This window comes from Loxodonta africana, chromosome 1 (genome assembly GCF_030014295.1).
Source record: "Loxodonta africana isolate mLoxAfr1 chromosome 1, mLoxAfr1.hap2, whole genome shotgun sequence".
Lineage (NCBI taxonomy): Eukaryota > Metazoa > Chordata > Mammalia > Proboscidea > Elephantidae > Loxodonta > Loxodonta africana.
In genome coordinates this window covers 98,342,167-98,413,851 of record NC_087342.1, presented here as the reverse complement: position 1 = coordinate 98,413,851, position 71,685 = coordinate 98,342,167, and the positions used below count along the sequence as shown (strand labels likewise).

Genomic DNA, 71,685 nt, shown 5'->3' with positions numbered 1-71,685 from the left:
GGATCTTCCCCTATAACCGACAGAGAGAGAGCCTTCCCCTGGAGATGGTGCCCTGAATTTGAACTTCTAGCCTCCTAAACTGTGAGAGAATAAATTTTGTCTGTTAAAGCCATCATTTGTGTATTATAGCAGCACTAGATAACTAAGAATATATATATAATATGGATATATATATATCCTTTATGTAACGTGTAAATTATAATGACTATCCATTAACTCAATTTAATATCTGTAAGTTACCTAGAAATCTTGGAAACTAATTTAAGCCTATATACTGCAAAACATAATTACTGTTGAAGTAAAGCTTGTCTAAATAGTGAATATAGTCTATTCAAATTTTTACCATTTCTTATATCATCTTATTCTAACCTTATATTTCTCCACAGATTTTTAAATTTCTGTTAACTGTATTAAGATAGCATTGTTCTTATTTTGTTGTAGTTGTTAGGTGCTGTTGAGTCAGTTCCAACTCATAGCGACCCTTGTACAACAGAATGAAACACTGTCCAGTTCTGCACCATCTTCATAATCATTGTTATGCTTGAGCCTTAATGTCCACATTATTATCTTATTTTCTTTTGTCTTAAAAGAGTTTTCACTTGGTTGGGAGGGGTATTTTAAAATTTTTTTCTGGAGCCCTGTAGGTCTCAGAGTTTCATTATCAATTCATTTCCATATGTTCAAGTTGGCACAGGTATTTTGAAAGACAAGAGATAAGTAAATTCTTTACTTTTTAATTTTTATTACTGGTAAGCAGTTCAGCCTTCTTTTTTCTCATTAATAAAAACTGCTCCCTCTCCTTAAATAAAACACTTTTCATATAATATCTAGCTTAAAATACTTATAAAGGTTTTGCTTTCAAGGTTAACATAAACATAAAAACTTTTGTCAGAATGAATTTATTTTTATTAATTCCTGGGGATGTTAGAACTATCTAATTTATGTAAGTGCTTATTTATCATTAAACCAATCAGGTAATTTTTTTTTTGAAGAAATATTATAATTTAACTTAATAATACTATCCAGAGTTAGGAAACCCTAGTGGCATAGTAGTTAAGAGCTGTGGATGCTAACCAAAAGGTTGGCAGTTCAAATCCACCAGATGCTTCTTGGAAACCCTATTGGACAGTTCTTCTCTGTTTTATAGGGTCTCTAAGAATCAGAATTGACTCAACAGCAACGGGTTTTGGTTATCCAGAGGTAGGAAACCCTGGTGGCATGCTGGTTAAGAGCTACAGCTGCTAAACAAAACATCAGCAGTTTGAATCCACCAGGCTGTCCTTGAAAACCCTATGGGGAAGTTCTGCTGTGCTCTATATGGTCACTATGAGTTGGAATCAACACAACAGCAATGGGTTTGGCTCTTGATTTTGGTAGGAAATTATTATATTTTCATAACTTTGTCTTTTGCATGCTTTATGGGATCCTTCAGAGAAAAAATTTAGAATAATTTGTCCTTTTTTAAAGGCCTTGTTATACTAATCAAAATAAGCAACTTATCCTTTTTCAGTGCACTTTTCAAATAGACTTATTTATATTAAAGTTCCTCAGAGTAGCTAATAAAAGCCCAGGTGCAAGAAGTAGTTTTTCTTGGAAGAGAAAATAAGTGAGATTTTAGACAGCCCCATGAGAAACACCAACCGTGGCCTTCAACTTGATACAAGAGAGAAACTCAGACACGACACACTAGACTAGAAGCAAGTTTTCAGTGAAACAAAAAGACTACATAAACTCATCGAGCTGTGAGGCCAGCTCAAAAACCAGGCTTGTACAATACCACACAACACAAACAAGCTACTTTCTCAGAAATGTGTGCAGCAACTTGAATGAGATAGATTCAGAATGAACAGGTCCTAGATAAAGTCATTAATTTGTCAGAGTCTCAGATGGAGAAATTTTATTCAGGCCCTTTGACTAAAACTGACCATTAAACAAAAGCTCCCCAGAGGAAAGAAAAGACTTCGTGAAATGGAGCTCATTTTCCCAAAATGGAAGGAAAAAGAGCAGATGGAAACTCATTTTCCTTAAATGATCACTGAAATTCTAAATTACTTCAAGTATATTCAGCATTGGTTTGTTGGGTCCCTGAAGGGACTACATAGTCAGGCTTTGTCAAGGGCCTCAATGATGGTATAACCTCAGACCCAAAAGCTTTCCTTATCTTGGTGCCAGGTATTATAGAGATCACAGTCACTTGTGCAGTGGTATCTAAAAAAACCCAAGACATATAATTCATTTCATTTTCTCATTGAACTTTGATCATAACATAGGGCATTTGGTCCTCCCTGGTGACAGAGGAGTCTAGGCTTAATCCTCAGTCTTAATTGTTTGTGAAAGCCAGAAGATTTGAATAAAGTTGGCAGAGCGCTCAGTCATTGTGGAGCCACGCCTCCACCATTTCAAGTGCAAGTTGCATGGGTCTAGCAGCTGCCTGATAACATGGAGGCAGTTCCTCCCATTTTGGTATTCCTATTTCTTATTACTATTGCAACTGTGATTATGTTGCTACTTGGTTATCTTGGGAGGGGCAGTTATCAGCACATTCTAGAGGGGGCCTTTAAGATCACTTCAAGGCCACTCAAAATAAGCCTGTCTTGAAGGGCTTTTTACTTTGTTTTTCTTGCTTCGTACTGGGTATTCTCAGTGGTGGGAACTCATAAAGTTGTTTATTAGTATCTAAATTTCCCCAGACCCATGAACCTTCCATTTCTTTTTTCTTTATGGCTTGAATCAGATCTTTCATTCTCAAATTAGAGGGACCTCCCCCTGCCCAATAGTGTTGGTGGAGGTCTGCTCTAAGGGCATTATCAATTTTTTTCCCATGATTATTCCCAGTTTTAGTAACCAGAATCACATTGCTTTGTGAGTTGTCTCCATTCCCTTCCTTCCCTTTTATTCACCTTTCAGGTACCAATACCCATTACCAGGTTTCTGTCCTTCCAGTCCTCTCCTGGTATACCACCTTGCTAACTCTATTCCAAAATGGAAACCTTCACTGCCTCTGGAGGGGTTTTTCATTCAGCATTTTCTAACCATAGCTGAGCTTCTTCAGGCCCAGTTATCATATGGGCTAGTTGAAACAAATCTGAGAGCCCAGGCTGATAAGTTTCTACAAGGATTTAAAATTCCTCAGCAAACTTGTAAGGATCTTCATGTAACTTTGGCAAATATTTCCCAATGCTACGCAGCTCTGAGCACGTCCGGGGGCAAAAGTAATACAGGGAGTCTCCTCAGCTTCAGCACTAGGATGGATCTTAAAGGGCATCTCAGACAGAGGTTTCTCCATTGGGTTCGTAGGAAAGAAAGGAAGTTCAGGTAAAGTATTGTCAGAGAATAGGAGGTTAAAGAAGGGTACAAAGGAGAGACAACCAGCAATGGGGCAGATGGGGTAGGAGCAGAGTTTTTTACATTGTAGCTCCATATTTTGTTTGGTTAATTTGGAAAGAGTATCCTGCAAAGAAGCAACTTTACAGTCTTGATGTCTTTTGGAGACCTTTAGGTACCAATCAAAATAGGCATCCCATTGAAGTTGTTTAATCTGGGAGCCCTTATTTTCCAATCCACTGTGCAGAAACACTGATTTACCAAGTTACAGAAGAACCCCAGAGTGGCCACCGATTTTGCAGACTTTCTCTGGTTAAGTTATGCCAGCCAGACAAGAATGTAATGTCAAAGGACCAAAGTGCTTATTCATGTAGTGGGCAGGAGTCGCCGAGGGTGGGTCTTTGTTGCCCTTAGATTTGGCATTTCCCATTATCCAGCAGACAGTAATGTGCTTGCAAGGACAAAAACAGATTTAACAGATCCAACAATAAAACTAGAAGAGCTATTTACGATTAGTTGACTCCCTAGAATTCGTGGAAATGCAGAGCCCAAATGGCTTGGCTGGTACAAGAGCCCAAGTCCTTGATACCTCGGGGAGTTACAGAAGATAATATGGCTTCGAGGTCCCACTTCTGACACCAGAAATATTGTAAAGCAAACAAAGTCTTTACTCCGTAAGGAGTCAAAGCAAAGAGTTTTATTGAGGAATAGAACGGCTTAAGCTGGGCTGCACCAAGTGAAAGTACAAAGTGCTCTACCGTTCTGAAAAAAGGCAGAGTTTTTATGTACAAGGTTTAGCATGACCAATACCACAAACATTAAAAAAAACTTTTTTTATTTATTTTGTTAATCTATTTTTTGACAAATATTTCCTGATAACAGTTCGGGTTAGCAATTTTTGAGAATATTTTCATTACATGCTTCTTGGACCATTCTTGGCATGTGTTTTCTGAGAACTGCTTCTCCTCTGCTCACTCCCTTGTTTGCTCAGGAGTGGTTCAGGTTAATCCTTTATTGAGAGCCCGTTCCAAACGCCTCTATGTTTTGAAGGTCTGCTAACACAACTCTATTTTAGGATGAAAATATTCTTAAAGTAATAAAAAAAAAGTTGCCATCAAGTCCATTCTGACTCATAGCAACCCTATAGGACAGAGTAGAACTGCCCTGTAGTGTTTCCAATTCTGTAATCTTGAAGACTGCCATGTCTTTCTCCTGTGGACTGGCTGGTGGGTTTGGACTGCCAACCGTTTGGTTAGTAGCAGAGCACTTTAACCGTGGTGCCACCAGGCCTCCTTTTTAAAAGTAATAGCTATTATTGATTATCATATAAGAAGCTAATTATACTTTCTACGTGCTACATTATATGTAATTATCCTTTCTATAGTAAATGTAAAGACAAACCAAAAATTCCAAGATTTTTTTAACAATCTCTCTTAAAGTAATTACATTTGTAAAATGTTTAATTTTTTTAAGCTAAATGCTCTAGGTTTTATGACCTCTAGATCACTGAAGATATATCAAATGAGACTTTTTGAGAGAATAATCATTTGCATTCAAATATAGATGTAAATAATTATTTAATTTCTGACTTTCTGGGGGGGAAAAAGAAACTACACATTGACCCATAACAGATTCACATGAGTCCTTTTTACTTCAGTTCCATCAGTTCACCTTTGTTAACAATCTCTTCATGAAAATCACAAAACCATAGATCAGCAGGAAACAAAGACTGGACCTTGAATACATAATCAGCCAGAGAACCAGTGGCTGGAATTTGCTATTAAAACTTTATTAATATGCATCTTCTTTATGTATGACTTCAGCATGTCTTTTGGCCTGATTTGTTGGGAAAGCCTTATCTGCAGATTCAATGAACATCTAGCCATAGTGCAAAGGCCTTGAGAGAGCTATGAAGATGATGATCACAGGATCTCTGCTCTAAAGGAATTTTACAAAGTTAAGTTTGGTTGTTTGGTTAACCAAATAAGAGATAAGGAAAAGTGAATCTACATAAAAGTATTATGTAGTATACTTAAAAGTATTTCCACTTAAGGAAAAAACACATGATAGCTGTGTTAGACTCCAACGGCTGCCTTAACCAAGTGCCAAAACTGGGTGGCTTAAAACAAGAGAAATTTATTCTTTCTTGGTTCTGGAAGCTGCAAGTCCAAAATCAAGATGTGGGCAGGGCTTTGCTTTCTCTGAGGGCTTTAGGGGAGAATATGTTCTATGTCTTTCTTTTAGCTTCTAGTGTTGCTAGAAGTCCTTGGCATTTTTGGTTTGTAGATACATTACTCCAGTCTCTGCCTCCAGAGTTGCAAGGCTTTCTCTCTGTGTGTCTGCTCTGAGTCTCTTCTCTTCTTATAGGGACACCAATCATTGGATTAAGCGCTCACCCCATTTCAGCATGACCTCATTTCAACTAATTACTAATTACATCTGCAATGATCCTATTTCCAAATAAGGTCAATTCTGAGGTTCTGGGAAGGACATGAATTGGGGGAGGGGGGCTATTCAACCCAGTAAAGTAGAATATCACAATTTTGCAACTTTCTATGCATTACTCATCAATAGCTCCTAAGATCAAAAAATGAGAACTAGACTATATGCCTGCTGAGGGAAGACCATAACACCGCCTAAAACACTGCCAAAGAGATAGAACCTGAGTCCGATCCAGCCTCTGCATCCAACTGCCAAGTTGCAGGAAATGCAGGGAACAAAGGAACACGCACCATGAGAACAAAGAACTGCACCAGGAGTGTATAATCTGCAAAATCCAGACTGTGGGGAACTCTAAGGTCAAAAGGCCTAGGTTCTTTAAGAGATAAATTATAATGTAAAAAAAGAAAAAAAAAAAACTTAAATATCAAGTTTTTAAGAAATGTGTAAATTGTGTGTGTGTGTGGTGGGGAAGACTATACTGTCTGGGGGGGCACATGTGGGTGATAAAACTGTTAAAGTGAAAGTGATTACTATAAACGTCAGGATAAAAACCCATTGTTGTCAAGTTGATTCTGACTCGTAGTGAGCCTATAGCACGGAGCAGAACTGCCCCGTAGGTTTTCAAGGCTGTAAATCTTCACAGAAGCAGACTGCCACATCCTTCTCCTGTGGAAAGGCTGGTGAGTTTGAACCACACACCTTTCAGTTAGTAGCTGAATGCTCAACCACTGTGCCTCCAGGGCTCCTCAAAGTCAGGATAATGGTTATTTATGATGGAGGGAGGGAGTTGTGATTGAGAAAGGGGCACATGGAGGGGGCTTTTAGGGTAGGTAGCGAAGTTCTGTTTCTTGACCTGGTGGTGATTACAAGGGTGTTTGCCTTAGAATAATTCATTAAGGTAAACATTTCTTTTGTGAGGTTTTCAGTTTCTCTGTTTTATGATACAAAGATTTTGAAACAAAAAGTTTGGAGATCGAGGTCCGTCCTACCCAAGAGCTGAAATACCATATTGTCTCTACACCCAGGTATTTGTAAATATATCCAATGGATTTGCTTTCCTGGGACAATGCTAAGGTTAAATTACTTACAGAGAAAAATCAATGCTTTAAAAAAGTCCTTTGAAAGATATTCCACATTGTAATACAATTTTGGAATTTTATTTGGGTATTCTGTCTTTTTTTGAGAAGACAGTGGACAAGTAAGTAGTAGAATGTACTTTGAGTGTCAAAGAAAAGGTGAAATGGAACAACGAAGGATAAGGAGAATAAGGAGTTCAGTGGTTAAATTCCACTAATGGCTAATGGCTAGGAGAATATAAACATTTTACGTTGAAATTTTGATGAGGGTATGAGCTCTCTCCCTTTCTCACCTGCATGGCAGGACAATTCATCCCAGAACTGTATGACTTTTTGTTTAAAAGTACACAGAATGCTCAGCTTGAGATTCAAGGATCAAATAAACCTAAACAGAGGTCCTGTAGAGAGTCAGAATGGGGAAATCAGAAATACAGAAGTGTGTTTCCCTGGGCTTCAGCATAGGCTGCGTATAAATTGTTAATATGTTTATCTCTCTTTACTTGTATTACCAGATTACAAGCAGACTCTGACCTTCCTATTCCAGGCACCAGCTCTGAGGATCATGTTGCCTCTGTTTATGAACACACAAGTCTCATTCTTGAGCCTAATATTGAGAAAGCTGGGAAGTTTTTTTTTTTAGGTAATTTTTTATTGTGTTTTTGGTGAAGGTTTACACACCAAATTAGGTTTTCATTTAACAATTTCTACACAAGTTGCTCAGTGTTGGGAAGTTTTTTTTTTTTTTTAACCTTATATAATTATGAGTTTTTAAGTAAACTATATTTGAAAAAGAAAACAATCCTCATTGTTCATACATTCTTCAAACTAGGATTTGAACCAGTGAACCTGAGGTTTACAAAATGGACTCCAGCCACCCAGCAAGCCACTGCAGAAAGCCAAAATTCTTTGGCCTTCCTTGCTCAAATCACACCTTCTCCTTCCTGAAAAATTTCTCCCCAAACTTTCAATAACTGAAAAAATACAAATCTGTTTACCAAAACAAGTATCCTGACCCCTTACCTCTACTCTTTGAGAACTTTATAATGAAAAACAAACAAATGAACAATAAGATAAATAATGGGAACTAGGCAAATTCAGAAAGGTTTCTTCTGCTTGTTAGCCAACAGCCCAAACAAGGTTCTCCCCTTGCTTATGCATAGTTGTGAGGCCTACCTGGATGTAACTCACAAATGGTTTTTGTGAATGTACAAAATATACAAAAAAGGAACCACACAAACATGAAATGGTATCACATTCACAGGGCAATATGCAGTGGAAAAAATATTGGAAAAAGAGCCAGGTGACCTCTGTTTGAGGCTGTTCCACCACTTGTTGACTGAAAAGTCACACATAAGCTTCAGTTTCCTAATCCATAAGATGATAACTGACCTACCTTGTCAAGCAGTTGTTATGAGGAACAAAAATAATCAAAATGTATGCAGAAGCATTTTATAACCTCAAAGCACTAGAGAAATTTCAGGTACCACTAGTATTAATATTATACACAAAGCCCATTCGAACCAATATCATCTCTAAAAGGAATACCCAACAACTTTTGTGAAGGAAAATTGCCCTTCTTTTTATGAGCCTTAAATTGTTTGCATATCAAAATATACTGGTTTCCTTCACGTTTATTGTGCACTTTGAACCAAAATAAAAACACGTTACAGTGACAAAATGTTTTCTCCTTTACCTGTAATCACTGATAGCAATAGTTACTATTTAGAAGAGAATTTAACATCATTTCTTGAGGCGCTATTTGGTTTTCTTTAAAAATATGTCCTCTTAATGTATATATTTTATGGTATGATAATTGCCCCTTTAGCTACTCTTCACCGATTTTTAATAAACCACATGATAGCAACATATGAACAAGTATGAACATATGAAGACAGCAATTCCAGAAAGTTCATCTTCTTTCTCTGGATCTCTGTAACACTAGACACTTAAATTGATATTAGCAATCTGAGTTTTTTTTTATCTTATTTATTGGAAATGGAGGTAAGCCCTTAAGATTCTGAAGATTAATAGATACTTAGCCCTGTGGTTGCTATGAGTTGGAAGCAACTCGAGGGCACTGGGTTATTTAAAAATTTTTTTTAGCCTTGTGGTGGGAACCATACATTTTGAGAAGGATAAAGTGAGAGAAGAAGGCTGAGCAGGGATTAAGGAAATCTGGCATCTGATACCAGCCTGTCACCTGTGGTCAGCCATTATCTTTCTGGTCTTATGTTTAATCTGAAGAGGAAGTTTAGACCAAATAATAGCTGCCATTTATTAAGTACCTTTCATGTGGTAGACAGACTAAAAAAAAGGAAAAAAATCAAACCCATTGCCATCAAGCCAATCCCGACTCGTAGTGACCTTATCGGGCAGAGTAGAACTGCCTTTTAGGGTTTCCAAGGCTGTAAATCTTTTGCAGAGCAGACTGCCACATCTTTCTCCTGCTGAGCAGTTGGTGGGTTTAAACCAAGGACCTTTCAGTTAGCAGCCAGCACTTAACCACTGCACCAGCAAGGCTCCTTGGTAGGAAGACACTAGCTCTAATTCTCCCAACAGCCTGCCAAGATAGGTCTAATTAGTACCATATTACAGATAAAGAAATCAAGACTCAAAGAGATGAAGTTATCATTTCAGATCACATTAGGTGAACTCTGTGGGACCATTTCAGCTTTGAAATTTTAGGATACCTTAGAGAGAAAATCCACCCTTAAATATACACACCCTTTGGGTTTCCTATTCCCCTCGTAGAAATTTCATTGTTTGAAATCCAGTTATGGAATGCCAGATGTCAAAAGGACCTTAGAAATCATCAATGCCAGGTTTTTCATTTCTTAAGAAGGCTCCTAAGGCCCAAAGAGGATCAGTGACCTGCCCACAGTTATGATATATTTCCTCTTTCAAGTTTGCCTGTAATGTCCTTTGTAACCTGATTCCATCAGGATAGAAATACATATGGGACTGTAGATCAGGAAGTGGAGTTTGGCCTGGACTCCAAGAGCTTTCTATAGATGACCTTAGTTTTATATTTAAATACTGTCTGTCCAAAAAAGCAGAGTTTCCAAGATTTGAAGTTCACTAAAGGATTTTTTTTTTTAAAGGACATTCCTTTTCCTTGGAGAGGTATAAAAAAAGAGTGATGAATCTTTTTCACTTAGACCCATTGAACCACTGAAAAGTGAAAGAAGAGTCACAAAAAAATTTAGTTCTTAACATATTCTTAAATAGGGAACAAATGTAGACATATGATTAAATAAAAAAAATTATTGTGTTTTTTTAAGTGAAAGCTTAAAAATCAAGTCAGTCTTTCATACAAAAACTTATATACACCTTACTGTATACTCCTAGTTGCTCTCCCCCTAATGAGACAACACACTCCTTCTCTCCACCCTGTATTTCCATGTCCATTTAGCCAGCTTCTGTCCCCCTAGACATACGATTAAATTTTAAAAATCGTTATAAACACTAAAAACAAGATATACAATTTTCTATAAATAATAAACTTTGACCAAATACAATAAATATTTATTATGGCTAGCTAAAGTGTCTGCCAGTTTGTCATACTATGGTGGCTTGGTGTTGCTGTGATTCTGGAAGCTATGCCATCAGTATCTCAAATACCGGCAAGGTCACCCATAGTGACGGTCACCAAGCTGAAAGAACTGAAGAAAAAATTCAAGCCTCAGGTTTCAGCTGAGCTTCCAGGCTAAGACAGACTAGTAAAAAGGACCTGGTGGTCTTCTTCTGAAAAAATTGGCCAGTGAAAACCTTATGAATACCCACGGAACATTGTCTGATATAGTGCCTGAAAATGAGACTCTCAGGTTGGAAGGCACTAAAAATACGATTGGGGAAGACAGAGTCAACCTTAATGATGTGGCTGGAATAAAGCTTTTGGGACCTTCATTTACTAATGTGGCATTACTCAAAATGAGAAGAAACAGCTGCAACCATCCATCAGTAATCAGAACGTGGAATGTGTGAAGTATGAATCTGGGAAAATTGAAAGCCATCAAAAATGAAGTGGCACACATAAAGATCAATGTCCTAGGTATTAGTGAGCTGAAATGGACTGGTATTGGCCATTGTGAATCAGGCAATCATATGGTCTACCATGCTGGGAATGACAAGTTGAAGAGGAATGGCGTTGCATTCATTATCAAAAAGAACAGTTCGAGATCTACCTAGAAGTACAATACTGTCAGTGATAGGATAATATCCATACACCTACAAGGAAGACCAATTAATATGACTATTATTCAAATTTACACACCAGCCACTAAGGCCAAAGAAGAGGAGATTGAAGATTTTTACCAACTTCTGCAGTCTGAAATTGATCAAACATGCAATCAAGATGCACTGATTACTGATGACTGGAATTCAAAAGTTGGAAACAAAGAAGAAGGATCATGGCCTTGATGATAGAAAAGATGCTGGAGATCGCATGATAGAATTTTGCAAGACCAACGAATTCTTCATTGCAAATACCTTTTTCAACAACATAAATTGTGACTATACATGTGGACCTCACCAGATGTAAAGCACAGGAATCAAATTGACTACATTTGTGGAAAGAGATAATGGAAAAGCTCAAAATCATCAGTGAGAACAAGGCCAGGGGCTGACTATGGAACATCAATTGTTCATACACAAACTCAAGCTGAAGCTGAAGAAAATTAAAAGAAGTCCACCAAAGCCAAAATATCACCTTGAGTATATCCCACCTGAATTTGGAGACCATCTCAAGAAGAGTTGATGCATTGAAGGCTAATGACTGAAGAACAGATGAGTAGTGAAATGACATCAAGGACATCATACAGGAAAAAAGAAAGGAAAGAAAGAAAAGGCCAAAATAGATGTCAGAAGAGACTCTGAAAGTTGCTCTTGAATGTCGAGTAGCTAAAGCAAATGGAAGAAATGATGAAGTAAAAGCTGAACAAAAGATTTCAAAGGGCCACTTGAGAAGACAAAGTATTACGAATTGTGCAAAGACCTGGAGTTAGAAAGCCAAAAGGGAAGAGAACGCTCGGCATTTCTCAAGGTGAAAGAACTAAAGAAAAAAATTCAAGCCTCAGGTTGCAATTTTGATGGATTCTATGGATGAAATATTGAATGACGCAGGAAACATCAAAAGGAGATGGAAGGAATCTACAGAGTCACTGTACCAACAAGACTTGGTTGACTTTCAGACAGTTCAGGAGGTAGTATATGATCAAGAACCGATGGTACTGAAGGAAGATGTCCAAGCTGCACTGAAAGCCTTGGTAAAAAATAAGGCTCCAGGAATTGACAGAATGCCAATGAAGATGTTTTAACAAAAGAATGCAGCAGTTGAGGTACTTGCTCATCTATGCCAAGAAATTTGGAAGACAGCTACCTGGTCAACCAACTGGGAGAGATCCGTATTTGTGTCCATTCCAAAGAAAGGTGATCCAACAGAATATAGATATTATCGAACAATATCGTTAATATCACACACAAGTAAAATATTGCTGAAGAGAATTCAAAAGCAGTTGCAGCAGTACATCAATAGGGAACTGTCAGAAATTCAAGCTGGATTCAGAAGAGGACATGGAACGAGGGATATCATTGCTGATGTCAGATGGATCTTGGCTGAAACCACAGAATACTAGGAAGATGTTTATCTGTGTTTTATTGACTATGCAAAGGCATTCAACTGTGTGGGTCATAACAAATTATGAATAATATTTCGAAGAATGGAACTTCCAGAGCACTTAATTGTGCTCATGAGGAACCTGTACATAGACCAAGAGAGAGTTGTTCAAACAGAACACGGGGATACTGCATGGGTTAAAATCAGGAAAGGTGTGCGTCAGGGTTGTATCCTTTCACCATACTTATTCAATCTGTATGCTGAGCAAATTATCCGAGAAGCTGGATTATGTGAAGAACACGGCATCAGGACTGAAGGAGGATTTACTAACAATCTGCAATATGCAGATGACACAACCTTGCTTGCTGAAAGTGAAGAGGACTTGAAGCAGTTACTGATGAAGATCAAAGACCACAGCTTTCAGTATGGACTACACCTCAACATAACTAAAACAAAAATCCTCACTACTGGACCAATAAACAACATCATGATAAATGGAGAAAATATTGAAGTTGTCATGGATTTCATTTTACTTGGATCCACAATCAATGCCCATGGAAGCAGCAGCCAAGAAATCAAATGATGCATTGCATTGGGCAAATCTGCTTCAAAACCCCAAAAGAAAACCAAACCCTTTGCCGTTGAGTCGATTCCGACTCATAGCAACCCTATAGGACAGAGTAGAACAGCCCTGTAGGGTTTCCAAGGAGTGCCTGGTAGATTCAAACTGCCAACCTTTTGGTTAGCAGCCATAGCTCTAAACCACTACACCACCAGGGCTGCAAAAGACCTCTTTAAAGTGTCGAAAAGCAAAGATGTTATTTCGAGGACTTAGGTATGCCTGACCCAAGACATGATATTTTCAATCACCTCAAATGGATGCAAATGCTGGACAACGAATGAGGAAGACCCGAAGAAGAAATGATGCCTTTGAATTATGGTGTTGGGGAAGAATATTGCATATACCATGGACTGCCCCCAAAAATGAACAACTCTGTCTTGGAAGAAGTACAACAAGAGTGCTCCTTGGAAGCAAGGCTGGGGAGACTTAGTCTGATGTACTTTGGACATGTTATCAGGTGAGACCAGTCCCTGGAGAAGGACATCATGCTTGGTAAGGTAGAGGGTCAGCAAAAAAGTGGAAGACCCTTGATGAGATGGATTGACACAGTGGCTGCAACAATGGGCTCAAACATAGCAATGATTATGAAGATGGTACAGCATTGGGCAGTGTTTCTTTCTGTTGTACTTAGGGTCACTATGAGTGGGAACTGGCTCGACGGCACCTAACAAAAACAACAGCTAAAGGGGAGAAATTCCATGTAAGGAGAAGGGGACGGGAGAGAAAAGGAGAAACTGAAGAATTGAGAAAGAAAGACAGTAGGATGGAGTGGAGGTAGAGTATTCACGAGAGAAACAAGGTAAAAAGGGAAAAGAAAAAGACGGAGATGGCAGAGGCAAAGGGAGAGAAGAAAGAAAGGGGGATGATATCAAAGAGAAAAGGGGTGAGGGAGGGAGAAAAAAGTCAAAGGAGAAAAATACAGGAAGAAAAAACTTAGAGTTGAGAAGGTGAAGAAGAGAAAGTTGCAAAGAAGAAGAAGGTTAGGCAAGTAGAGGGAGGAATCAGAGGGGAAGAAAGAAACTGAGAGTGGGTGAGAATAGGAGGAAGCTGGTCTTAGAAAGGAGAGAAAGATTAAGAACAAAGAGGAATGGTGGCGGAAGGCAGGAGAGATAGGTTAAAAGGATTCCTTTTCAGTCAACAAATATTTGTTACCTGCCCACTGTATGCAAGGCACCCAGATACCTGCATGTCCTGGGAGAAACAAATATGCCTTACTCATGGTCTAACTCCAAGAAGGGTCAATGATTTCATTTCTTTTAAAACCCTTTCATTTTTCTGATAGTGAAAGTAACTTATGCTCATTTAGAAAACAGAGCATAGAAGAAAGAAGTAAAAATTACCTGTAATTCTAGTCCCACTATTGACATTTTGAAGTCTTTTATTTTTTGCATTATTTCTGGGGCACAAGTTGAAGGGGCAGCAGCTACCCAGGGAAAACTCTTCTCGTGGAGATGGCAGAGGCACAGAATGGCAGGCAGAAACACACTAGGCCTCTTCAGGCCTAGGCTTGGAATTAGCACACTGTCACTTCTGCCCTTTTCTGATGAGGCCACGGCAAAGGTATAGATGCAGGGCGGAGTTAAGATTGGGGCCAATACATATATATATACATATTTAAATTATTAATTTAATGATTACCTTCAAGATTGCAACATGCATCACTGGCTTTTAAAGTGTAATATAAATTTGTACTTTTACCTCTTCTGGGATGAGGTAAAAGGGCCTGAGAACATTTTGAAACCCAGTTTTTTAAGACAAATATACTGTTATACTTCCTTTTCCCTCCTGGAATGACATTTTGCGATTAATATGAACTATCAGGTCCAATAAAAACATCTTTATAATTTCCTTTTCATAAAGGAGAATTAAAAGCAAAGTAATTTGCAATGATATTTATCATAAAGTTATACATGTTTCAGCATGTTAATAGTTATAAATACAAGAGAAGACTCAAGTAGCCATTTGCTTGCACCTGTACATAGAATCACTGTGAATGGGACAGGTACAAACACAGTTTCATAAGGTAAGTAAAATTAGTAACTCATTTACCACATGTAACATTGAACTCAATGATCCGATTTTCCTATATGACGAACAAATCTTGGTATAGTTCAGAAAAACATAAAACAACAATAACAAGAAAAGTACAGGTTTTCCTTGATTTATACTGTAGATGCATTCCTGCAAAATCTGGTGTATATAAATCCCATACAAAAAATCTTTGTTTATAGGTAGCCCCCAACTTATGATGGGGTTCTGTTCTGAAGACTTCGTCATAAGTTGGTTCTGACATAAGTCAAATCCTCATTTTTTTTTTTTAAGTTTTCATTATTATTGCCTTTTATTATCAGTATCTATACAAGTTCGATCTTTGTCTTTGGGGGTTGGCATGAGAATAGTAACATCAGCAAATTACGTGCTGTAACATTGTGTGTATACATATTACTACTAAGGATAAGATGTACAAAAATAATAATAAAAGGACAGTGTAAGTGTGGTTTGTTGTAACTCAAATACGTCGTAAGTCGGGGACTACCTGTGAATGTGAAATAGACTTAAGTTCTAGACTCACATAATTATAACTGTTTTTGCTTTTAACCTACTCTAATATCCAGCAGGACCATCAAAAGTAATACAGAATGTGAAACAGTTTTTTTTTTTTGTGGGGCAGGACCTTTACAGGCATTGGAGGAGGTCTGGTACACCTGACTACCTATTAAATTTGAATATACCTCTCCCTCAATTAATGAGACCATCCAAATACACCTCAACATTTCCAACAGTATTCCATAGGGTCTGGTACCACCCTGACTGAGGTCCACTCAGACATCCTATACCATGAAAGTTTTTGCTCACTGTTGTAACCTAGCATCTAGTGCAATGCCTGGCACATAGTAGGAGTCTAATAAATATTTCCTGAATGAACACAAGGGTGTTCCTTCCACTTAGGTGGAATTTTTCATCTTCTCTACAATAACGACTCACAAATTTGTATTTCCAGCCTGACCTTCCTACTGAGCTCTGAATTCATTTGCCAAATGCTCACTCAACAGCTCTACCTGATTGACTTTCATACACCTCAAACTGAATATACCCAAATTTTTTTTGCATTTGCTGTCAAGTTGATTCCAACTCATAGTGACCCCATGTATATCAGAGTAGAACTGTACTTCATAGGGTTTCCAAGGCTGTGACCTTTCAGAAGCAAATCGCCAGAACTTTTTTTTTAATTGTACTTTAAATGAAGGTTTACAGAACAAACTAGCTTCTCATTCAATAATTAGTACAAATATTGTTTTGTGACATTGGTTACCAGCCCCACAACATGTCAACACTCTCCCTTCTTGACCTTGGGTTCCCTATTACCAGCTTTCCTGGCCCCTCTTGCCTTCCAGTCCTTGCCCCTGGGCTGGTGTGCCCCTTTAGTCTTGTTCTGTTTTATGGGCTTGTTTAATATTTGGCTGAAGGGTGAACCTCAGGAGTGACTTCATCACTGAGCTAAAAGGGCATCTGGGGGCCATACTCATGGGGTTTCTTCAGTCTCTGTCAGGGTCAGACCTTTCTTTTGAGGCACCTCTGGGTGGGTTTGAACCTACAATCTTTCACTGAGTAGTTGAGAACTTAACTATTTGCATCCCCAGGACTCCTATATCCAAAATCGAAACCCAAACCAAACCTGTTGCTGTCGAGTCAATTCTGACTCATAGGGATCCTACAGGACAGAGTAGAACTGCACATAGAGTTTCTAAGGAGCTCCTGGTGCATTCGAACTGCTGACCTTTTGGTTAGCAGCTGTAGCACTTAACCACTACACCACTAGGGTTTCCATATCCAAAATAGAAGTCACCATTTCCTACCCCTGAACACACTCCTCTCCCAAATAAAACCCAGTACCAAACAACAAGGCATGATGTAAATCTTATGCCAGTGTTCTCTGGCTTCGTAAATGGCACCATACTCCCACTTACTTGCTCCTCAAAAACCTGGTCATTATCAGTGATTATTCTCTCTCCTAATAACTCATTTCTCATTCCTACATTTTCTCAAATTTATCTACTTCTTTCTATCTCCAGCGCTACTACCCTAGTGGATTATTGAATTACTACCATAGTCTCTTGACTGCTTCCACACCACTCTCCATGCAGCTGCCAGAACAACCTTTGAAAAGAGAAATTTGATCATGTCATTCCCCTGTTTAAAACCCTTAAGTGGTTTATCACTTCTTTTAGGATAAAATCTAAAACACTTAGCAAGGTCCTGCCTAATGGGGCACCTGTCTACGTATCTTTTCTTATTTTGTGTCACTTACCCACTCTGCTCCAGTCACACCGGCTTCCTTTTTTCCCCCTTGCTTTCATTTAATACGTATTTTTACATAACATAAAATTTGCCATTTTGTAAAAATGGAGTGGCGGAGGAGTCTGACCTCCTCTAACTTCACAAGAAGCAAAGAGGATAAAGATCAGCAGCCCCAGGCTGACTCCTGTGAAGCAGACAGCAGACATACCTCCTCTCGCCAGCCCATTTTACCAAATCTGACACCATCTGTCCCTCCCAGCACATTCTACTTCTCTGCTGAGTTTGGTAAATTGTTGCAATGGCTACACAGAACTCACAGACGATACTCACGATTACGAGGTTTGTTAGGGAAGGAACAGGTTACAGTTCACGTTCAGGAACACTTAGGATACAGTTCTTCTGATCAGCACAGTCTCTTCTCAGCCTGCCTGCAGGCAGGTCTCTCCGTAGCCCTTGGCCCCTCAGCTCCTTTGCCTGGCCTCTGCCCTGCTCGGGCAAGTGTTATAAAGCTCATTTAGCTCTGCTAAGTGCCCAGGGGCATCCCACTTCACTAGTAAGCCTCCTGCTGGAAGGCACTCAGCTCTCCCGAGGCATTGTCTCCTGAGGTCTCCTGGTTCGGCTGCTGCCATTTCTCTGCTGCTTCATCTTGTCATCTCCAGTGTTACAGCTCTCCTCTGTCTTCCGCGTTACAGCTCCTACTCTTCCCCTCTCTCTCAGGGTCTCCCTTTAAGCCTAACAGATATCAAAACTGACCAATTCTTTTATTAGGGTTTCATACATCTCATTTGCATAGTCCCACCCAATCATTTGGTGGGAGTTATAAACACTATGGCTAGAAGAGCCACGTTAAGTAATACACTGCACCTCACATTTTAACAATTTTCAAGTGTACAGTACACTGGCTTTTGTTTGCTTTGCTTCTCTTTAAAATTAATTTTTAAATTTTTATCAAAATAATCCAGGTACATAATTTAAGAACCAATCACTGGTAAAAAGTTTATGACAAAATTTTTTTTTTTTTTTTTAATTTAGGATCTCTGATCTCATCTACTTTGGTTTACTTCTTTCTTTTTTAATTTATTCTAATTTTTTTTTTTCTTTCAGTCTGGGAGTTTTTAGGAGCTACTATTTATTGCTGATGTTTGAAATTTCAAGGTGTGTGTGTACCTTGGTGTAGGTCTTTTTCATTTGTTGTGCTGAAAACTCAGTGGGCCTTTTCATTCTGGAGACACATATCCTTCAGTTTTGGGAAGTTTTCTTGCATTGTTTCTTTGATAATTTCTTCTCCAACGCTTTGCCTGTTTTCCTACCTCCCCCCGCATTCCTATTATTCAGATATTAGACTTTCTAGATCCTCTAGTCTTATTTTTTTTCTATTGTCCACATATTTGTCTCTATGACTGTTTTTTAATGTGCTCAAGGGTGACTTTCAACCACATAAAAGTACTATTCAGAAGATAATTTCCCTAAGCTGTTAGAAGAATAAAGACAAAATTATAAGATTTCAGCTGATACATTTTATTATTTTAGTTAAAAGTCTCATCGATTTTACCAATGAATTGAAAAGGTAAATATATATCTTTCAAACTGCATAATTTTAAGATATTTCTTCTTTACAAACCTTAATTGTCTGACTGACAAACCTTTTCAAGTATTTAAGCAATTATTATAAACCTAATAAACTTATAAATATGGATGATTGCTAATTTTCTTCAATGCCAGTTTTTCTTGGGATATTATAAACGTAGGTTTGATTTTACTTGGTATTTATACATCCAAGCTATTCCACCAAAATTAAGGAAGATTTCAGTTATATCATTAACTAATTTTCCAATTTGATTAGAATCTATAACAGTATCTTGGATTCAACTAATTTATTTACTGCTTCATTCTATTTTTTTTTTCTTATTGTTGAAAAAAAAAATACAGAACATAAAATTTGCCATTTTAACCATTTTTAAGTGTACAATCCAGTGGCACTAATCACACTCACTGTGTTGTGCAGCTATCATCACTATTTGTTTCCAAAACTCTTTATTACTCTAATCAGAAACTCTATAACCAGTAAGCAATAATTCTTCATCTTTCTCTCCCACCAATCCATGGTAACCACTACTCTACTTTCTGTCTCTGTATTTGTCTGTTCTAGATATTTCATATTGATGGAATCATACATACATGGCTTATTTCGCTTAGCATAATGTTTTCAAGGTTCATCCGTGTCATAGCATGTATTAGAACTTTATTCCTTCTTATGACAGGATAATATTCCATTGTACATACATATTGCATTTTGTTTATCCATTCATTTGTTTATGGACACTTGAGTTGTTTCCATCTTTTGGCTATTGTGGATAATGCTGCAGTGAATACTGGTGTGTCATTTTATTTTGAGTTCTCTTCAAAATAGGCAATAATTCTTATACTATTAAAATAAAATTCTACTAAAATTTAGATAGCTGTCATGAATTTCCCCCCAAGTTTTATTATGAAAAATTTTAAACATAAAGAAAAGTTGAGAGTATAATATATTCAACACTTGTATATCCACTACTTAGATCTAACAATCATCAACATTTTGCCATATTTGCTTTATTTTTTAGCTACTTATTATGAAAAATTTCAAACATACAGAAAAGTTGAGAGAGCAGTACAATCAACACCAGTATACCCACTATTTAGATTAAGCAATTGTTAACATTTTGCTGTACTTACTTGTTTATTTATCTATTTTGCTGAACCATTTGAAAGTGACAGACAACGTGGCACTTTACCCCAAAACACTTTATAATGCATCTCCTAACAACAAGGATATTCTCCTGTATGCTCTTATATGCCTATAATAGCTTTGTTACAGCTAAGAAAAGTAATAATCATTTCCTAATTCCATCTTTTGTTTTTTTAATACCATCTTTTAAAAATTATTAGAGTAGAATTTTTTATTCTTTAAAAGCCAGGATTCAAAATTCATGTAATACAATTGGTTGTTTATCTATTTATCAGTCACCACATAACTAGTTGCTGTTGGATTGATTCTGACTCATGGCTACTCTATGTGTATCAGAGTTGAACGTGCTCCATGGGGTTTTCAGTGGCTGATTTTTTTGAAATATGTGGTCAGGCCTCTCTTCTAAAGTGCCTCTGGATGGATTTGAACCTTCAATCTTTATGTTAGCAGCCGAGCATGTTAACCGTTTGCACCACTGAGGGACTCCTTTATCTGTTTGTTCTCTTTTAATATAGAGCAGTGCCCTCTACCCACTCACCATTTTATTCCCCCATAATACTGATTTTCTAATGAGACCAGACCTGTTATCTTGTAGAATGTTCTTATGGCTTTTTCTGACTTGTAATAATTTCTAAGGTCATTCTACTTCTTGGAACATTTCTTTGTCTTTATCATTCAACATATGTATATGTATATATTGTTTTTTACTGAATTTTAATTAGCTGTAATATTGGTAATTTCCAACTGTTCTCTCTTATTTTTAGGTTGTTCCTTCTTTTTTTTTTTTTTATAGCATAGTGTTCTTGTTTCAGGGGTGCAATATTTCTCTCATGACATTATAGCTTCTTTGAAACATTTTTCTGCTCCCTTCATTGTCTGTTTCCTGTGATAGCCCCCACCCCCATTCTTATACATTGGAGGTTTTTCTTTCATGTTGAAAGTTTCCTCCTGTATTTGGTGATTTTTGTCCATTCGTATTTTAAAAGTGAGGCCCAAAAAAGTGATTGGAGGCTCTGACTATGTAGGTTTAAGGCTTGTCAATTGAAGGGCTTCACTGTAGGCCTTTTCTATAAAAAAAAATACAGGAACCCCCAAATGTCTGTGTCTGTGGCTCTTTTTTCTGAAGTAGCTCACTTTCTCCTGAGAAATACCCTTCAACTTCCTGCTTAGAGGGTAGAAGTCTGGCTGTAAAGTTCTGCATCTGAGCAGGAAAAGAGAACTGCATGTTTCGTTTTTAAGTTTCAGAGTTAATTTCTTTTCAGTAAGATGCCTCAGTCCCACCTGACCTATGTCCCATATTCATCAGGTGAGGTAGGCACCTGGGTGTCTAACCCCTTACTAAACAAATTTTCAAGCAGCTCACCTTTTTCAGTACTACGCCTCTCCCACCTCCAGTCCTTTAACTTCTCTCTGCCATTTCACAACCATCTTTGTAGTCACTGATGGCTCCAGTTCCTCTGCAAGATTCCTCAGGGTGACCTGGTTGGCTTCTCCTTGGTTTCTCCTTCTCCAGAGCACTTAGGCTAAATCTTTTACCACCATCCATCCATCCATTTTCCTTTTTCATGCATTGTGGTTTGGGTTGACTTCAATTCAATAAAGATGACATTTGTGTTTCTTCCTTTTTCTCCCCACCCCCCATCTTGTTATTTTTGGATGATTTTTGAGAGAAGTGGTATGGGAAAATCTCAGCCATCTTGAATTGGGAAGTCTTCACTGTTTCTATTTTTAGTTCTTCAAATGACTTGAATACTTTACTGCATTTGAGCCTTTGTACTTAGTGTTCCAGCTCCCTGAGACATTTTTTCCCCTTTCCTTATCTTCCCTCCTGGCCAATTCCAAGTCATATTTTAGGTTCTAATTTAAGTGTCATTTCTAAGTAAATCCTTCCTGACCACCCAGATTAGGTCCATCACCCATAATATAATCGGATAATACTTATCATGACTCTGATTAAATACATGTGCTTATTTCCCCTGCTAGACTTTCAGCTCCACAAGGGAAGGGACCTGTCTCATTCACTGCTATATCCCCAGCATCTAGCACAGTGTCTGGTTTTCAGCAGGAGATCAATGAATGTTTTTCATTGTTGTTCAACATATATTGTTTGCTATAAAGGTTTATAACAACTTACAGTTGCCACCACCAGTAAGTAGTTATTTAGAGTTCAGTAACCCCTAACCCTAGTTATGATTGCCTAATAATTATTATTGAAACACCGTACTATAACATGGATCCTCATCTATAACAGCATCTCCAAGCTTATTTTACCATGAACACTTTTAAAATTATAACGTACAGGCCACAATATAACGTGCACTTAGGTTAAGAGTGTAGTTTTCCACTGCTGCTGTAAAAAATTACCATAAATTCAGTGGCTTAAAACAACAAAAATTTATTATCGTACAGATCTGGAAGTCAGAAGGTTCAAATGGCAGGAGGAGGTCCAATTCCTTCTGGAGGCCCTGGAGGAGAATTGCTTTCTTACTTTTTTCAGCTTCTAGAGGCTGCCTTCATTCCTTGGCTTGTAGCCCCTTTCTCATAACACTCCAGCATCTGCTTTCATTTTCACATCTCCGTGACTCTGACTCTCCTGCTTCCCTTTTATAAAGACCCATGTGATTAGATTGATCCCATCCAGATAATCCAGGATAATCGCCCTATCTCAAGAGCCTTGATTTAATCACATTTGCAAAGTCCATTTTGTCACATAAGGTAACACATTCACAGGCTCTGGGGATTAGGATGAGGACATCGTTGGGAGGCCATTATTCAGCCCACCACAGATAGACGTGTGGCAACTGAGTGTGTGAAACATGGTGTCATGGATTATGTCCCCCCCAAATGTGTGTATTAACTTGGCTAGGCCATGATTCCCAGTATTCTGTGGTTGTCTTCCATTTTGTGATTGTAATTTTATGTTAAAGAGGATTAGGGTGGGATTATAACACCACCCTTACACAGGTCACATCCCTGGTGCAAAGTAAAGGGAATTTTCCTGGGGTGTGGCCTGCACCACCTTTTATCTCTCAAGAGATAAAAGGAAAGGGAGGCAAGCAGAGAGTTGGGGATCTCATACCACCAAGAAAGCAGCACCAGGAGCAGAGTGTGTCCTTTGGACTCGGGCTCCCTGCACCTGAGAAGCTCCTCCACCAGGGGAAGATTGAGGACAATGACCTTCCTCCAGAGCTGACAGAGAGAGAAAGCCTCCCCCTGGAGCCAATGCCCTGAATTTGGACTTGCATCCTACCAGACTGTGAGATAATAAATTTCTCTTTGTTAAAGCCATCCACTTGTGGTATTTCTGTTATGTCAGCACTAGATGACTAACACATATGGCTAGTTCAATTGAGATGTGCTGTACGTGTAAAATTCATACCATAGTTTGAAGACTTACATTAATGAGAATGTAAAATATCTCATTAATAAAATTTAAATATTGATTACATGTTGAAATGATAATATTTAGATTTATCTTGGGATATATTGGGCTAAATAAAATATTAAAATTAATTTTGTTAATTTTTTCTTAAAAAATGTAGTTACTAGGAAACTTAACTAGGTGGCTTACATTATATTTCTATCGGACAGCACTAATCTAAAGGTTCCCCAAGGCCTCCCTGTTACCTTCTTGAGTGGCTCATTATGGTCTGACCCCTCTCATCCATTCCTTCCTTTTCTAGTAACTGCTTAGATTTAGGAGGTAGAATAGAACCTCTAAGTCTGTGGTCAGCATTTAAATCAAGATAATTAAGTTTCCAGGTGGATAATAAAATTCTTAGTTCAATACTTCATTTCATTGGATTGGTGCTCTAATACTAGAGGAGGGAGTGTGAGGAGGGAGAATAACCTTCACTAGTGTCTGTAGAGATGGGCTGTGTGTATATGGAGGGATAAAGGGAGACTACAAGAATCATTCTGGGGAGGAAACTGACACATGAGCACAGACACAGACGCACACGCAGACACACACACACACATACAGACCCATGAGGAAATCGGACAAAGAATGTATTCCATCTCCATTCCTCCATGCCTCTTTAGGTCTTTATTTTTCTTTTGGCTACACTAATACTAATTTTTCTCCCTTTTTCTATGTGTACCAATTTAAACTCTTCCCTTGATGTAACATGGCTTTCGAAAAAACACAGGAAAACTACTGGGAGATTAGGGTGAGGAGTGGTGTGGCAGATCTAAAGATCAAACAACACTGAGAGATGACGTAGCATCGAAGTTGAAAAAGACCTTAGAGGTCACCCAGTTCCACCTCCAGCTCAAACTGATAACCCTTTTATGTGAAATAAAGGCTATCTCTATTGTTAAAACACCAATATCCACCTAATATGCCGAATATATACTGATAAGTATATATCCTTAATCCTCTGAAAATATGTTTTTCAACAGGGAAAAAACACAAAGAAGAAACATGACCGCGTTGTTTGTGAACATGAACAAGTCTTGAATCCCCCTCCCAAAGTATCAAATTGTTGCAAATCACTGTGGGTGAAATATAGTTTTCAGAGGGCATACATGCCCCAACTTGTCAGTTCCCAGACTGTTTCAGCCATGTCAAGGAACCTAGGTAAGACATTATTTATATTCATCTAAGATAAATATTCTGTTTAGCATACATTTTTCTTGGGCTTGAGGACATAAAATTAGGCACTCAATAGATTATTTTAAAATTAACTGTAAGAAGATAGTAAATCAAAGTTCTTAGGTGGTACAAATCTAAAGCTGACTTTACCTCATGGTAATAAATCCCACAGCTTTTACTAATCCTGAATCATTGATTTGACAAATAATTAAGGTTATCTCAAATTGGCTAAAATAGATCAAAATCATCTTTTAATAAAAAATAGTCTTTGAGCTTGACCTATCAATGTCTGCAGCAGTATGATAGGGAAAATTCAGATTAGGTGCCTCTTGGCTTTGCCAAAATAGGGAAGATCATTAAGGAAAGATAAACCTGAAACTGTTCTGTAAAAATATGTGATTTCTAAACATCCCAAAATATTAGAAAATTAAAGCCTTATATTCTGAACAGCACTAAAGGGGAGTGTTGGGGTTAAATTTATTATGTTTTAGGCTTTTGGTTTAATTAAAAAATGCTAGATACCTGAGATTATTAAAATTAAATCTCACATTAATTATCCGATTAAAAAAAAATTACATGCCACTGAGAAAGTGGAAATTTCAAGCATCCTGGTAGCTTCTTGCAACCATACCAAATATGGTATCCATCTTTTAGAACACAATCGACTAAAATTTTGATTTTTCAGTTGTGCTGGTATGAACAATTATTTCTCTAAGTCTGAGATTCTGTTAGCTATGAATACCTTCTAGAGCTTGTATTTTTTTAGATTAAAAAAATTAAGATCGAATTCACATACCATGAAGTTCACTCTTCCTAAGTGCACAATTCAGTGGTTTTTAGTATACAGTATTTACAAAGTTGTGCAAACGTCACTAGTCACTATTTTTACAACTTATATTTTATTGTAAACCTTTTCAGTGTTTCACACTCACGAGCTATATACCACTTGATCAGCATAGATTCCTTGTGGAGCTGATGGGTAACCTTCCCAAGTGCCCTGTGGGCATTGCCATATTTACCTAAAATGCTTTTCCTAATTATGGTTCACTTTAAAAGCAAAGGCGGAGTGAGGACTTAACAAGGCTCCCACATTTGTCTAGAGTAAAAGCCCACAATCCCGTCTATATGTTTTCTATGCCTACAACTCTCGTTTTACGATGTATGTCAAATCCTGTTGTGACTGTTGTCTTAGTTTAGTGGGCCACCAGTGTGCATTCAACGATCGCCAAACAATTCGAAACAAAATTAGTGATGGTAGCAGATACAGGCCTATTTCCTTTACGTACTTTTCCTGACTCAGAAAACCTCGGCTGCCGTTTGATATTCACGCAGCAGTACGATTCTCGCCTTATGTATAATGATATCGTTGAAGAATTGGGGGAGGTGTAGGCTGACGGGAGCGGGGTGAGAGGGTCACGAAGTTGTTGTTAAAGCGCGCAGAGCGCCCAGAACCGGGTGTCGGCTGGACCCGGCTGCGCATTTCGATAACCCCCAGCCTCCTAGCCTCCCGCCCCCGCCACTTCTTGGGAGAAAGCAGGGCGCGCAGCACCCCAGGTGCGGGAGACCCGCCTCCAGCCGCCGCGAGCCGTGTGCGCTTCCCATTGGGCACAGCCTGGCCCGGTGACCTCTACCGCCAACAGTGCCGGGCGGAGCGCGAGCTCTTCCCGCCAACGAGCCGGCTGGGGAGCGGGGGGGCGTGAGTCCCAGGCACCCCAAGGCGTGGGAGGTCGCCCAGAGGACTCGGGAAAGCTCTCTGGCGGGGAACCTTGAAACAAACGCACGCACACCCTAGTACTACCCAAAGTAGAGCTCTTTCTGAGGAAGCCGAGTGGGAGATACAGTTCTTCCCTCAGTGCCTTTTAGTCCGCGACTGTAGCCACAGACTGAAAATGAAAATCACAAGCCAGTCCGTTGGAAAATGACTCGCCAAAGCCAAGATTTATCTCCGTTACTTTGGGGGAAAATCTACACGCATAAACATGACCCTTTGCGGAAAAATACGTAATTTTTGCACGGGGAATTTAAAACCACTGTTTCTTAGAAAAGGAGGCCTGGTGGTACAGTGGTTAAGCACTCGGCTACTAACATAAAGGTCAGCTGTGCCAGCTGCTCCGTGGGAGAAAGATGTGGCAGTCGGCTTCGTTAAAGATCACAGTCTTGGAAACCCAGTGGGGCGGCTCTACTCTGTCTCATGGGGTCGTTGTGAGTCGGAATCTGTGCCACGGCAATGGGTTGGGTTTTTGTTTTTTTCTTTGAAAAGTGGAGGGGGTGGGGTGTGGGAAGTCCAGGGCAACCATCCTCATTTCGTCATTTAAGGGAAGCTTTTTTAGGGACTCTTGGGAAAGCAAAGATGAGTAAGAGCAAAACGAGGCCTTGCCCACCGTTGCTCTGTGGGGGTGTGGGTGATTTGGCAAATGATACAAGTGATAAAAATTACTGACGGTAAAGGCAGAGTGTGTCTATCTACCCATATACCTGTCACACGTAAATGTGATGTATGGTATAACTAAAAGTCAATAGAAAGTCCAGTTGTTCAGCTTTCTCCCTTTGAGAGTGCTTGGTTGCTCACTTTTGCCTCTTTTTTTTTTTTCTTTCTTCCTGTAGCTTCTAAGCTGACCGCTCCCATCCACCTCTAGAGGGACACATTTTCTTTTTTTATTCATTCCAAAATTCCAAAAATACTAGGATCTACTATATTCCATGCACTGCGTTAGGTACTGGGGTGACAATGATGAACAAAAACAGGAACGGCCCTTTTTGTGGAGTATACAGTCTGGTAAAGGAGGCAGATAGTCAATCCCACATAAAAATGTTAAATATAGTGTGGTAAGTGCTAAGAAGAAGTGCAGATGCTACTACAATTGGGATTTGAACTAGTGGGGAGGTCAGAGAAGGCTGCCCACAAGATGTTACACTGAATTGAGACCTAAAGAGGTTAATGGGGCTGGTGGTTAAGGTGGAGGGAGCAGCCTGTGCAAGGGAGGGCTGAGAGCCTCTCCTCTTCCAGTGACTGCCCATCTCACCCACCTCCACTATGATACATTAATTTTGCCTCACAGTTCTCAGAAGACACTCCTTTTTTCTCTCAGTTCCATGTTTTTAGGGAATACCTTTCTGTAACCAACAGTTATTGTTATAGACAAGGTACATCCATGTGTTAATGTACACATCTAATGTGCATAACATCTGTTGTTTTATATAATAAAAGCCTGCAATGATTATGACAAAATGCAGACTACGATGTACCCCAATAGAACTAAAAGTGCTATAGACGTTCAAAGTGATGAGAGATCACATTATTTCAGAAGACTCAAAAACGGCATCTTAGAGAAAGCTTAAAAGGTAAGATTTTGCCAGAGAGTTTAGTTAGAGCATAACGTTCAAGAAGAGGAGTAAGAAGGTTGGATGGATAAGTTGAGATATTTTCTAAAGGGCCTTGAAAACCAGTCTAAAGAAACTGAATTGAAAAGCTTTGTTTAGTTTTTATGGGATTTTTGGGATACTTTTTTCTCCCAACATTTACTTTGAAAATCTAAAAATCTACAGAAAAGTTGGAAGAATAAATCAATGGTTACTCATATATCCTTCGCGTGGATTCATTAGTTTTTTTTTTTTTTTACATTTTACCTCATTGGTTTTATTTTTTAAAATACTATCTAACACATGGTCTAGTGGTTGTAGTCAAAACTTATATAGGGCTTATTGTGTACCACGTACTTTACAACCAAAAACCAAAAAAATCACACTGATTATAGAGTCAATTCCGAACCATAGCACCACTATAGGACAGGGTAGAGCTGCCCTGTTGGGTTTCCAAGGAACAGCTGGTGGATTGGAACTGCCAACCTTTTTTGGTTAGCAGCCAAGCTCTTAACACTGTGCCACCAGGGCTCCTTTATAACATCACTGTTTAATATTTACAATAACCTTTAGGTCCCGTTTAACAAATGGGGAAATTGAGGCACAGAGCAGTTACTTGCCTAAATTAAAACCCAACCAGACTCACTGCTGTCAAGTGTATTCCAGCACATAGTGACCCAGTAGGACAGAGTAGAACTGCCCCATTGGGTTTCCAAGGCTGTAAATCTTTACAGAAGCAGACTGCCACATTTTTCTCCTTCGGAGCAGCTAGTAGGTTCAACCTGCTGACGCTTTGGTTAGGAGCCAAGCGTTTAACCACTGCACCACAAGGGACAAGAAATTAGAAAGTAGCTGAGCCAGGACTTGGCTCTTCTTTGTGAGAGGATAGCATGAATTTTTCTTTTTTAGGTATAAATTTAGGACCTGTCTTTGTTATCTAGTGCTGCTATACCAGAAATACCACAAGTGGATGGCTTTAACAGACAAATTTATAATTTCACAGTTTAGAAGTCCAAATTCAGGGCACTAGCTCCAGAGGAAGGCTTTCTCTTTTGGCCCTGGGTGAAGGTGCTTGTCATCAGTCTTCCCCTCGGTCTAGGAGTTTTTCAGCACAGGGACCCCAGGTCCAAAGGACACTCTCTGCTCCCAGCTCTTCTTTCTTGGTGGTAGGCGGTCCTTCCCTCTCTACTCACTTCTCTCTCCTTTTATCTGTTGTAAGATAAGAGTGATGCAGGCCACACCCCAGCGAAACTTCCCTTACATCAGATCAGGGCCGTAACTTGAGTAAGGGTATTGCATCCAACTCTAATCCTCTTTAACATAACCTAATCTTGCCTCATTAACCACAGGCAGAGATTAGGATTTACAATACAGAATACAGTTACATCAGATCACAAAATGGAGGACAACCACACAATACTGGGAATCACGGCCTAGACAAGATGACACATTTTTTTTGAGGACACAATTCAATCCATGACAAGATCCTTGCTAGCTGCAAAAATAATGTACATCAAGGTCAAATACATATTTTCAGCTCCTGTCGTATAACTGTGGTCAGTTTTCTTTTTTGCCATTTCTGTTAGTGACCAATCTCAACCGCTTCAGGATCCCCCTGTTTCTAAGCAGATAGCCTAGTCTTCTACTTCATGTAAAAAACTGATGTTATAAGGGGTAAGCACCTGAATCTCCTTCCCCCGTGTTCTAGACTTCTGTATATGAGCAGCATGTCTTATCTCCTATCTAAAAGGAAGGGAGGACCCTCCTCCAGTTCAAAGATGATCTTTCCATATGTTTCATTCTCAACCTTCCTCAATTCTCTGGGATTTTGCCCCAATAATTTTCCCTATCTTCCATTACTTCTACTCTGATTCCTTCTCCTAAACCTACAAATCTGCTCAAGACTTCCAACTTAGAAAGTTCTTGGAATGAACCTCTTCTTCTAGCTACCTCCCATTCTCTAGTTTATTCATCAAGGTACTTCCTGGAAGAACAGTATACTGGATTGAATGGTATCCCCCAAAATTTATGTCCACCACTTTGCCTAACTGCTTTTCCAGAACTTCCCTCTGAGTAGGGACTCAAATGGGGTAGAAGAGGGCTCTGAGTTAGGGGAAGGCTTTAGGGAGCTGCCTTTCTGGCCCTAAGCCTTTAATCAGAGGAGCCAGCGTCCGTTCAAGAAGCTTCATCTTCCCCCATAAGGTTTGTTCTTTTCCATTAGAGAAGAGTGGTCTGTTTTTTTTTTTTTTTTTTTTGCCTGGAATCTGTGCTGGATGCAGTGGGCTGGGGGTGCATAGGATACCAAATGGTGCACTTGATCCCCATCAGACCTCCAGTTAATGACAGCTCTCCCTCTGCCAGCCTCTGGGTCCTTGTGCTAGATGGGCTTCCAAGCCTCAGAAGCCCTTGTGGTGGGCTCTTGGCCGGTGCTTTCTCTGCTTGGTTCATTTGTCCATATCTTGTCTTATCTGCTTTCTGCCTTCCAGAAACATGTACAGATCTCTCATTTGCTGTTGACCTTGACTCCTGTGCACTTCACTGTTGTGACTTTATTCGTTTTTATACTTTCATTTTAGCGGGATCTTGGGAGGGATTAGGAAGGATAGGGAGCCAATACTTGTGCTCAGTCTTGAACCAGAAACCCCTAAACTCCTATTTTTAGTGAACAAAACCAGCATTATAACTGGCAGTGAATAACCACTTATAACTTACGAGCATGCTTGCCTAAAAGATTTTCTAAACACAACTGAAGGACAACTGATCAGTTTCTCCTGTAGAATTCTCAATTTACAACCACATGTTTTTAAAGATCCAACACATTGAGGGTGATTATTTATTTGCTTTACAATGGAATTCTTCTTGTGAAAAGATTAACCATGAGATTTTTCCAAATTCCCCACTAGACTATTCAGGCTATGATTCTATTTTCAAAACTTTGGGTAGATATATACATATTCATACAACTTTTCAGTAATGGTTACTTCATAAGAAGAGATATATATGCATACGTTTTCCTCGGGATATTAAAAATTAAAAACTTGGAAAATACTTGGAGTTACACTTTTCTATTTCATCTGTTTCAATGACCTTGTCACAGGACTCCTCGCTTGCCTCCAATATATGACCACTTTAGAGCACTGGTTTTATGATTTTTCCTGTTGTCTTACAACATTTCTTACGATATGGCGGTGTAGCCGTTTTAGTGCATAAATGTCTGTAGGACAGGTAGGTACACAAACTCTTCAGCCAGCAAATAATGTCATACGTAGGCTGACTACAGCAGAGCTCTCAACCGTGATCGCATTCAACTTTCATGAGGAATTTGGGTAAGTGACCAGAACCCAAAACTCAACCCACTAGAATCAGGATCTTAATTTTAAAATTTCACTTTCAGAGTCTGTCCTGTAGCTGATTTATAACCAACTCAATCTCCTACATAGTTTAATCTCCATCTGACAGTTCTGGATAGTGGCAATCAAGATTGATATGATTATTTGTTTGGTTGCGGGGAAGAAAGATGTATTCCAGTCACCTCCAGAAAGATGTGATTTCTGGCTAGGATGCTTATGGAAAGGAACTGAACTTGGAGGGTTCACACTCTGAGGCTGTTATGGGGGCCAGTCTGTTTTTTTTTTTTTTTTTTGGCATCTTGGTTTCTTTCTGAGTGTGTGATCAGTTTTTCTCTATCAACTAGCATCTCCTGACACTCCTTTGAACGTTTTCTTCCCCTTCATAATTTTGATTTGCAAATGGCTTTGACATATCCTGGGTCCATGCAATCCTGTGGCTATCATTAATGCACAGTCCCTAGGCAAGTTACTTAACCACTCTAAACCACCTAAAAAACCCAAACCTGTTGCCATCAAGTCGATTCTGACTCATAGTGACCTTCTAGGTCAGAGTAGAACTGCCCCATAGGATTTCCAAGGAGCAGCTGGTGGATTCCAACGGCCGACCTTTTGGTTACCAGCCAAGCTCTTAACCACTGTGCTACCAGGGCTCTTAAACCACCTGGGGGAGCTTTAAAATATAAATATATCAATATAATTCAGTGGCATTAATTATACTCACCATTTTGAGCTACCATCACCGTTATTTCCAGAAGTTTTTCATCATCCCAAACAGAAACACAGCACCCCTTAAGAAAACTTCTAAGTATATTTGGAACAACTTAGGTATGTGAATCTAATTTTTAAAACTAAACATTATGAAATCTAAATATAAATCAAGATTTTCTAGTGAGAAGTTAGCATCTGGATTGAGATATAAAAAAAAGGATTGAGATATACTATATGTAAAATACACACTAGATTTCAAGGACTTAGGTCTGATAGAAGAATGTAAAATGTCAATACTTTTTCATATTTATTATATATTATAATGATAATCTGTTGGTATATTGGATTAACTAGAATACATTACTAAAATTTTACCTGATTTTCCTTTTTTTTAGATATGGCTACTGGAAAATTAAAAATTGCAAATGGGGCTTGAATTATATTTTTATTGAACAGAGCTGATCCATTCCAGGGCAAGGCTTTTTGATGATGATTATAATGGTGGAATTTTATCCCTTTCATAGTCAAGACAGTTTTTAGTAGCTAGTGATAAGTGATTTTACAAATAGTTAAATAGGGTGATCTCTTTTTTGAACTCTTTTCTCACAATGCAGGTGACAGTTCGCCTTCTCAGCCCAAGGAGAACAGCACTGGCCAGAGTCATCACCAGGAGGAAATAGTGTACAAATTGGCCATGAAGCTGAAACACATTGGGGACAGCATCAATCATAGGACGGTTCAAGAGGTGAGGCTTCAGTTCCCCCAGCAAGGGCCCACCAGCTGGGAGGAAAGAGCAATCAGAGCAATGGCTGCCAAGTGGCTGGCTGCCCAGGAATGATCAGAACACACATGTCTGGATTACCAAATTTAAGACCGAAAAATCGTGAACCTGAGGCAAAGCCAGTAATCTTACACTTGCTAATCGAATTGTGGTCTGTGGACCAGCAGCATTGGCATCACATAGAATCCAGTTAGATGCACAAAATCTCGGGCCCCAGCCCACACCTTCTGAATGAGAACCTACCTTTTTACACATCCCCCAAGGGTTTCGTTTGCACACTTTGTTCCATACCATCAAACTAGGATGCTCATTAGGAACACCTGGGAAGTTTTTAAAACTCCTGATGCCTGGACCCCACCCCTAGAGATACAGATTTAATTGGTCTGATATGTGGCCTGGGCATTAGGTATTTTAAAAGCTCCCCAGGTGAAGCTCTTGTACAGTCAGAGACTAGCACCTCTGCCTTAGATTGTGGTTATCATCCTTGATCCACACCCAAAGGTTATGATCTGAGCCCTACCCTCACCAATTTCTTAGTTTCTCCTTATTATTACAAGGAATAATAAAGAAAGATAGGAAAGAATATTGATCACTGCTTGAAAAATCTGTATAGTACCACCTCTTGGGAGTGGTGAAATCCACATTCAACTTAGTTTTCCTCCAGAATGACTTGTAGTTGGCAGCAGAGATAATGATCTCATGAGGTTTTATGGTAGGAAGAGTGGCTTCACCTCAGAGCCTCTACTTCTTGCCCTTAAAGTTCACCTGTTTTATCAATTTCTTGTCAATCGCTGTTGTCTCCACCATGCTGGCTTTGGAGAGTGCCATGCCTTCTTTTATACTCTGATCAGAATATGGCTAATACACAGGATTTCCATCAAATAAAATATCCCCTGAAATAGCACATGAGTGGGAGGTTTCAACAAGAATGCTACTAAAAGCAAGAAGGAAACCAAGATGAACATTTCATATACCAGTTTTGTTCAAACATATTTATTGAGTGTCTACTTTGTGCCAGACTCAATTCCAGGCATTGGTAGTGGGAACAGAGAACAGAAGATGAGCCTGCTCTCATGGAACTCATAAGGTAGTGAGGAGACAGACAAGCAACCAACAAACAGGATAGTCAGAGAGGGATGCAGGCTCTGTGAAGATTAAAGCAGGATTTAGGGGATACTGAGTGACGGGATGAAACCCTGATGGCGTAGTGGTTAAGTGCTAAGGCTGCTAACTAAAGGGTCAGCAGTTTGAATCCGCCAGGTGCTCCTTGGAAACTCTATGGGGGCAGTTCTACTCTGTCCTGTAGGGTTGGTATGAGTTGGAATTGACTCGATGGCACTGGGTTTGGTTTTTTTGGTTTTGAGTGACGGGAATGGCTTTAGGTGGGTGGCCAGGAAGACTCTCTGGGGAGGTGATATTTGAGCAAAGGATGGAAGTGTAGGGGCGAGCCATAGGAATATCTGGCGAGAGGAGCGTTCCAGGCAGAGGTAACAGCTAGTGAAAACCCTTGTAACATGAACACGCTTAAGGAATGGCAAGGAGGCCAGAATGACTAGAGTGGAGTGAGTGAGGGGGAGAGCGGGAGGTGAGGTCTGGGAGGCAGCCTCAGTCTTAGAGATCATGGTAAGGTGTTTGGGTTTTACAATAAGCGTAAGGGAAGCCTCTGGAAGGAGAGAGCAGAAGAGTGCCATGAGCCATTTGGACTGGAGACTGGTTGCAGTGCAGAGAGTCAGCTGTATACAGGGGCAAGAGGGGCAACAGAGAGGCCAGTTAGGAGGTCTCGGCAGCAGTCCAGAGGAGATCCATGGAGGTAGGGCCAGTGTGTAGCAGTGGAGGTGGTGAGAAATGATCAGACTCAAGATAAATTTTCAAAGTAGAGCCTGCATCATTGGCTGATGGATTGGATATGGACAGCGAGAAAAAGGGGTCACAGATGACTCCATTGTTTTTGGCGTAAGCATCCAAACGGATGGTAGCACCATTTACTGAGATGGGGAGAACCGAGGACAGATTTGAGGGAAAATACAAACTTCTGTTTGTGACATGTAGGTTTGAAATTCCTATTAGATATACCAATTGAGAAGTTCTGTAGTAGTTGCATGAACCAGTCTAGAGTTTAGGGGAGATGCTGAGACTCATAATAAGAATTTGGATTATGAAGTATTTCTTCCTTGGAAAGCTCACAGCCTAACTGCATTTGGCAGATATGCTAAGACTATGTCCTACACCTACTGAGGGTTTACTACTTGCTAAGGGCCATACTAAGGGTTTCACTTGCATTGTTTTTACTTAATTCTTACAAACAGCAACGAGGTTGGGATTATTATTATTCTCACTTTTCAAATGAGGAGATTGAGGCTTAGAGAAGTCATATGACTTGTCCTAATTTGCACAGCTAGTAATTTGAATATTTAGGGCTTGAATCCATATCTGCTGGTTCCGAAAACCCATGCACCACTCCACCACACTGCCAGTTTGTTTGGCCCTTGTCTCCCAGGAGCCACCTCTAGTCATCTGCCCTTTTTGATATCTGGACCCAAGAAGTCAGGAAGATTTACACCTATGCTATCTTCTAAGAGTTTCATACCTTTAGCTCTAACATTTAGGTCTTTGATTCATTTTGAGTTAATTTTTGTGTATGATGTGAAGTAGGGTTCATTCTTTTGCATGTGGTTACCCAGCTGTCTCAGCACTATTTGTGGAAAAGGCTTTTCTTTGCCCCATTGAATTGTCCTGGCAACCTTGTTGAAAATCAATTGACTGAAAGTGTGAGAGTCTGTTTCTGGACTCTCTTCTATTCCACTGATCCATGTGACCACCCTTACGCCTGCCCTAGCTTTTCTTGCCACATTTTACGAAGCTGACTTTGACTTAGACTTTTAAAGATACCTTATCCCATATCACAAAATTGCATCCTAGAGCACCTTTACATAGATCATAACAGGTTTTAAAAATAATAATTAAATTCCTCTTAGGTTTGGCTCTAAAATACTGAAGGCTTTACTCTGCTGCTCTGAGGCTTAAATCAAGCATGGTACATTTCTTTCAAATATAGTCATTTATTCACCTTTTGTACCCTGTTCAATCAAGTGGTATCTTTGATTCTCCAGATGTCTTCCTGCCTTTGATGTTTGGAAAGAAACTTCTATTTTTGCTCTTGGAATTCTTCAGCAAGGAGCTCACCAGTTACAATTTGTCTGCTGAATTTATTGTTTGTCCTTGAGCGGCCACATTTCTTGCTTTCTTGTTCTTTTCATTTAAGCAAGTGTTCTGTGTGTTCAAACAGGCCTTCATCCTCAAAATGATACCCTCTATTTTGCCATTTAGTCATGTGGGGTTTTGGTTCAAGCACCTGGTCCTTTTTGTCCAGGGCATGCATTTTTCCTAGATATAAAGTGTATTTTAAAATAATTGGGCTTCCCATACCTTTTAGGATCCTAAATGTGCCTTTGCAGTTTTTCTCCACAGGACTCTCTTGCCGGGTTCTGGAAGCTGCTCCCCCTCCCTGTCCCTTCTGGCTTAGGAGTGGTGACAACTGCTGTTACCGGCCCTGGATACTGCACCGTCACCTGTGGTTTCCCCACACACCACCGCACACCTTAGTAGATTGTTGTTGTGTGCTGTGGAGTTGATTCTGCCTCACAGAAGCCTCATATGATAGAGTAGAACTGCCACATAGGGTTTCCCAGGCTGTAGTCTTCACAGGAGCAGATGGCTAGGTGTTTTCTCCCATGGAGCCGTTGAGGGGTACAAACCACTCACCTTTTGGTTAGCAGCCCAACGCGTAACCATTGTGCTTTGGGAAGGAAAACTAACATTTATTTATTTATCAAATTATTTCAGCTGCTCTTCGAGGCCCTCTTTCATGTTTTGTTTTGTTTTCACCCTATAAATTACTGTCTATAGGTGTTTCAGGAGGAGCAGTTGAGGTTCAGAGAGATTAGGTAACCTAGCTAAGGCCAGTCAGCTCCTAAGTGGCGAAAGTAGAATTTAAATTCTAATTAAGCATCTGACTCAGAGCTCTATACATTTTCTAGTCTGCTGTGCTGAAAGACAATTAATTTTGCCAACTAATATCAACTATAAAAGAGAAAAAAATCCTTTAATGATTCCCAGTTACTGACAGGACGAAGTCGAAATTCCTTGGCCTGTAGCACAAGGCTCTGTTATTCGTTCATTCAACTAATATTTTATTGAGCACCTACTATGTGCAAAGCTCTGTTTAAGTACCGGGGATATGCCAGTGATCAAAACAGACAAAACCCCTGCTTTCATGGAATTTATATTCTATAAGGGAGAGAAAAACAAAGTATATCGTTTATCAGACAGTGATATTTATTTTAGAGAAAAATAAAACAAGGAAAGGTGGAGTGTTGAGAGGTTTGCAGTTTTGACTAGGGAAGATAGGGAAGGTCTCACTGAGAAGGTCTCACTGAGAAGGTGACTTCCGAGCAAAAACTTGAAAGAGATAGGTGAGGGAGCCACATGGATATCTGGGGAAGAGCTTCCTCCAGAGGCAGGCAGGTGGCAAAGACTCTGAGGCAAGAACTTGTCGGATATGTTTGAAGAACAGCCAAGAGGCTGGTGTGGCTAAAGCCTGGTGAGGCAAAAGGGGCGGAGATTAGTAGGAGATTATGTAGCTCAGCAACTTGTGAACTCTTCTGAATAAAAATAAGATGAAATGAGCCAGGGCATCTCTGCCTTCCTGTTGAAGAGCCTGTTTAAAGAGAGAGAGAGGGAGGTTTAAAATAACCCAGAGTTAGAAATTAAAATTGGAGTCACGGTGGGGACTTTTCTTCCGAGTTAGAAGGTTCTGAGCACCCAGAAAACCCAGTGCCGTTGAATCGATTCTGAGTCCTAGCGACCCTATAGGACAGAGTAGAACTGGCCCATAGAGTTTCCAGGGAGCACCTGGCGGGTTTGAATTGCTGACCCTTTGGTTAGCAGCCATGGCAGTTAACCACTGCACCACCTGGGTTTCCAGTTCTGAGCACAAGAGACCCATTTCAACAGTGGCACCACAGCTGCTGTCTTGAGAATAGACTGTAGGGGGTGGACAGGGGCAGAAGCAGGGAGAGCTATTCTAATATAATCCTCAGCCTCCTTTCCTGATGTTCTTGCTTACACAGTGGTGTTTACTTGTCAGTACTAGTATCGTTTGCCATCAAATGACCCCATGTATGTCCGAGTAGAATGTGCTCCATAGGGTTTTCAGTGACTGATTTTTTGGAAATAGATCACCAGTCCTTTCTTCTGTGGTGCCTCTGGGTAGACAGGAACCACCAAACTTCTGTTTAGCAGCCAAGCGTGTTAACTGTTTGCACCATCCATGGACTCCAGCGTTTACTCATTGCTCCACAAACCTGCTGTGCTCTTTGTCATCTCCAACTTTGCTCTTATTCGCCTTACCTCATCACCTATCTAAGTCTTCTTTGTTTTTCCAGTCCAGACTCAAACTTTGTTTCTTTGAGAGGACTAGGAAAGTGCTCTGGGAAGCCAGAGAAAGGTTATCAAGCCTGAAAAGATTGCCCCAATTTGCTGGTGATCAAAATAGGAAGACAGGTCTGACAGAAAATTTCCCAAGGTCACGTGGACAATGTGAACATTGTGGAACAGATCTAGATACACTTCTTCATCTCATACCAGAGTAACCCAAGAAGCTTGTTTGCTGCGTTGATTGAATTAATATGTACTTATTGTGTTGAAGGAAACCTGGTGGCATAGCGGTTAAGTGCTACGGCAGCAAACCAAAAGGCAGGCAGTTCGAATCCACCTGGTGTCCCTTGGAAACTCTATGGGGCAGTTCTACTCTGTCTTATAGGGTTGCTCTGAGTTGGAATCGACTTGAAGGCAGTGGGTATTTTTGGTTTATTGTGTTGAATTTTTAACTTTGGGTTATATTATTGTTTTGTTTTTTAAACCTCCCTCCCTCTCTGTCTTTCCTTTTTCAAACAGGATTTTCAACAGGAAGGCAGAGATGCGCTGGCTCGTTTCATCTTATTTTTCTTCAGAAGAGTTCATGTGGTGCTGCACTTTTTCTGGAATAATCATCTGATGTAAAAGGAATGGAAACGTCAGTTCTATTTTACTTCTTCCCTCTGAGAAACATGAATTCCACAGGGATGGATGGGAAGAAGACCCTTCTCCGTCTCACTCTCCCTTTACCCATCACTTTTGGTTTATGCCTGGTTTGTCGAACTGCGGACTCGCTAGCCATTGGTCTCTTTGGAGTGACCAGCTATGAGATGTCTACAGTTGCCTCATGGTAAAGCCTAAGGGGTACTTAGGAACCCAGGAGGCCTTGCCACCCAGAAAACACCAGCGCTGTGGATGATTCCAGTGCTTCTTGTAAGGGAACTCTTAAGCATTTCTTTCCGTGAGTGAAATAGGACCTTGTCCTCAAACCAGAGGTCACAGAAATGGGTGCTTTGTCCTGTGCCTCTCCCTGGGTACCATGCCTACCCAGTGACCCACTGGCCCCATTGTCTTGCCCATGTCCAGATCTCCAGTGCTCTGGCTTCTTCTCAGCCAATCCTCCCTCCCCACACCAGCTCATACCCTCTTTGAAAAATCAGAGGGAACTCTGTCACTTATACTCATATCCAACATATTGTCCATCTGCATTCTTGGCTCCATGCCGGGAAGCTCTTCCACCATTCCCGGTTACCACCACTATTCTCAGGCTCTTCTTCTACAACATGTAAGTTCTTTATTCACCTTTATTGCTCCTCTCACTCTCCTGTGACCCCTCCTGGATCTTCCTTAACCACTGCTGATGCCTTCGCACTGCCATTCAGCCCTGCACGTGGGCATCTTTCCCTGTTCTGTTGTCCTCCCCCAGCCTTGTCTGCTTAAAATTGTGAGGAGTTAGTTCTTGTAGAAGGAGCAAGACCAGAATGACTGAAGAATTCTTTACAAGGCAAAAACTTGTAACTGTTTTCCTATTGCTGTGTGGTTTCAGTATTATTGATGGGTTGGCCCTTTGCCAGTTGAATTTATTTTGCTCATTCTCTTCTTCCTTCTTTTCTGTAGCTCTATTCCCTTCATTCTTCTTTTTTTCCTTTTTGTCTACCTCGTATTCTCTCTCTCCCCCCTTTTAGAAGTATTACAAGTATTAAGGAAGTTGGCTGTTATAAATTAAAAGTTCTGTATATGTATCTTGAGTTCCTTGTAAGAAAGTTATTTAAAAAAGCTAATAATTAAAAAAATAAACATTGTTATTTTATTGTGCATGAAACACCTGTGGATAGTTCTTTTGTGAAGGAAGATTCCACTTATTTCTGCTCACAATATTGTACACTTTGATCATGTGTAGCATCACCTTTGTCCTTCCAAACGGGAATGTCTCTTTTTAGCCTGTCTCGTGCAATGTCCATTTATTTCCTTCATCGCCTAGTTTATGGCTGACAGGCATGGAAGAAACCCTAAAACTTCCTTTTTTAAATTTATTTTCTTATCTTTTGAATAGGTAATTAATTCATAGGTGTTCATGTCTTAGTCATCTAGTGCTGCTGTAACAGAAATACCACAAATGAATGGCTTTAACAAAGAGAAATTTATTCTCTCACAGTTTAGGAGGCTGGAAGTCCAAATTCAGGGTGACAGCTCCAGGGGACGGCTTCCTCTCTCTCTCTTTTCTGGGGGAAGGTTCTTGTCATCAATCTTTTCCTGGTCTAGGGGCTTCTCCACAAAGGAATCCCAGGTCAAAAGGACCCGTTCTGCTCCCAGCACTGCTTTCTTGGTGGTATGAGGTCCACATGTCTCTCTGCTTCCTTCTCTTCTTTATATCTCAAAAGAGGTTAGCTCAAGACAAAATCCCATCTTGTAGATTGAGTCCTGCCTCATTAACATAACTGCCCCTAGTCCCATCTCATCAACATCATAACCCAGAAAACCAGTGCCTTTCAGTCGATTTCGACTCATAGCGACCCTATAGGACAGAGTAGAACTGCCCCATAGAGTTTCCAAGGAGCGCCTGGCGGATTTGAACTGCCGACCTTTTGGTTAGCAGCCGTAGCACTTAACCACTATGCCACCAGGGTTTCCATCAACATCATAGATGTAGGATTTACAACACATAGGAAAATCACTCCAGATGACAAAATGGTGGACAGTCACACAATACTGGGAATCATGGCCTAGCCAAATTGATACACATGTTTTTGTGGGACACAATCCAATCCATGACAGTTCAAAATCAAAATAAAAAAAAAGGTGTATGGTGAAAACTCTTGCTCTATTTTTCTATCTTGAGTCCCAATTGTGTTTATTAAGTTCTTACATATTCTTACAGAATTTTCTTTATAAAAACCTAAGTTAAATGTATATTCATATATATATTTATAAATATATATTATATGCCTATAATATATATTTATAAAATATATACTGATTACATAAAAGGTAGCATGCAATACATATTGCTCTGGACCTTGATTTTTTTTTTTATGCTTAGCATATTTTGCTTATTTAAATACTGTTGTACTTATTATGATGGTCAGGCAGTGTTCTAGGTGTTTTACAAATGTTAACTCATTTACTCTTCATAACAACCCTATGAGGTAGGTATTATTATCATTGGCTCTATTTTACTGTTAAGCAAACCGAGACAGCAGTTAGTTGAGAGAGGCAGTACAGAGGTTAAATAGCTTGGTCAAGGGCACATAGCTACTAGTGACCGAGCCAGGATTCAAAGGCTGGGATTCAGGCAGGCTGTGCTCAGAGTCCAGGTTCTTAAGTGCTACACTGTACTGCTTCCCAGAGAGCTTGCTGTGGTCCACAGAGAGCTTCATCGTGCTTTCTACAGCTGCACTGTGTTCTGTCAAATGGACGTACCATTACTTATTTCATCCCATTAAAAAAAAAAACAAAACATTGCTGAGGGTCGATTCTGACACATAGCATTTATTTCATCAGTCCCCTTTAAATGGACATCTGGGCTGTTTCTAATACTTTGCTATTATAAACAATGCTGAAATAAAGAGCCAAGTACATTTGGGATATGTGGGGGTATATCTGTTGAATAAAATTCTGGTGCTGGTATTGCTGGGTCACAGGTAAATGCATTGTAACTTTGCTAGATCCTGCCCTACTGCCCTTGGCGTTTTTACCACTTGACAGCCCAGTGAAAGGCCTATTTCCCACAGCTTCTCCAGCAGATCGTGTCATTAAACTTTTGAATTTTTGCCAAATTAATGGGTAAAAAACGATATTTCAGAGTAACTTCAATTTGCACATCGTTTATAATGAGTGAGTCTGAGCATCTTTTCTATGTTCAGGGACATTTCCTTTTGTGTGGACTGCCTATTCATATCCTTTGCTTGTTTTTTCCGTTGGGTTGCTGGCCTGGTTCCTATTGATTTTTAGGAGCTCATTATTATGCTGAAGCCTTCTTTATAACCTGTCTACACCCTCAGATTTTCAGCAAAAGGTTATTAAGGCTTTTTCCCTTCTTTTATTTGGTGTGTGTGTTGGTTTGATTTTGTTCTTAAAACCTCTCTCAGCTTCCCGTCAAGGCAGGGGGAGAAGGGGCGGGTGGACAGGGGTGATGGGTAGGCTGGCACCATGCCTTGAGCTGAGGCAGGTCGACAGGGGTGATGGGTAGGCTGGCACCACGCCTGGAGCACACGCCTGGGAAAAGATGCCAGTTCGGATCCACTGGATGCTGGGGCCCAGGCCAGGAGCAACGCCACAGCCGCTCTAATGGTGGTGCTCAGGCCCGGGGCGGAGCGGCTTACACACGGCGAAACGGGAGATCGAGGCTGGGTTGGGGCTAGGAAGGAAAGGAGGGGCACCTGGTCCAGGCGGACCCAAGGGAAGGGCAGCCCCCTTCTATCCATCTGCAGAGACACATGGGGAGCGACATTAAAGTTAGTCTGTTGCCACCCCGAGTCCCGGACCAGGGGTTACCTCGGCTCCCCAAATCCTGCAGAATCTCATCCCATCCCCCTGGGGGCCCCGGCCAGGCTGCCCGAGGGGCTGTTCACCGGCGGGAAAATGCAAGCGGGACCGACGCTTCCCGGGCCGGCAAGCGGGTAACTCCGGGGCCCTGCTGCTGCCCTACCCTACCCCGAGTGCGCCGGGGCGGGAGTGGAAGCCGGATCCCGCTCTTTCGTTTTCATTTCCCGGAAGGATAGCGTTACCGAAGCTCCCTGTGCGCCTGCTCGCTCACGGACCGGAGCGCACACCCCTCCGCCCTACTCCACAGCGATTCCCTCCCACACGCCCTTCCCGGCCTTCCCGGCCAAGTTAAGTGGTTGAGGGAGGAGGGTCCGGGAGCGCCAGCCCAGGGCTCTCTGGAGCTGCAACCAGTGGAGCGCTCACAATGGAAGGCTGGGTGGCTCCCTCACCTCCACCTGTGATGCAGGTAAGAGCTTGGCGGCTGAACCACGCAAGAGCGCGTGGAGCCACCTGCCCTCCCTCCTCCCATTCTTTCCCCATCACCTCAATTTTCATATCCATTTTATCAGACCTTTTCCCTGGCTTTAAAGTGCTCACTCTGCTACTAACCGAAAGGTCGGTGGTTGGAACCCACCAGCTTCTCCGGGGGAGAAAGATAAAGCAGTCTGCTTCGGTAAAGATTACAGCCTTGGAAACTCTATGGGGCAGTTCTCCTCTACCCTGTAGGGTCGCTATGAGTCGGAATCTACCGCAGTGGGTTTGTTTTGGTTTTTCCCTGGCTGGAATTTCACGTGAACACATTCCCAGATCTCACCATCCATCTCCTCCACTCCCATTCCACCTCCAGACATTGGTGTCCCCTACTCCCTTTCCAAAACCCAAGGCTTCTCTACATATAGCCCCTCCAGACTCTTTGCAGCCTCCTTACCTCCTGCCCCCCGCCCCGCCCCAGCCATATGTGAGGTCCCTGGCAGCTCCTGCACAAGCCAGGTCCTCCCATCCGGCAAACCCAATTAGAACCCCTCTCCATTCCCTAGGGAGCCTCAGTACTGCCCTAGAGACCCCCTTCCCACCTCTAAGGCCTTTCTTCACAACCCTCTCTCCAAGATCCACACCCATTTTATGAGACCCCTCCCTGTCCTTCATGCTGAAACCCAGAACTCTGACCCTCAGCAACCTGGCTGGCATTTCCCAGGTAGTTACGACCCAGAATTCCCCATTCCTCTTGCTTGGAAGAGGATGGAGAAATAGGTGAGGAGTTACCTAGGCCAAGGATGGGCTGGTCTAGAGCCTCTTCTCCAGCAGGGGCCAGAGAAATCCCCCCCGCCCCCCCGCCCCACTGCTGAGTGCAGCTCCTTAGGTTTAATTGGTTCAGCAACAGAAGGTTGTGGGGGGGGAGGGGTAGGCAGAAATGAAGTGGGAACTACCCCAAAAAGTGTTCTTCTTTTGTGGCCGCTAAGGCTTCTGGAGTTTGCTGTCTCCAGGTCCAAAATCTTTGGCTGCCGATTTGCCTCCTCAGACACTGAGAGCTGAATGTAAAGCTCTTGAAGATCCCAGAGTGAACAAATGACTCTTGCTGGAACTGGTTTCACTTTCCCACTTCACAGTGTGGCAGCCTGTGACCGGCCATGAGCCCCCAGGAGCCTCCTGTGCCTATAAAATCTGTCGTTTTTCTCATCTCCTCATCTTGACGGATGAACCAAATCAGCTCTATGGGCTATGCTGATTGTAAAATTATGAAGATACAGACTTCACTTGGTGGGGGACCATGGGGTTTGGAAATTTGTCTGAGAATCTCTCTTTTTTTAAATTGTTGTAAAAATATACATAACATCAAAAAAAAAAAAACAAAAACAAAAAACCTCCAAAACCAAACCTGTTGTTGCTGAGTCGATTCTGACGCATAGTGACCCTATAGCACAGAGTAGAACTGCCCTACAGAGTTTCCAAGGAGCGCCTGGTGGATTCAAACTGTTGACCTTTTGGTTAGCAGCCGTAGCACTTAACCACTATGCCACCAGGGTTTCCATATATAACACAACATTTGTCAATTCAAGATTTTTCAGGTGTATAATTTAGTGATATCAATTACATTAATCATTGTGCAACTGTCACCCATACCATTGCCAAATTTCCCATCACCATCTTTACCTTCACCTTTGTTTGCTTGCTTATTTCTGATTTAAGGTCTTTTTCTCCTGGCCCCTCAGGTTACCTTATATCCTTTCATAAGGACAGGCTCCAATAAGCATTCCCAGGTCCTCAGATTTCAGGCTTATGAGTCAAGTCTTAGCAAGGGATTCCTCTGCTGGGGTAGGCATATGCATGATAAAGCTTGAATTGGAAAGATGAAATTCAACTCAACCTTTATCAAATATCCATTGTGTACAAGTTGTGGATGGTAGCAAGATGAAGACACATGTGCTTCTTACTTTTAAGGCAGACACAATCTATTGGCAAGCGATGAACGCTCTTTTCTTTTAAAAATAATTCTTATACATTTACAGGTGAGCCTTTTGCAGAGCCCTGGTGATGCAGTGGTTAAGCTGTTAACCAAAAGGTCTGTGGTTCAAACCCACCAGCCGCTCAGTAGGAGAAAGATGTGGGAGCCTGCTTCTATAAAGATTTGTAGCCTTGGAAATCCCATAGGGCAGTTCTACTCTGTTGTATAGGGTCGCTACGAGTTGGAATCGATGGCATTGGGGGTTGGATTGAGCCTTTACCATGTGCTCTTCTTTGACTGGTTTTTCCTCTCTCTAGGAGGCAACATTGGCTGGTTCTCCTCTAAGCTCGGCCGAAGACATGCCACCCCCAGCCACCCAGGCCCAAGCCAGATGTGAAGCTCAAGTCCACCTGCTGGGTGAGGGGAGGATGTGTAAACTCCCCGGAAGACTCCGTGAGTAGAGGGAAGAGCAGTTGATTTTTTACAGCATTTTAATGTGAGGCATAAACTCTTCTTATCTAAGGAATTACTTTCCCTCCAGTTTGCTATTTCCTTGTTGGGTTTCCTTTAACTTTCCCTTCGCAAGGGAGTCAGAGAAGGTAAACATGCAGAGAAATCATACAGCTGACATGGCCAAGCATGAGGGGCGGGTGGGCTCCTCATTGGTAAGGTGAGAGTTGGAATTGGATGAGCTATTGGGTGCCTTCCACCCTGAAGACCAAGAGTTGGGGACATTAGCCAGAATAGACCAAACAGCGAACAGTTGTATATGTGTAGAGCCCCCTCTTTTAAATAATTATATTTGATTAAAAATTATATTTAATTTTTATGGTTACAAAAGTAGCATATACTTATTGTCAAAAAATTGGGAAATGACAGAGAAGCATAAGAAGAAGCTGTAGCACAGCCAAATCCACCCATAAGACATGTATTGGCCATATCCTTTCGTTTCATTTTTCTAAGTAGTGCTCTTGCCTGAGGAAACACATAACCATGGAGCAGGCTGTAGACACAAGCCCAGGTGCCTGGCTGTAGAGCCCGACACTCTTATGACGAGAAGCACATTTCTAGAGCAGGATGTGTTAGTTCTAATGGTGCGTAACAAATCATTCCAAAATTTAGTGGTTTAAACCAACGGCAGTGATTTATTATCTGGCAGGGTTTCTTTGGGGCAGAAATTTGGGAGTGGGCTGCCCAGGCAGTTCTGGCTGGAAGCCCCTCATGAGGTTGCAGTCCATGTTGGCTGGTCCGGTAGACATCTGAAGGCTTGACAGGGACTGCAGGGTCCACTTCCAACGTAGCTCACTCACATGGCTGGCAAGGTGGTATTGGCTGCTGGCAGGAGGCGCCTGTACCCATCATCTTAGATTCCATGACTCATACTTATTGAAACTTCTGAGAACATTCAGACAACACAGCTCTGATCCTTAGCACTTACCTAACAATCTTAAGAGATAGGGTGCACTAAATGACTCATTTTCCTGTCAACAACATCCCAAATAGGCAAACTGCTGACATCAAATCTGTACAAGAATCCACATGTTCTATAATGTGATGCCAAGTTAGAGAATGCTTAAAACTTGAAAATTAAGAAGTAGCTACAATAACCTAGGTGAAATGAACAAATTCCTAGAAACACATAACTGGGGACATCAGCTCTCTGTTTTTCACATTCGTAGGCATCTCTCTGCCATTCATTCCCAGTCACACACCCCTCTCCCTCCTCCACCTCCAGCTTCCATTCTAATAGTCAGGGCTGGTTTGACAAAACAAGTCTCGCTTAGCTTTGTGAGTCAGAGCTAAGTGGAACACACATGTGATTTTCCTGTAGTGCTCACTTTTCAGTGTTTGCTTGTCCAGCCATGATGTGTACTAGAGCTGCGGAAAGTCCACTCTGAGGATGATTGTAATTCTAGGGTTGCGGCAAGTGACAGGACTGGCCTGAGATGGAGGGGTGGGATCTACAGGGGCTCTGGCAGAGGGTCCCCCGACTCACAACAGGAAATTCACAACTGTGCTCTGTGAAAAAATGACAGTGAAAGAGGGTTTGCCCCCACCCCATGGTCTGTGTCCCTCAGGGTCTTCCTGGAGCTGCGGTGAGTCAGGAGCTATGAAAGGACACAGCTGCAAGGTTAGGACAGCAGCTACTGGTGCTGGGAGACCAGTTGCAGGACCCAGGGTGAAGTCACAGGGAGTGAGTCTGGGGGGAGGGGATGCATCCTCAAGGGATGACTTGGGAGAACTTTGAGACAGGAGGTTGTTTAGAGATTGCCACCACCATGGCCTCATTCAGTGACAGAAACTTAGGCTCCATGAGGGCAAGAGAGTCAACTGTGATTGATGCTAATGGCCAGACTGGGCCTCAAACCAGGACTCTTAATTCTCCATCCTGGGTCTCTCTTCATTTTCCTGGAACTTATCCCTCCTGGGTGGTGCAAATGGTTAACACACTCAGCTGCTAACCGAAAGGCTGGAGGTTCAAGTCCACCCAGAGGCACTTCAGAAGAAAGACCTGGAGATCTAGAGAAAAACAGCCGTTGAAAAGCCTGTGGAGCACAGTTCTACCCTGACACACATGGATAGGGCTGCCGTGAGTCTGAGTTGATTGGACAGCACCTGGAGGTAGTGGTGGATTATTGATTCCTCATAGAAAAGCTCTGTGAACTTCCGACTGTTAGATATAGAGAGCTGAGGTGGCTTTGGGTTTTGAAATTGACTTTCAGAGCTCCTGGTTGTGAATAAGCCACAGGAGATATACAGTGCCACCTCTTGTGTCCAGATGTCACAGGTGGAGGGATGGCACCTCTCTGCAATTCTCTGGAAATATAAAAACAAGGGGAAAGGGCCTTTGGGAAGCTTGAACAGAATTTACCTGCCCCTGCTCAAGTTCACATATTTTAGAGAGTCTCTGGGAATTTATTAATAGATACAATTTTTACAAGTGTGGCTTCTGCCCACTTCTTTAGGCATTTTATGTTTACGGAGCATGCTCCAGGTGCCTGGGAGACAACAGACACAGGTAAGGTCTGTGCCTCATGGAGCTGACAGTCCAGTGGGGATGCACTGACTCCATGAAGAAGTTCTCTGTCCAGTGATAAGGGCAGTGGGGGGCCATGCAGCTGGGGAGGGGGCAGGGGCCTGGGAGCCCCCATGTCCAACACTACTCTGGGTCTGGGAAGGTGCTGACCCTGTTTCTATTTCCTGTGAGCACCCTGGGCCTCAAGCGCCCACTGCCTACATCTTATCCCTCCAACTGTGACCTGGAGAGGCAGCTTCTCCTGCTGCCCCAGCTGGAGGCTTTGCCTAGATCTGTCCTAGAAGCTGGGAACTGGCCAGGCTGGAAAGCCCCAGTTAGCAGGCTACTGGGCAGGGAGAGTAAGGTGATACCAGGCTGGAGTCTTGAGAGACAAAGACGGTTAAAGTGAAAAAAGGAACTGAAAATACAGTTGATTACTGCAGAGAGGGCGAAGCCGTGGGCTGGTCTGCACGTGAAGACCCCGGAGGTTTAATTTGGTTTGATTGGTAAGGGGAGTCACGGCTATTAACCTCATCCTAGGAAGGAGACGGGGGAGGCTTCTCTGGCTGGTAGACTCCTTAGGGATTTGTTAAACTTTTATGCATGCTGGGCCCTGTGTCAAGCACCAATAATTAAAGAAATGAATACATACATAATACATATACAATGTTAAACATAAACATATAATTACATCAAATGTAAAATGTAATTTCGAAGAACAGGACACATGACCGAAAAAATAATGTGGGCGGAGGGAAGGGCAACAGAGCATCCGTTTCGAGGGTGTGTTTATGGTAGGCTGCGCTGGGGAGGTGACATCAAATGAGGACCTGAAGTTGGAGCCCTGAGAGATTGGTGGGGGAGAGCCCGGCGCCCCCGCCCCCAGCCCGTGTCCTTGCCGGTTCCAGGCATCCAGCCCGCGCTCTGGAGCAGGGAGGACGTGCTGCACTGGCTGCGCTGGGCGGAGCAGGAGTACTCTTTGCCGGGCACCGGTGAGCACGGGTTCCAGATGAATGGCCGCGCCCTCTGCATCCTCACCAAGGAGGACTTCCGGCACCGCGCGCCCTCTTCAGGTCGGGGAAACGCGCTGACCTGCTCTAAAACGTTCCGATGGCAACCCGAATAGGCCAGGGCGTCCCAAGTGGCCCGTGAGGACCCAGGGAGGGAGATCGAGGAGGCTTTGTTGGGGGTGTCATGCTCACCTCCCAGCGTTGCAGGATACCCCTCTCTCTAATCTTTGCCTGGTGGTTCCTAGGCAGAGAGGTCTTCTGCAAGGCAGTCGAGTTGTCAGCTTCTTTTCCAGAGCCCTCTGGGCCTTTTCTACTCATTCACGTTCCTCTCCCCTTCCCGAGGCCCTTGTTTCCCCTCTCATTTCCCACCCTACTGCCTCACATGTCCTCTTCCCTGCCCCACTCCTAAAAAACAAACCTCAATCTAGAGAAAAACAATATTCGGTCACACTGAGGTATAAATGACCGATAAAGGTTGAAGCCTTGCCTCCCCGCCAAGGAACAAACGAAAAAAACAAGCCCCTTTCGGTAGAGTGCATTCCGGCCCGTAGTAATCTTATAGGGCAGAGAGCTGTTCCATAGGGATTCGAGCTGCAGAGTTTCTGGCTGGCAGCCGATCTCTTTTAACCACTACACACATCGCCAGGGCTCGCAATAGGACTTTTTATTTTAACCAGATACTAGGTCTGAGGCAAACGGCGTGAATTTCTAATAAGGTGTTTCAAGCAGCAGAGAGTTGGGTGGGGCAGGGAGAGGCTGGATGGTAGCTGGCAGCAGAGCCTTCCAGGAACCTCGAGAATCACACCTGCTTCACAGTTGGACCGATTTCAGGTGGCGCTCAGTGTTCTTGCTGATTTGATGTCTTTTCTTAAAGAATACTGTGCACTCATGTTTTCCATACCACCCTTCTTTTGGCCAAGCAAGCCCATGATATATGTGGCAAAGAGATTTTCTTGAAATTCTTATTTACTTCCTTTCTCCTAACACTCCTGCGGCCAGTCCCATATCGCATCCCATGTTGTATCACACACTTCCCCTATAAGCCTCCCTCAGTGGCCGTTGGGATGTAATTCCTAGATTTAAGAGCTCTGGAGGGAGGTGGAGGTAGGCAGAGGGCCGAGAGTTGTCTCTAGACAAGCCTTGCCCTATAGCCGTGACAGTCCTGCCAGAGGCAAGGCTGGGAGAGGGGAGCTTGGGTCTGGTCCCTTCTCTCTCTATGCTCACTGCTTTTACTTCCTACGAGTGCACCGTCAGCCTCAAGGGCCCGCTGCCTACATCTTAGCCCTTTGGCTGCCCGGGATCTCCAGGATGGCACTCTACCTAGGGATTTCCCCTCTTTACTCCCCCACCAGCAGACCTAAGCACAAAGATGTGAGTCAAGGGAGATTTCTGGGCCCATGGACGGGGCCCCTAATTCCTAACTTGTAGGAAGAGGCTGGTTCTGTCTCCAAAGAACAAGGCATTGGAAAGACACGTCTGAGACTGTTTTGCTCCTTAGAAAGCAGGAGTGGTCCTTTCATAAAGCTTGGAAAGTCCAGTGAGCCTTAGAAGAACAGTCTCCGCCCCCCAGGGACATGTACAATTGTACAGTTTGTGCACTGCACACAGGCCCTCGGCCCGTGGGGGCTGAGATGCAGCCTGACCTTGCCAAGCTACGTGCCCTGGTGGGAGCTGCATCCACAAAGAAGAAGGGATGTCTTTTGTATTTATCCACCAAAAGGGCGACAGTGGCCCTGCCCAGCCTCAGCCTGCTAGGAGCTTTGTCAGGATCCGAGCCCTCACCCTGAGAGGCAGGTGACTGCAGGGAGCAGGGGGCTGTGGCTGGTCATCCCCACCCAGCTACGTCAGCAGTCTGCCCTCCCACCCCCTGAACAGGTGACGTCTTGTACGAGCTGCTCCAGTACATCAAGACCCAGCGGCGAGCCCTGGTGTGCGGACCCTTTTTTGGAGCGATCTTCAGGCAGAAGATGCCCACACAGCAGCCTCCTAGCCTCCTGGAAGGTGAGGAGGCTTTTCATGGAGCTCTGAGACTTTCCCCATATTGGCCTCATTGGGAGAGCAGGGATTCCTCAAAACAGAGTAATGAAAGAGGCGGTGGGTGTGGGGCAAGCTCCCCATCTCCTTCCAGCCCTGCTTCCTCGCCTCTCACCTCCTGGCCTTGGGGATGCTCCTGGCAACCCTTCCTGAGAGGCCCAGCTCTCATCTCCCCACTTCTCTACTTTCCCCTTCAGCAAAGAGATGTCTCTTTCATGTCTCCATTTCCTCTCCTCCCAGTCTCTCCTAAATTCACTCTTCTCAGGCTTTTAGCTCCATTGCTCCACTGAAATGGCTCTTATCAAGGTCTCCAGGGATCTGAATGTAGGAATGTTCACTCTTATTGTCTTATTGTGACCTCTGGTAGTCTTCAACCTCAAGATTAGCCCTCCGCCTCTCCCCATGAAACTCTTCCTTCCCTTGGCTTCCAGGATACCCCATTCTCCTGGTTTTCCTCCTACCCCACCAGCTGCTCCTGCTTTGCATTCTTTGCTGGTTTCTCCTCTTCTCTCTTACTTGTAAATGTTGGGGTACTCCAGGTTCAGGGAACCTCGTCTCTATCTACACTGAGACCCTGGGTGATCTCATGGAGTGCTGATGGTTTCCATATGAGTATCTCCAGGCCACACCCCTCTCAACGCCAGACTTGCGCATCTCGTACTGCATGTCCTGTGGGGACTGCAACCCTGACAATTAAACCAAATGTTTGATGTCCTGCCTTTTCCAGGCCTACCCCAACCGTATTCTTCTTTCAGTCTTCCCCATCTCAGCAAATGGTGGCTCCATTCTTCTGATTGCTCAGCCCAAACTGTTGGCTGTCATCTTTGTTCCTCTCTTTTCCCCCACCCTCATCCCAGTGGTCAGCAAATCTTTTTTTTTTTTTAAATAATTTTTATTGAGCTTTAAGTGAAAGTTTACAAATCAAGTCAGTCTGTCACATATAAACTTATATACTCCTTACTACATACTCCCATTTACTCTCCCCCTAATGAGTCAGCCCGCTCCCTCCTTCCAGTCTCTCCTTTTCTGACCGTTTTGCCAGTTTCTAACCCTTTCTACCCTCCCATCTCCCCTCCAGACAGGAGATGCCAACACAGTCTCAAGTGTCCACCTGATACAAGTAGCTCACTCTTCATCAGCATCTCTCTCCAACCATTGTCCAGTCCCTTCCATGTCTGATGAGTTGGCTTCGGGAATAGTTCCTGTCTTGGACCAACAGAAGGTTTGGAGACCATGACCACTGGGATTCTTCTAGTCTCAGTCAGCCAGTGGTCAGCAAATCTTGTTGGCTCTATCTTCATAATCTCTCCAGAATCCAAACACTTCTCACACCTCTCTTGCTGCCCATCATGGTCCACCCCTCATCATCATCACCGCTTGCCTGGAGGAACATATCAACCTCCTTGTGGACTCCCTGCTCTGCCCTTGACTCCTGATGGTCTATTCTCAACACAGCAGCCAGAGGGATTCTTTTAGAACTTAAGTAAGATCATGTCACTTCTCTGCTCAAAATCTCCCTGCCCGGCTCGGAGTCAAAATCACAATCCTTACAATGACCTCCCACCCTTGGCCCTTCTCTCTCATGGCTGTTCCCCTTGCTCATGCTGAATTCCAGCCACATTGGAGTCCTTGTTCATTTAGCCAGCAGAGACACTCCTGCCTCAGGGCCTTTGCAGTTGCTACTCCCTCTGCCTGGCATTCTCATCTCGTCCATACACCCACGTAGTTGACTGTTCTACCTCCTTCAGGGCTCTGTTCAAATGTTACTATGTCATCAAAGCCTTCCCTCATCAACCGCTCTGAAATTACAACCTCTGCTCCTGTCCCGGCATTCCTTACCTGTCTTATGGTACTTTATTCCCCCCACCCCTTGCCCATATATTATATACTGTTCCCATTTCCTTTTTTATTTAAGTCACCTATCTCTCTGCACTAGACTAGAAGGGCAGAAGATTTTTGGGGTTCAGTGATGTATCCCCCATTAGAACAAAACCTGACTCATAGGAAGTTCTCAATAAATATTTTTTGGGTGAAGGGAGAGGACACACTGGACTAGAACACAGGGCACTTGGGTTCTAGACCTGACTTTGTGAGCAGTTTTCCCTGGAGCCGGGGTTAACACCAGGCTGTCTGGCCCTCATTCATTGCCCTCCACTGCTTCCCTGAACTTCTTACCCCACTGGATGAGGGAAGAGCATTAGGAGTGCTGCCCAGGGGGCTCCGAGGCGTATTGTTGAGGGCCCTGGGGTCGGGGAGGCTCTGGGCCTGCAGAACCAACCATGCTCATCTGCTTGCAGGGGGGACCAGGGCCTCTCAGGCGGCCTCCCGGAGGGGCCTCCTACAGCAGCCACCAGACCTGGGGGTTGCCAGCTCCTTGAGCCACTTGGATGTCCCCAGCCTGGCCAGGTGGCCCCTTGGCAGGGAGGAGTCCTTCACCTTATCTCGCTGTGCAGAGCTTGGCTGCAGGCCTGACGGAGTCTGCTCCTGCCCTGCCATGCCACCAGCTCCCATTGACGGCAGGATAGCTGGTGAGTAGGGGCTGCGTTCCCCTGGCCAGGAGGGAGGTGTGCTGAGGCCGAGTCCTGCAGGGGTCACGGGTGACAAGCAAGAGGGTTGTTTTAACCTTGGACATTATTCTAAGGAGGTGGGTTGACAGCCCTGTGTGCTGGCTATAATCTGGTTATAGTGGCGTGGTGGTGCTGCCCAGGAGAGCCAATCCCACCGTTTCCAGGGCAGGGGCAGTTCAGCAAAACTGAGCCGATGCCAGTCTTTGCCACACACTCAAATTGACACAAAGTAGGTTTTCTCCCCTCTTTTCTTTTAAACTTTGTTTATTTTTAAATAATTGAGTGCTTACTGTGTGTCAGGCATGGTTCTAAGGCATTTACCTGAATTAACTTTATTCCTATAGCAGCGCTTTGAGATTGGTACAATAATTAGCCCCATCTCACAGATAAGGAAACTGTGAGGCTCAGAGGGGTTAAGTGACTTGCCCAAGATAACACAGCAAGTGGCAGAGCTGGGATGTAAACCCAGGCAGCCTGGCTCCACTCCACAGTCATGGTTAAAGGACTAACAGACAGACAACCAAACTAACAGATAAGCTGCCTGCCTTTCTGAAGGATGCTTTCTAGCCATGATGGGGATACCACATTTATTTTAAGGCACCGTAGAGGGCCAGAAGCCTGGCTTCCAGGTTGGAAATGACTGGAAATCACTGAAAATACAATTTGATCTTTTTAATAATAATACTTAACATTCTTTGGGAAACCCTCGTGGCATAGTGGTTAAGTGCTACAGCTGCTAACCAAAGGGTTGGCAGTTCAAATCTGCCAGGTGCTCCTTGGAAACTCTATGGGGCAGTTCTACTCTGTCCTATAGGGTCGCTATGAGTTGGAATTGACTTGATGGCACTGGATTTGGGTTTTTGGGTTTTAACGTTCTTTGAGAGTTTACTTTGTACCAGGCAATATGCTAATTTTTTTTTTTTTTGTCTATTATGTCATTGATACTTACTTACACCACCCATATGAGGAAGTGGTGGCTTGGAAGAGGTAGGGTGACTTGCCCTAAATCACTCAGCCAAGAAGTCCAGGTACTAGAATTCAAGCTTATACAGTTGCTCCGGGCTCCCTTTGCCCACTTGCCCTCCACAATGGCATGTTTAATTTTCCAGAACTTCACCAACAGGGGTTTAGATGGTGGTGGTTGTTTGCTGCCATCTAGGTGGCCCACAACTCATGGTGACTTCATGCGCAACAGGATCTGATCGTTGTGATCCATAAGATTTTCATCAGTTGATTTTTGGAAGTAGATCACCAGGCCTTTCTTCTTGCTCTGTCTTAGTCTGGAAGCTCTGCTGACACCATTTAGCATCGCAGCAACATGCAAGCCTCCACTGACAGACGGGTGGTGGCAGTGCATGAGGTACATTGGCCGGGAATCAAACCCAGGTCTCCTGCATGGAGGACAAGAATTCAACCACTGAACTACCACTGTCCTTCAGGGGCGTAGATAGGATGATCATTGCAATCCTGATTTCATACAGGTCTAGGTGGCTGAGTGGCTGGGTGAGGGCAGAGAGGGACGTAGAGGCAGGGTTCCGGCTGCCCAGTCTGCGCTCATACTGCCCTTGGATGAAAGTGCCCCAGCCTTAGCATCAGGCAGAACTGGGTTAGACTCCCTGTCCTGCCTGCCACTTAGGAGTTCAGCAAATGGTTAGGTGCTGGACTGCTAACCAAAAGGTTGAGATTCAAACCCACCCAGAGGTGCCTTGGAAATGAGGCCTCGTGATCTGCTTCTGAAAAGTCACAGCCTTGAAAACCCTATGGAGCAGTTCTACTCTGCACACATGGGGTTACCATAAACCAGAACCAACTGGACAGCAACTGACGGCAACGACAACAAAATGGGGATAAAGGTACCCACCTCCTAGAGTTATGAGGATTGGATGAGACAATGAGTAATGAACTTCCATAAACAGCTGTTTCTGTTAATACCATTGTCTTCACCACCCTGCCGGTGTTCCCAGGGCCCCAGACTCAAGGTTGTCCAGTCCTCACCGCACCAGTAACACATCCTGTCCTCATCCCCTGTGCTACATTGCAGACTGCCGGCTGCTGTGGGATTACGTGTACCAGCTCCTATCTGACACCAGGTACGAACCCTACATCAAGTGGGAAGACAAAGATGCCAAGATATTTCGTGTTGTGGATCCAAATGGACTTGCCAGACTCTGGGGAAATCACAAGGTGAACCTCGGTTCCAGCAGGCGGGACAGTCTCAACATTTCTAGAAGGGGCCGGGGCAGAGGTTCAGAGTAGACCCCTCGGCACTAGAGGACAGTCCTCAGCTGACTGGGCTTCACCACCAGCCCCAAAAGTGCCAGGGTCATTTTACTTTGGAAGATACTGAAAAACTTGCAGTTACCTTTTGTGGATGGGGAACGTAGGTGGAACTCTGGGATGTTGCCTTCTAACTGCTTAATCCCACTTTACTTAGCATTTGAGCCTTGCGAAGCACATTTACAAGCTGTGGGGCTGTTAGGCCAGATGAAGAAGCTGATTCCTTGGGGGAAACTGGGGCAGAAACATGGGAATCAGGACTGGAACGGCCTGGGAATGACCGAACCAGCATTCACAGCGTGAGGAATGCCCATACTAAATGAGTGTCTGTGAGTTTAGGTTGACTACCCTAAATTTTAATAATTAAACATTTATTTTAGTGAGAATTATGATTTAAAAATTTACCTACCATATTAATTTCATGTTTTACAGTGGTGTTATAAAGAAAATATCTTTTTTTTATACAGTGAAACTTGTGAGAGCCAAAACTCCACAGGTCTGCCTTGTTTTTCCGGATCTCGAAAGTTTTCTGCCTTTGACAGGGTGCAGTTTTGCCACTTTTCTATAGCTGTCTCTTAGTGGAAAATATTTGAGTTTTTCTTCTCTGACAGGTTTCCGCCTTACACAGGTTCTGGCTCTCACAGGTTTCACTGTAAATAAGTTTATTTATATTAAAAAAAAAAATGAGTCTTTTAAAGAAAAATATTAAGAACAATAATGATAATTAGCAATATATAGCATTTCTAAAAATGTATAACATTTGATTGCCAGGCACTGCCTATATTAACTCATTTAATCTTCTCAACAACTTAGCGAGGTAGGTATTATGAGATGTGGAAACTGAGGCGCAGAGACGTTTGGCAACTTGTCCAAAAGTTGCAGCCAGTAAGTGGCATGGCAGGGATTTGAACCCAGGCTACCTGGCTTTGTGCTCCATTTATTATGTTGCCTTTTTAGTAGTGCTGGTGGCTAGAAGGATGCAGATGACTGCAGTTTGGGAAGCATTAATCTGGTCCAATCTCTTTTTAGTACAGAGAGGGAAACCAAGGCCCAGAAAGCAGGAAATCCATATAATGAGCACTTATTACATAATGGGCACTGTAGCTAAGTACTTCCATGGATTAACTAATGTAATCCTCACAACAAAGCCGTGAGGCAATATTCTTATCCTCATTTGCTGGCAAATAGACTCAGAGAGGTAAGGAAACCTATCCAGGGTCACACAATTTCCAAGTGGTAGAGCTGGGCCTTAAAGTCCAAGTGAGAGCACCATCACATTATTTCTTCCCCGGCCTTCTCCTGTCTTTCTTCTTCCAAACTCAAGAGATGGTGACATGGGGCTGCTTTGCCTTCCAGAATCGGATGAACATGACTTATGAGAAAATGTCACGTGCCCTGCGCCACTACTACAAGCTGAACATCATTAAGAAGGAACCTGGGCAGAAACTTCTCTTCAGGTGAGTGGCCTGGGGGCCAAGGTGAAAAGGGGAAGCGAGTCTGTGGCCATGTGGGTTGGGAGCCCCCTGCAGCTGGGGCAGGGGGCTAATTTGCAGCTGTGGCCTGAATTCCAGATTTCTGAAGACACCAGGGAAGATGGCCCAGGACAAGGGTAGCTGTCTGGAGCAGCCGGAGAGCCAGGAGCAGGACAGGATGGATTTCAAGGATGAGATGCTGCAAGTCTCTTCATGAGGGGCGGGTGGACTCCTCCAGGTGCCTGGCACTAACATGGCAGAAACTGAGTCTCCCATGAAGGCAGCCACGTGGCAGCCTCTTCTCTCTCGCCGGGGCAGCAGGAATCCCCAGCTGTATTTTGTACTCATGGTATCATAGTTGTAGTCTCAGGGGCTCAAAGCTGCCTGGGGACCCAGGAGGACTGAGAGCTGGAGAGGTCCTCACCTCCAGGACAGTGGGTGGCGTCGTCCTTTGGGTAGGGCAGTCCTGGGGCTAAACAGGGTACCCGTCCAGCTTGGGAGAGGGAACCAGATGCTGAAAGAACATCCAGCCAATCCCTTGAGTTTTCTCTGAAGGAAGTGAGGTCCCTCACCAAGCCTCAACTTTCCTCTTCTGTGAAAGGGTCATGCTCGTAAACACCCACGCTGAGGAGGCTGATTCATGCAAGTACATAGTACATAATAATGGTAGTTGACATTTCTTAAGGGCTTACTATGTGCCAGGCATTGTGCTAAGGGCCCTACATACATTTTATTTCCTTTAATTTACACACCTACCCTCTGAGGTTTAAAGATGGGGAAACTGAGGCATAGGCACTTTGAATGTGCAGAGCTGGGATGCCTCTCCAGAACTGAGTTTTCTTTTATAGCCTCTGAGTGTATCTGGGGACTTCCCAAACAGAGGCCATGGTCCTACCTCTCTGTCCCTGCGGTCTATCGTTTGACCTGGCCTAGCCACCTTGCCCTCAGTTTTCAGTCCTTTTATGACTGTGTGACTATGACCCTATGAAGATCAGGACCCCATCCTCCTCCCCCTTGGCTTCCTTGCACCTCCTGTCTCTACACAGATGTTTCAGGAAGCCCCGCATGACTGGATTCTTGGTTAAATGTCTCTGTTTTCACGGTTTGTGACTGTGTAACAAGTGGTTCTCAGGACCAGCAGCATCAGCATCACCTGGGAAGTCATTCCAAATGCAACATTTTGGCCCCAGCCCAGACCTGATAAAACAGAAACTCTGGGACGGGGCAATCTGAGGTTCAAGGAGCTGTCCAGGGGATTCTGATGCTTGCTCAAGTTTGAGAGCCATGGGTATAGACACCACCTCACATGTACTTAAGGCCACAGCCCCTCCTCACCCCCCTCACATCTGTGTGTCCACTCAGTGGGGGAGGGAAACTGACAGGGAGAGCAAAGGAAGATAATCAGGGCAGGTTAACTAGCAATCTTTGATGTGGTGAAAACAGGTGAAATTGTGCACTACAGATCAGTAAGTAAGCACAAGTAAACCCATGTATACCTTGCTTATTGGGTAATCCATCCCTGGAATAAGGATGGAGCATGATAAGGGGGGCATTATCAGAAAATGGCTCAGGAAAACCTCAGGGCAAGATGAGAGGAACAGAGAAGCAGCCGACATAGCCTCCAGTGGCTCAGCAGGGCCTCCAGTCCCACTTCCTGCCCTGGCGGGTGATATATATCTTTCACTGTGCTGGGCACTGTGCTACAGATTTTCCTCGTCCTTTCTCCAGACAACCATGTTAGGTAAGTGTTGCCACTCCCATTCCACAGGTGAGAATACAGAGGCTTGAAGAAGATTCCAGAACTTGCCCACAGTCACACAATCGTAAATAACAGGCTGGGATTCCAGCTTAGGCCTGTCTCACTGTAGACCCTAAGGCACAGAAATTCCCCAATATCACAGGCTTTTCTAAGGCATCTTGCTGTTGGAACTAGAGAACTCACCGCTCTCAGGGCTAAGGACACTGGAAACCCTGCGGCATCCCCAAGCAGCCTGAAGGCAGGCTCCTGCATATAGTTGTGGGGTCTGTGCACTGCACAGAGGGTGAGAGGAATGGAAAATCCAGCCAGGTCAGGTTCTCCAAGCTGGAAGCTCTGGTCCACCCAGAGTGAGTGCCTTTTCTAATTTGTGAAGGCACCACTTTCGATAACAGTGGCTTCTCCTTGGTGAATGAATCCCCACAGCGTTGACCACGCCACCTTTCCCTTTGTATGCAGGAAGTAGCCCCAGCTGAATTGAGAGATATCTGTGCTTCCCCCACCCAAATGGCTCAGCCTCTGAGGGTTTACCCTGGGTGGGGGTGGGGAAAGAAAAATGAAGAAAAAGATAACTGAGTAGATAGAAAAAATGGATGAGGAAAAAGGAGAAAATTTAGGACAAGAAGGGAAAGGAGGTGTAGGGGGGGAGGAGAAGCCAGATGACAAGGAGTTCTTAAAGTGTTGAGGGGAAAGGTGTATGCGTATCTCAGGCTGGGTTACCTACAGAAGCAAAACCAGTGAAGCATGTATAACATCTGGAAACTGGTGGCGTACTGATCAAGAGTTATGGCACTAACCAAAAGGTTGGCAGTTCAAATCCACCAAGTCCTCCTTGGAAACCCTATGGGGCAGTTCTACTCCGTTCTATGGGGTCGCTGTGAGTCAAAATTGACATGACAGCAACAGGTTTTACATCTATATCTCTATGGAGCTCTCGTGGCGAAGTGGTTAAGAGCTACGGCTGCTAACCAAAAGGTCAGCAGTTTGAATCCACCATCTGCTCCTTGGAAACCCTACGGGGCAGTTCTACTCTTGTCTGTAGGGTTGCCATGAGGAGGAATCAACTTGACAGCAATGGGTTTTTCTATCAATCTGTTTCTCTGTCTCTACCTACCAACATTTATTTTCAAGGAAATGGCTCACACAGTTGTGAAGGCTGGTAAGACCTAAATCCATGAGTCAGACATCAGGTTTGAGGCTTCTCCTGACTCATGTGGTTGCAGGGACTAATGAACCCAAAATCAGCAGGTCAGAGAGCAGTCTGCTGGCTCACATTCCAAGAACCAGAGGTCAGAGGATGATGAGTTGGATGTTGGCTCAAGAAAGAGCGAGTTTTCCCAGAACATCCATGTATATACGATGCAAGCCACACCCCCAAGGAAACGCCCCTTTCAACTGATTGGCTGCTCATATCAGATCACAAAATGGAGGATGATTACATAGTATCTGCCAAACCACTGAGAATCATGGCCTAGCCAAGTTGACACATAACCTTAACCATCACAGTCCACGCCTTGTCAACTGGCACCTTGTCAACTGGCATCTCCTTAAAATGTACATAATCTCTAAATGAAGACAATTATAAAGTCATACTTGCAACTAAACATGATATAATCAGCATGCATACAACCAAAAATGCACTAACCCTGTTTACATCTTATATTTTATAAGTAATGGAATAAGGGTGGAAAGAAAGATGTTTGCAATACATACATATATACGTACATACATATACACACACATACATGTGTAACAAAACAAGGAAGAAATACTAAAAATTACAGTCCTCATTTCTGCAACTGGTCACGTGGTCCTTGCTGGTATTTAGAACTACCTTCTTCTACCACCCATTCTGTATTCCCTTTGCCCTCAGCAAACACCTCATCTGGTTGTGGTTCTTTGCCTGGTGGGGTGACCCAAACCTTCATTTCTGAAGGGTCTGGGCCATTAGTAGTCATGTTGGAATTGGGTTGCTGTAGTTTTCCACTGACTAATCGCAGGACGTGGTGGCACTGAGAAACATCCTAAGGGATCTCCTGCATTCTAGACAAAATCTTCTTTACCTCAGTTATGTAATGTCAATTCAATTTCCTTTGGTAATCAGGAACAGTCCCACTAGCCAATACAGTAACTCCTTTCTTTGCCTATTGTGATCCAAAGGCATGTTTCTCAAAAGCAGAATAATTATCTGCAGAGGATGGCAGAGCTTTGCTCCAAAATCCTTAGGATCTGCACTAAGATTCACCAGTGGAGGCCTGCCAAAGAGTCCAAACGTCATCTCTATCTGCCACTGAGACTTCAAGAATGAGCCGGGTCATATGGCTCAAGTGGCAGAGCGGCTTGCATGGCAGCCTAACCTGCTGCAGAGCCTTCTCTTGTTTTGGGCCTGTTTTTAGTTGTAGGAGGACCCAGCAAGATGTAACAACTTATCCTTTGCTTTAGAAGGAATATTTCAACATGCCCCACATCACTGGACCCCTAGAAATTTCTCTGAGGTAGAAGGTGCCTGAATTTTTGTCAGATTAATTTCCTACCCTCTAACATGTAAAAGTATTACCAATAAGTCTAGAGTCACTAACACTTCTTCCTTACTAGGTCCAATCAGCATAATGTCATCAATGTAATGGTCCAATGTGATGTCTTGTGGAAAGGTAGGGTGAGCAAGTTCTCTTTGGACTAAATTATGACATACCAAACCAAAAACCAAACCCAGTGCCATCAAGTTGATTCTCACTCATAGCGACCCTATAGGACAGAGTAGAACTGCCCCATAGAGTTTCCAAGGAGCGCCTGGGAGATTCGAACTGCTGACCCTTTGGTTAGCAGCCGTAGCACTTAACCACTACGCCACCAGGGTTTCCAAATTATGACATAGGGTTGAAAAACTGATATACCTTCGAGGTAGGACAGTGCAGGTGTATTGCTGGCCTTGCCAGCTGAAGGCAAACTGCTTCGGGTGTTCCTTCAAAACTGGAATCAAGAAAAAGGTATTGGCCAGTTTAATATCTGTATACCAGGTACCAGGAGATGTATTAATTAGCTCAAACAATAAAACCACATCTTGAATGGCAGCTACAATTTGAGTCACCACCTGGTTAAGTTTATAATAATTCACTGTCATTCTGCAAGATCCATCTGTTTTTTGCACAGGCCAAATAGATGTGTTGAATGGGAATGTGATGGGAATCACTACCCCTGCATCCTCCGAGTCCTGATGGTGGCAGTAATCTCTGCAATCCCTCCATGAATGAGACATTGTTTTTGGTTTACTATTTGCCCAGGTAGGAGCAGTTTTAATGGATCCCACTTGGCTTTTCCTACCATAATAACCCTTATTCCACATGCCAAGTACCCAATGTGGGGGTTCTGCTAGTGGCTGAATATGTCTATTCCAATTACACATTCTGGAAGTGGGGAAATCACTACAGAATGGATTTAGGGACCCAGTGGACCCACTGTGAGATGGGCCTGAGCTAAGACTTCACTAATACCCTGACCTCCATACATCCCTACTCTGACTGTTGGGCCACAGTGACATTTTGTGTCTCCTTGATTAAATGTCAGTTCAGAGCCAGTGTCCAGAAATCCCCCAAAAGTCTGATTATTTCCTTTTCCCCAGTAAACAGTCACTTTCATAAAAGGCTGTAGATCCCTTTGGGGAAAGGTGGGAGAAAAATTAACAGCATAAATTTTTGGTAATGTGGTGGAATCCTTCCTTCAAGGGGTTGTGGGTCTGTAAACTGGCTCAAGTCTGGGAATTGATTGAGGGGCCATGACTCTCTGTTCTGCTGATTCAAATTAGACTGTCATTCACTTGGCCTAGAATTTTTTCACTTGTATGATTGTGTAAATATTTAGTATACTTCCCATCTATTTTACTCCTAGGGACACCATAACTAAGTAGCCTATGCCCTAAGTCCATACAAGTCAGACTATTCTGACTACTGCTTTAACTCTGCTGTCCATTACAGTCATCACAACCACATTGCCTTTGTCAATTAAGTGCCACCACTTGGCCACTACCACCATGGGATCCAATCAGCCCCATTGTATTTCCATGTCTTAATTCAGTTAGAGTAGTTGTCACTGTCAAATCTGACTTACATAAAATAGCATTCACAGTAGTCTTCAAGGATGCTGGTTCTCCCTTCTCAAATTTGTTCCTCACCATTGTGGTAAAAGCTGTGTCCTTTGGGCACTCAATGGGTGGGTCTGTTGGTCCAATTTGATAAATCCAGTCTAACATGCAATTTCCCTAAGCCTTTGGATACCTTCTTCTATGGTATACCAAGGTAGGTCTGGCATTTCAACTTGATTTAGTGAAGGCCACTGATTAATCCATGCTTCAGTAAACCAATCAAATAAATGATTAGATCCTTTTCTAACCTCTAGCCATTTCCACACATATTCCTCAGATTTCTGTTTGTATACATTAGAAAAATCAAGCATTTCTTTTGGAGTATAGCATACCTCGTCCTGGGTCACACTTTGTACTTCACCTCTTGGGGTTTGCTGGAACTTAAGTCTAGTTATAGGTCTAGAAGCAAAAATGGGTGGTGGGGGTGGGTCCTGGGCACATTCAGCAATATCTTGTAAAGGATTTGCCTTAGGTGATGCCCCAGGCAAAGCCTCAGGTGATATCTCAAAGACTCTTTAGGCACAGCGGGGTTAATCTCATCAGATGTGGGTGGAAGGCATAATGATTTTACTGGGGAGGGTAGCTTAGCAGACAAAGATGGAGTCATCTCTTCAGATGTAAGTAAGAGGCCTGGGTCTGTTGGCAGGAGTGATTGAATGGAATTTAGGAGCTCAGTGTCCCCTGCTTTCTGATTATCTTTCCATATGTCCCCATTCCAAGTTTCAGGATCTCATTTCTTCCCAATCAATGCCTTTTCTTTAACTGCAGACACCATTCGAGGCTGGGAATTCAATTGGCGTTGTAACGCAGCCAATTTTACAAAAAGACTCTGGGTTTGATTTTCAGCAATATCAGCTCTGTTACTACAAGAAATAAGGCTTTCTTTCAGGGCACAGATGGCAACGTTAAAATCTTTTATGCAGCACTTCAGCTGTAACTCTGAAGCCCTGAGCTCATTTTTTTCTCTCACCACTTTGTCTAGTGAAAGCAGGACCAACCAAGAAGCCTCCCTATACTTCTCATTCTGACAAAATTGTAGAAAAAGTATCAAATATGCAATCATCCAGAGCCTTGTCTGTCATAAGTATTTGATCTATTGGTGGTGATATATTGCATATTTCTGGATTAGCCATGGGTTAGCAGTGCCTTCTTTATTACTGGAGGCAGAGTCATCAGCCCCTTTAAGACTAGCCAGACTTGAGAACCAATTCAGAAAACTCGTTCTTAGGATTTTGTTCCTCTAGAACCACTCTCAGTACCAAATGTCTTATGCTGGGTTCTCTAGAGGAGCAAAATCAGTGAAGTATATACATATTTATTTCAAGGAAATGGCTCACACAATTGTGGAGGCTGGCAAGTCCTAAATCCATGGGTCAGAGATTGGGCTGAAGGCCTCTCCTGATTCATGTAGTTGCAAGGACTGACGAACCCAAAATCAGCAGTTCAGACAGCAGAGAGAGTGAGCTTTGCTGGACATCCATATATATTGGATGCAAACCACACTCCCAAGGAAAATCCCTTTTCAACTGATTGGCTGCTCACATCAGATCACAAAATGGAAGATGATTATAAAATATCTGCCAAGCCACTGAGAATCATGGCCTAGCCAAGTGGACACAAAACCTTAGCCTTCACAAAATGAAAAAAAGATTAAAGGGATAACCCTGGACACCCTTAATTTGGTACTGAAGTCACTCTTGAGGTTCACCGGTCAGCCAAAGATTGGACAGGTCTAGGTGTATAGGGTCAACAATAACACAGGCGAGGTGTGTGCTTCGTAGTTCAATCGTGTATGCAAGACTAATGGGCACACCAGGCCAAAATCAAAGATGAGAAGGCAGGAAGGGACAGGAAACCTAGACGAATGGAAATAGGGACCTGGGGTGGAGAAGGGGAGAGTGTTTACATGTCATGGGGTTGGGCAGCCGATGTCACAAAACAATTTGCTTATTACCTGCTTAATGAGAAACTAATTTGCTTTGTAAACTTTCATCTAAATTATAACAAAAAGTAAATAAAACGAACATATTCTAAAAAACAAAGAAGATTAAAGGGATAAAAAGAAAGGAGGATGGGGTGAGCATCACAGAAGGATGAGTATATGAGCCCACCCTGGCCCCCTGGAATTTACGCTCAGAAAGCCCTGGAGTGCCTATCCTGGCTCATCTAACATGGGGCTGAGAACTTTTAGGGCCTTGGGACTCAGCAAGGCATTAAATTGATAATTGAGCACCTACTGTGTCCAGCCCTGGGCTTGGCACTTGAAAGAGAGGGAAGTGACACTGCCACAGACCTCAAGTTATGGACATTTCTTTAGAGACACAGATCTTGTGAACAGAAAAGGAGACCTGACAGTTCAGGACAAGGCTCACTTGGGACCAGGAATGGCCCTGGCGGAAGGGGCAGCCATGGAAGCTCCCTGGAGAAGATGGGATCCGAGCTGGGAAGGAGTTCTGATAACTAGGAAGGAGAGTGGGGAGGGAAGGGAGGATAAGGACAAGAGTATTTTGGTCAGTTAGTCCCAGGTTCAAATCTTGTCTCTTCCACTGATTTGCTGTATGACTTGGGCAAGTTGTCTCTTTGGACCCTCAGGTTTCTCATCTGTAAAATGGGGATGCTACTAGCTGACCTGACCTCACAGACTTGCTAGAAAGTTTCAATAAGATAATATTTGTGAAGTGCTTATTATATGCCTGTTATGTAAGGGGCACTTAATAAGTGCTAGCTGAAAAAACTCTACAAATCGAAACGTACTCTGAAGAATGAAAGTGCCTCTGTCCTATTCGTTCAGCTTCTCTGCTCTGCTCCCTGACCCGGAAGTACAGGCTGGGGCCTCTCGAGAGGGCATCAGAGCCTTTGCCCTTTCAAATGTCCCAGGTATGGTCAGGGAAGAAGTATTCTCACTTAATCGAAAGCAGAACTTCTTGGATTCACATTGTCTTTCTTGGAAGGAGGAAGCTACCTCGGCTGCTTCAGGAAATCCCCCTGCTCTGAGTCTGGGCCGCCATGGGTCACAGTACAGAAGTTGATAAGATTATAGGACTTTGGGACTCAAAGTTATGGCCGCTCAGGAGCAGGGAAGCCCCTGGCTTGATGTCATCTAGGGCCCTTAATCTGCCTTTTTTGTAACATTGAGACAATCCCACACTGGTAGGGACCAGGCAGGTGGCCTTGGGGGAAAAAAAGGGCTCAGTAGGAAAATTCTTGGCTTCTTTCATCTCCCTCTGAGATGGTTCCATCCCATTGACTTTGCTCCAGGATGAGCCCTTGTGCCCCATAGCTGGACTGGGAAGGACATTGAAATGAACTTGTGAATTCCCCTATTTTATTGGTAAGGAAACAGACGAGAGAGGGGAAGTGATTTGCCCAAGGTCCCATAGCCCAGCCCAGTCGCCTGGCTCCTAACGTTCCCTCATTTCTTCTTGGTATCTTGCTTGTGGGGCTAAGATGAAGAGGTTTAAACAAGAGGATGGATTCAGAGGCCACTTCTTCCAGTTACAATGTTGGCACCTGCCTGCTGGTTTGTTGCGATTGTCAGTAGTTGTGTATCCCAGGGATTATGCCTTAGCTCAGGGTGATGAATCTTCCCCGAAGCTGAGATCATCACCGCCAGGAGTGGGGCTTGGGCACAGTCCGCCAGCCCAGATCCCTGAGCTCTGCACCCTGCCTGGCAGTGAACTCCACCGATCTTCCCAGGCATATTAGGACCCAGTCAGGGGATGGACATCTGGGTGCCAGGAGCAAAGAGGAGATTGATTCTGTCCTTCCTTCATTTCACGAGCATTAGTTGAGCACCTGCTACACACCTGGGGCCAGGTGAGGCTCCGGGTTCACATTCTTTTCTTACACAGAAATTAAGTTTCTGAAAAGTGGTGGGTTGCTGAAATCTATGTAGGTCAACATGAATTTTCTTATAAAGAATTTTAAAAAAGCAGGAGGTATATTCTCATGGGTTGAAAAGTACCAGCTATGTTGTTTTAAAAACAAACAAAAAGATTTTTTTGCTTTTGCCAGATTACATTAGTATTAATAGTAAATAGTTTATGAAAAAAATGAGTATACTAAGATGTTCATAAATGAAACAAATGACGGTCACTGTCCCCACCAGGTGCTCCACTTACAGGGTTAACCCATGACCATGATTAGCTATTCTCCATTGTCTCCATTATATTGATTCTTGCTGACAAAATCTTTGTCCCTTTCAGGGAGATTCCAGATCTAGCGCTTTTAAAACCCTGGTGGCCCTGCCATGTCTTGGGTTTTTATTGCAGGAAGCCTGGGTTGATACTGGTGACCCATCCCCTTTGTCACTGAGGGTCCTAGTGGTGACAGCATTTCTTCTCCTTCTGGCTCCTCCCCCTGATGTTGCAACACATTTTCAACTCACATGTTCTCCCAGAAGTTTTATAGTGACATGCAGAAAACACACACATTTACAGAGCAAGGCCTTGAACCTCTGAACAGTCCGGCATCTGGTGGTAAGTGGGCAGATGGCACTGGCTCTGAAGAAGCCTGGTTGAGTGTTGGGCATCAGGTCAGCTGCTGGCTCAGTCATTCACTGGGACCACTGAACTAAGCCGCCACTAGGACAGACCCAAAATTTGGGTGGGGAGTTTAAAGTGGGTTGGTCTGAATTTAAAATATGCATATTTTGTTGGGAGTTTCTTAAATGGCCTTTTCAATCTCTTCTCTTATTATGGGTCTGTTCAGATTTTCAACATCATTTTGTTAGTTTGGGTAGGTAGTATGTTTCTAGAAATTTGTCCATTTCCTCTAGGTTTTCAAATTCATTGGAGTATAGTTTTTCGTAATAATCTGTTATAATTCTTTTTATTTCAGTTGGGTCTGTTGTAATGTCCTCCATTTCATTCCTTGTTTGAGTTATTTGCATCCTCTCCTGTTTTTCTTTTGTCAATTTGGCCAGTGGTTTGTCGATTTTGTTGATCCTTTCAAAGAACCAACTTTCGGTTTTGTTGATTTTTTCTATTATTTTTCTGGTCTCTATTTCATTTATTTCTGCTCTGATCTTTATTATTTCCTTTCTTCTAGTGGCTGTGGGCTTCTTTTGCTGTTCTTTCTATTCGTTCAAGTTGTATAGCTAATGTTTTGATTTTGTCCCTTCTTTTTTGTGCATCTATTGCTATAAATTGACCTTTGAGCACTGCATTTGCTGTGTCTGAAAGGTTTTAGTATGATGTGTTTTCACTCTTGTTTGATTCTAGGAATTTTTTGATTCCATTTTTGATTTCTTCTATTACCCAGGGGTTTTTAAGCAGGGTGTTATTCAGTTTCCATGTAATTCATTTTTTTTTTCCCTTGCTCTTCCTATTGTTAATTTCTACATTGATGGCGTTGTGATCAGAGAAGATACTTTGTATTATCTCAATGTTTTGGATTTTGTTGAGGGTTGCTTTGTGGCCTAATATGTGGTCTATTCTGGAGAATGTTCCATGTGCGTTGGAAAAGAACGTGAACTTTGCAGCTGTTGGGTGTAAAACGTGCATATTTTAAAAGTCTTTTCATCATGACTTTAGTTTTTTAAATTTAAAAATCTCATAAGTTAATTGCTCATATATTAGGAGGTGGGCATACAAATGGGAACAGAGTCCTTCTCTTGAGACATTCAAATATCAGAAGGGGAAACACGTCACTGATAAGCAGACCAGTGCAGTATCCAGGGAGAGGTGGTAAGATGTGTTCACTGGGGCCATTGGAGACAATGTGGCATCAGTGAATTCTGTTTGGGAGGTGCCAGGGACAGTGTCCCTAAGGAGGGGGATCATACAGGCTTCTGCTATCTTTTCCCCTTCCCTGTATGAAGGCGTGAGTTTTGGGAGGCAGAGTGGGGCTCCTTGAGTCAAGAAGGGTCAGGGAGAATGCAGGGGAACCAGGAGCTGGCTGGCTGCAGAGGCCCATCTCTGAGGGAAGGTAGAGGGGTCCCTGAGGTTCACACACGGGTCAGCCCAGTTCAGGAAATAGACCAGGATCAGGACTGAGACCCTCACAAGGGCAAGGAGGGAGCATTTAGGGAGAGCTGTCTCTGTGCCTGATCTATCAGGAAGGGTAGGAAGAAAATCCCAACAGCACCAACTTCACATAACCCACTTCATGGGCAACGGATGCTGTGTGAAACAAAAGTTACTCGAAGCCAGTTCACAGGGAACCTTCAATTGTTCACCCAACGGACATTAACTGAGCAGCGCATGTACCAAGTACTGTACTGGGGGCTTCCCTGAGTCACTTCACAGATGCCTGGCTGGCCTGTGATGCCCGGGTTTAGAACTGGGGTGAACCACTTATTAAAACTACTCTCTTTTCTCAGAGACATGAAGTGAGACTGGAAGGAGAAATGGTCAGAGCAGCAGCTGGCCTAGAAAGACAGCTCCAGGACAGGGAGGACAGTCCCTCAGGGGCGGCTCAAGCCCTGTGGACCACCACCCAGAGCACGAAGCCTGAGTGGGGGCCGGAGCTCAGATTAGTCTTTTAGCAGGGCTGAACAGAATCCAACATTTACCTCAGATAGGGCCGCGCGATGTCAAATGTCTTCGCTTTTGCCCAAATTTAATGAACTCTGTGTGGTAATGCTGATGGCTGAAGCTCATTAGAGTTTCTAACTGGCAATTGCAAAGGCCTTTGGTAATAATAAATGATGTAATAAGAAAATAAATATAAATAACAATGTGAAAAATATGATGAAAACATGCGATCTTTCAGAATATGATGTCTATGGGGCAAAAGCTTTAAAAAAATTTTTTTTTGTGTGTGTGGTTTCGTGGAGGCTCATGCAGAACTGAGTGGAAGATTTATTTCTGGGCAAAGACAATTCAGGCTCACTCCCCAATACAGAGGTGAGCAGCATGACCAAACGAGCCTCCTGCTGCTCTCCCCCAGGTAGCCTCCCGGTTCCTCATCCCAGGAATCTGAAATAAGGTTTGGGAGGAACGTGTCCCTTCCAGTCATAGGGACATGCCTCAGCAACCCCTAGGTCCTCTTAATAAATTCTCCCTGTAATAATGACTTCTTTGAAGGCTGCTGGTGTCTGGTTTAGGGCAGGGGATGGGATGAGCTCTCAGAAACTAATGTGGATCCTCATGAAACCCTTATTCTGGCTTCGCTGCACAGGATTCTGGGGATACTCAGGCTGTGGGCTCCTCTCCATGGAAAGGCCTGTACTTTAAAACCATATCCACCAGGTGGCGCAAAAGCCTTTTTGGTGTTGGTGTTGGGCACACGCTGTGGGCTAAGCGCCTGTTCTATGACCTAGTGCGTCAGCCAGCCTTCTCTCACAAGGGGAGAAGGTGCCATAGAGTCGGTTCCGACTCATAGCGACCCTAGGTACAATGGAATGAAATGCTGCCTGCTCCTCCGTCATCCTCACAATCGTTGTTATGCTTAAGCGCATTGTTGCAGCCATCACCTCAATCCATCTCATTGAGGGTCTTCCTCTTTTCCACTGACCCTCTACTTTACCAAGCATGATGTCCTTCTCCAGGGACTGACCCCTCCTGACAACATGTCCAAAGTATGTGAGACATAGTCTCGCCATCCTTGCTTCTAAGGAGCATTCTGGTTGTACTTTTTCTAAGATGGATTTGTTCATTCTTTTGGCAGTCCATGGTATATTCAACATTGTTCGCCAACACCACAATTCAAAGGCGTCAACTCTTCTTCTGTCTTCCTTATTCACTGTCCAGCTTTCACATGCATATGATTAGATTGAAAATACCATGGCTTGGGTCAGGCGCACCTTAGTCTTCAAGGTGACATCTTTGATTTTTAACACTTTAAAGAGGTCCGTTGCAGCAGATTTACCCAATGCAATGTGTCATTTGATTTCTTGACTGCTGCTTCAATGGGTGTTGATTGTGGATCCAAGTAAAATGAAATTCTTGAAAACGTCAATCTTTTTCCCATTCATCATGATGTTGCTTATTGGTCCAGTTGTGAGGCTTTTGTTTTCTTTATGTTGAGATGTAATCCATACAGAAGGCTGTGGTCTTTGATTTTCATCAGTAAATGCTTCAAATGCTCTTCACTTTGAGCAAGCAAGATTGTGTCATCTGCATAATGCAGGTCGTTAATGAGTCTTCCTCCAATCCTGATGTCTCCAACTCAGGTATGCTCCGTAAGTAGTCACCCAGCCCCTTCTTAAACACCTCTGGTGACGGGGA

General features: G+C 42.9%; 2 protein-coding genes across 6 annotated transcripts; both read left to right on the top strand.

The window, feature by feature from the left end:
* Window positions 1-24,235: 24,235 nt before the first annotated feature.
* Window positions 24,236-40,498, top strand: PXT1 (peroxisomal testis enriched protein 1). The gene is made up of 4 exons (XM_003404220.3): window positions 24,236-24,277; window positions 24,510-24,687; window positions 32,735-32,865; window positions 38,857-40,498. Exons 1-4 carry the CDS (start codon window positions 24,236-24,238, stop codon window positions 38,959-38,961), a joined length of 456 nt encoding a protein of 151 aa, XP_003404268.1. The 3' UTR covers window positions 38,962-40,498.
* A 1,953-nt stretch (window positions 40,499-42,451) lies between these two features.
* On the top strand, window positions 42,452-67,925 carry ETV7 (ETS variant transcription factor 7). Of its 5 annotated transcripts, none has more exons than XM_023546337.2 (8): window positions 42,456-43,267; window positions 45,562-45,697; window positions 49,169-49,333; window positions 51,146-51,271; window positions 53,602-53,832; window positions 55,913-56,055; window positions 57,505-57,605; window positions 57,720-67,925. In XM_023546337.2, exons 1-8 carry the CDS (start codon window positions 43,226-43,228, stop codon window positions 57,835-57,837), a joined length of 1,062 nt encoding a protein of 353 aa, XP_023402105.1. In that variant the 5' UTR covers window positions 42,456-43,225; the 3' UTR covers window positions 57,838-67,925. The 5 variants fall into 5 exon arrangements, with proteins under 5 accessions (XP_010587537.1, XP_023402105.1, XP_023402117.1 ...); XM_023546347.2 differs by lacking the exon at window positions 42,456-43,267 and adding an exon at window positions 48,211-48,263 and having other exon boundaries at window positions 45,589-45,697; XM_010589235.3 differs by lacking the exon at window positions 53,602-53,832 and having other exon boundaries at window positions 42,452-43,267.
* Window positions 67,926-71,685: the final 3,760 nt, after the last annotated feature.

Bases quoted from the DNA above. Each gene is read 5' to 3' on its own strand.
- PXT1 (XM_003404220.3), top strand. From the start codon at position 24,236: ATGGCTTTCGAAAAAACACAGGAAAACTACTGGGAGATTAGG. The intron at 24,278-24,509 runs GTGAGGAGTGGT...GTTTTTCAACAG, and splicing joins AAAACTACTGGGAGATTAGG to GGAAAAAACACAAAGAAGAA. The intron at 24,688-32,734 runs GTAAGACATTAT...CTCACAATGCAG, and splicing joins AGCCATGTCAAGGAACCTAG to GTGACAGTTCGCCTTCTCAG.
- ETV7 (XM_023546337.2), top strand. From the start codon at position 43,226: ATGGAAGGCTGGGTGGCTCCCTCACCTCCACCTGTGATGCAG. The intron at 45,698-49,168 runs GTGAGTAGAGGG...TGCCGGTTCCAG, and splicing joins TAAACTCCCCGGAAGACTCC to GCATCCAGCCCGCGCTCTGG. The intron at 53,833-55,912 runs GTGAGTAGGGGC...GCTACATTGCAG, and splicing joins CATTGACGGCAGGATAGCTG to ACTGCCGGCTGCTGTGGGAT.